The sequence below is a fragment of the Dipodomys merriami genome, unplaced genomic scaffold (genome assembly GCF_024711535.1).
Source record: "Dipodomys merriami isolate MVZ:Mamm:240054 unplaced genomic scaffold, mDipMer1.0.p SCAF_328, whole genome shotgun sequence".
NCBI lineage: Eukaryota > Metazoa > Chordata > Mammalia > Rodentia > Heteromyidae > Dipodomys > Dipodomys merriami.
Genome location: NW_027204804.1, coordinates 1,185,477 through 1,250,880, shown reverse-complemented (window position 1 = coordinate 1,250,880; position 65,404 = coordinate 1,185,477). Strand labels below are relative to the sequence as shown.

Sequence of the window (65,404 nt, the reverse complement as noted above, 5' to 3'; positions counted from 1 at the left end):
CCCTGTGCTGTTCTTTGCATTAAGCATCAACACTCACTACTAAGAGAAGCACTTAGTGCCTTCCCTAAGGGTTCTGGGAGTTCACTGAGGGTGACAGGGATTGACTGGTTCTTTGTAAGCTGGGAAAACACAGAGGCAAATGGCGGGAAGCACTCTTACAAGCAAGGGTATGCTCATATACTGGAGAGACAAGACTGAGATCCAAGTTCTCACCGATTTTCTCATGATGCCAGCCCATCCTCTAACAGGCTCATCAGCCTCTTAGGCCCACATGAATCTCTACATTCTGATTCCAAAAGTCTTTTTGAAGAAGCTCCCCCAGGAAACCAACACAGGGCTGGGCCAGCCTGACCTGCTTGCTACAAGCTCCCTGCCTCCAGGGCACCACCCACAGCCAGTTCTTCCTTCTCAGAGTTCTCAGGCTCACTGATACCACCAGTGCCCTTCAATGTATCCATCTCTGGGCCTTTCTCCCAACCCCACCTGGCCTTGACACCGTGTTCCATCCAAGCTGTTCCTGGTTGCCTTCTCTGCCCACGGCCATGAACGTTCCCCCTTCCTTGTCTTCCTTGTATCTCAACACCTCCTCCATACTCTTCTGCCCGCCCTCTCCCCTCTCTTGGCTTTGCAGTTCCAGGAGAGATGGAAGAAAGCCACCAGACAGGAAAGCCTGCAACTTCCTGTTCTCCCACCTACAACTTCTCTCCAGCTCCACCCTCTACTCCTTCTTTCCACACTCCATCCTGATTTCTCACTTTCATTCATTTGGTAAATGTTGCTTTAGTATCTACCCAATACCAACTGCCATCCTAGAAACCAGGAACATAGGAACAAAAGGATCAAGTCCCTGCCTCAGGGATGATGTCTGACAGCGTGAGGTCTTCGCTCTTCCCTTTCTGACTGCCTGACCCTCTGATGGTGGCAGCGGTGCTAGGGACGGAATGTAGGGTCCTCTACGTCTTAGGCAGGTGCTGCAACTCCAGCTCACCAAGGCTTTATTGTAGCAAAATTCAACTACCACCTGTTGGTCCTTGATCACTCTCAGCAATGTGCACCACTGAGGGTTCCTCCATCTCTTTTCTCTTGAGGGCACCCCCAACCCTTGATTATCTGGACTTTTTTTTTTGCCAGTCCTGGGGTTTAAACTTAGGGCCTGGGCACTGTTACCAAGCCTGTGCTCAAGCCAAGGCTAGCACTCTATAAAACTTGAGTCACAGTGCCACTTCTGGCTTTTTCTATTTATTTGGTACTGAGGAATCGTACCCAAGGCTTCATGCATGCTAGGCAAGCACTCTACCACTAAACCACATTCCCAGCCCTCTCAACTCCTGAGCTGTGTTTTCTCTAATTTAGAAACAGTCACATCCTGCTTTCATCTCTCTCTATTGAAGCCACTACCCTACAAGTTGGAAACTCTCAAACTTATACCTTTTTCTTGAGCACCGGACATACAGACCCAGTCCCAATTTCATGTGACTGGTTGCCAAGCCTTGCACAGTGTGCAGGTCAAATGGTCAAATCAAAATTCTTCACTTTTCCCTGAAATCTGCTCCACCATGACTCCAGAGCCACAAACCCAGCTGAAATACACCCTGCTGACCCCATAGCCAAAGCCACCAAATCCAAGCCATTTCCCTTCTTAAAAAGTTCTCAACCTGAATGCCGGGCGCTGGTGGCTCACGCCTGTAATCCTAGCTACTCAGGAGGCTGAGATCTGAGGATCGCGGTTCAAAGCCAGCCGGGGCAGGAGCGACCGTGAGACTCCTATCTCCAATAAACGACCAGAAAACCGAAAGTGGCGCTGTAGCTCAAGTGGTAGAGTGCTTGCCTTGAGCTGAAGAGCTGAGGGACAGCGCCCAGGCCCAGAGTTCAAGCCCCACGACCGACAAAAAAAAAAAAAAAAAAAAAAAAAAAAGTTCTCAACCTGAGGCTCTTCCAATGTTGTTGCTTCTGTCCCCAATTGGCAAGGCTTCCTGACTGGTGGATCCCCTTACCTTGATCCACCCTAAGCTTATCCTTTGGACCAAAAGGCATGTGACAAGTACTTCCAGGCAATTGCTAAGTGCTTGCAGGAACACCTCACTTAATGCCATTAGGTAAATATAGTCTACTACCACAGACCAAAAGCACTCCAAACCAACAAAAAACCCCACATACAAACATTTTTATTGCTCCTCTCTAAACTATAGAGTACAATGACTATTAACATAGCATTTACCTCGTACTTGGTATCATAAGTAATCTAGACATAAAAATGTATAGGAGGACACGTGTAGGTCATACGCAATCACATTATCTTACAATAAAGAACTTGAGCAACCCTGATTTCGGTATCCTGGACTGGGGAGACCAGCGTACAGGTGCATTAATATGCACCCCAGATTATAAATGAGAAAAGTGAATAGAGCCACATATGTCACAGTCAATGAAACTCACATGCTGAAACCCGAGAAGAAGGCCTATCCTCTCTGGTCTCCTTTAAGCCACAAGTCTCTCCCTGAGACAAAAATCAGGTCCTTTTCTTTTAGTTCTGGGTCCCACAATGCCAAGCACAGAGCAAACAAGTCCCACTCAATACGTGAGACTGGTTAGCCCAGGACCTTCGGTCACTAATTGTTTCTATGTTGTAGATGGACTGGTGGCTGTGCAAGGCCACAGAGACATGTGCCAAAGACCCAAAGGCTAGGTTTTCGGTAAGTATTAGTGACAGGTCAATAATGATGATCACAGGTAAGACTGAAGAGCTCCTACTTCCTAAGTACTCTGTACAGTTCTCTAAATGCAGCACTCAACAAAAACACTACAACGTGAGAGTTCTGGTTATCCCAGACTTACAGATGAGGAAACTAGAGGCCGGGGGGACTGATGTGGTAGTGCATGCCTGTAAGCTCAGCTAGGATGGAGCAATAGGTGGGAGGATACAATCTGAGGCCATCCCTGAGGGAAAATGCTAAAGCCAAAAAAAAAAAAAAAAAAAGGCTGAGGTCCTGACGCTAGTGGTAGAATACCCGGGCAGTAACCACAGGCCCTTCAGTACAAACAAAAGAAAGGAGAGACAGAAAGCAGGGGGAAGAGGTGGAGAGAGAGAGAAAGAGGACAAGGGGAGGAAAGAGAGAAAGGGAGGGAGGAGGGACTGAGGCCTGGGGAACTTAAGAAACCAGCCCAAGGGCATACCACTCATCAGAGAAAGAACAAAAATCTACAGGAATTTGTCTTCAGAACCTGTGCTCCAGGTCTCCTGGCTCCACAGAAACCAAAGGGCAAGCAGTAGCCCTCCAGGCCTTGTCCCAAAGAAAGAAGATTAAAGTTTTGAGTCTAGCCACTATGGCTGCAGCCACAAGTGTTCTGCATTTGCTCACAGTGCTGCTTTATGGGGAACAAATCAGCTAAACTTCTTTGTTTTTGTATGAGAGGGTGTCTCAATATGCTGCCCAGACTGGCCTTGACCTCTCAATCCTCCTGCCAAATGCTGGTATTATAGACATGTACCACCACACCTGACTTTAACTACACCATTTGTAAAGTGCTCAACAATACAGAGAATGGGGCTGGGAAGGTGGCTCAGTGGTAGAGCGCTTGCCTTGCATGCATGGAGGCCCTGGGTTCAATTCCTCAGCACCACATGAGCAGAAAGAAAAAAGCCGGAAGTGGCGCTGTAGCTCAAGTGGTAGAATGCTATAGCCTTGAGCTGAAGAGCTGAGGGACAGCACCCAGGCCCAGAGTTCAGGCCCCACAACTGGACTCCCCCCGCCCCCCCCCAAAAAAAAAACAATACAGAGGATGCCCAGTCCACAGTTCGTGCTGGAAAAGAACCTAAACTTACTTAATAAAACATTTCTTAAAACATCCCTTTGTTCTGTGGTGGAAACAGAAGAGATAAAGTAGATACAATATGTGTCCCTATCCCAACAGCTAATGGGAACATGAAAATGAGTGAGTGAATGAAGGTTTGTCATGCTGAAGGCCCCTGTGTGTTCCACTATGGAACAGAGTGCTGTGGGAGTTGGATAGAGGGGAGGAGGAAGATAAAGAAAAAGGGAGGAGGAGAAGGAGGGCAGGATCGGAGAGGACAGAGGCTCAGCATGATCAACATTTCTCAGGAGGCCTTGGGGGAAAGGGAGGAAGGAGGGGAACAGAGGACGGGCTGAGTTAGTGTGGCTGTTTTAGAGAGGGCAGGAGTTACCCCAGCAAAGGGCTTTCCCATGTGCAAACAGAACCAACAGTCAGCTGTTCTCAGAAGATGGATCATGAAGTAAGACACTGTGGTGCAGCCTAGAACATATGCTTGGTACCTATTCCATGTAAACAATAGCCACTACTAAGAGAATATGGGAGCCAGAGGATTTAGGTCCAAATTCCCAGTTCTACCACTTCCTTTCCACATGTGCTAGGCCTTCAGCTTTGACTAACACCCCTCTCACAGGTATGGTTAGCAGAGCTCATGAGCAGAAGGCTGGCTGTGCACATTAACCATGAAGTGTCACACTGTGATAGGGACACACTGTGCTGGGCCAAGACCCCAAGAGAACAGAGACCTATTACAGGCCACACAGCAAGCATCAAGCAAGCGTGGTATGGCACTCACCAGCGGCTCCAGGTCCGGCAGACTCGCATGCACACACAGAGCTCTCGGGGCCCCAGGTGCTGGAAGACACGCAGCCAGGCGGCTCGAGGCAGGGGGTGGTCGGATCCAGCAGCCAAAGGCAGTGTGTCAGGCTCAGGGCTTCGAGGGGGAGGTCGCACCACATGCCGCTCCAGCTGTGGAGGCCGGGGTGGTGGGGCAGGGCCTAGGGGCCAGCTGAGCAGGGGCCCCCCACTGCCAGGGCGCACGGCTCGCCGTCCCCCACGGTTCTCCTTCTCGCCAGAGCTGCCCCGGGCTGGCCGGCGCCCATTCCGGGTGTCACCGGGAGCCTCGTCCTCACTCAGGGATGTGCCTGATGAGTCGGAGTCTGAGTCTGAGTCCGAGGAGGAAGAAGAGGTGTCAGGCACCCGCTCTAGCAGCTGGCACATCCGCTTGAAACGCTCCAGCTTCTCCCTCTGTGGCGATGGGGATGGCACTGCTGGGCCCTCAGCAGAGGCCAAAGGCGGCTTTGGTTTCTGCAAGAGATAGGACAAAGCTGTTCTAGGCTCTGGAACACTTTCCCATCCCCCACCCACAAGGACTCACCAGGGGTTGAATGAACAGCCCAGGGGCTAGTCCTGAGTTCCAAACTGCTCTCAAATAATGTGCTAGCCCTGGCCCTCTCTGGACTGCAGTTTCCTCATGTGGAATACAGAGAGACACATTGAAAAATTCAAAGTTTCGGCTGGGAAGGTGGCTTAGTGGTAGAGCACTTGCCTAGCATGCATGAAGCCCTGGGTTCCATTCCTCAGTATACACAGAAAAAAGCTGGAAGTGGTGCTGTGACTTAAGTGGTAGAGAACCAGCCCTGAGCAAAAGAAGCTCAGGGACTGGCAAAAAAAAAAAAAAAAAAATTCACAAATTCCAGTGGACCATGTACTTCCCAAAGCAGAAAAGTAGAGACAATAGCTAAAGACCGTGTTGACTGCTGAGCTGACTTGCTTATTAAGTCTGTGCAATCTAGGGAAGCCCCTACTTCATCAGGTGGGGCATGGAATGGCTCAACTAGACTATTTCAAGTATCTACTCCACAACATAACTATGACCATCTGGCCCTGTGTGCAGCATCCTTGGCTTACTGACTGAGTCCTCATTCATTAATCTCTACATAGTGGTAACTTGGGCCACTCTCTTTAGACATAAAGAAAATGAGGCTCAAAAAGAATAAATGACTTGCCCAAGGTTACAAGCTGACAAATGGCTGGGCGCTAGTGGCTCATGTCTGTAATCCTAGCTATTCAGGAGGCTAAGATGTGAGGATCATGGTTCAATGCCAGCCTGGACAGGAAAATCTGTGAGATGCTTATCTCCAATTAAGTATCAAGAAGGCCAGAAATGGAGTTGTGTTTCAAGTGGTAGAATGTTAGCCTTGAGCAAAACAACTCAGGGACAGTGTCCAGGCCCTAAGTTCAAGTCCCAGGACCAGTGCGGGCGCGCGCACACGTAGAACAATACAGCCAGGCAGACCTTGTATTTAGAGTATGAGTACAAAGTAACAATATCTGAATTCTAGCTTTGATGTGTATAATCTTGGGCAAGTTTGGTTTCTTGAGACAATGTCTCACTTTGTAGCCCGAGGCTGCCCTTGAACTAGTGGTCCTTCTGCCTTTGCCTCCTGGGTACTGGGATTACAAGTATGTATAATCATGCCTAACAAGTCTTTTAAACTCTCTGGACTTCATTTCCCTTGAATCTAGGTAAACTTCATAGTTTCTAAAGATCATGTACTTCATTAGGCTTAAATTGTGCTGTGAAATGGAGTGGTGGAGGGGGTTGGGATGCAACTTAATCTCCATTTTGCAGATGAAGAAACTGAGGCTCAGAGCAACTGACAAGTAAGTGGCTAAGACCACAGAGTCAGCAGTTGGGCAGAAATATGAACTCAGTTCTTGTCCCTTTAAGGCTTGGAAAGATGGGGCAAATGGATCAGATAATATACTGAAGGTTCTTCTAAGTCAGGGATCCTGTGGCCTGGACACAGCCCACTTTCCCAACCCAACTCTTCCCAGGAATCCAGATGCACACTGGAGGATGGGTACAGGACAAAGTCAGCAGGAATGGACAGATCTGTCTCCTTGGTGGAGGGTGGGACAAGGAAGGACGGGAGGGGGAAGGAGGAGGTCCCCGGCACACCTCCCAGTTCTCGGGAGGGAGCCCAGGGTGGCAAGATGAGAATGCCTGGCTTGGATTCAGAACCCTGGGGGGCAGAAGGCCCGGGCCGCCTGGTTCCGATCCTCGGAGGAGGCAGGAGTCTCCACCCACCTTCTTCAGGTGCCTCTCTCGGCCTCCTTTCACCTACCAGGTCAAGAAGGAGATATGGGGGAAGGAAGAGACCCCATTAGGCCCTCACTGCTCATAAAAATAAGGTCCACGCCTGCCTCTTAAGACTACAAATCCCAGAAGCTCCCATCCCAGGAAGAACTTGGAGCATGCTCACCTAGCAACCAGTTTCTTGGCTCACTGAGCATGCTCTCAACTCCTTTCTTTTCCCTCAGGCTCTTTCCAGCCCCTCCCTCCTCCTCTGTAGCAGATAGTCTGAGCATGCTCTCTCTTCCTCCCTAAAACACCAAGGGCTCCCAAAGCTTCCAGACTGAGCCAGTTCCTCCTCATTTGTAATTTTCTCACAGTAAGCACACTTTTCTACCTGGGACTACTCTTAAACTACATCTCCCCAAGACACCTGGGGAACCTCCAAAGTGTGGCTTCTCATGCCTACCCTCTTACAAAAATAAATAAATAAATAAATCAGCCAGAACTACAGCTCCCAGAATTCCTCAGGCTGGTCCTGTGAGCATGCCCTACAGCTTACCTTTTTCCTTGGGGTAGGGGGCTCATTCCCTGCCTCCCTCTCTTTCCGTTTGGGGGGCCCAGGCACATCCTCAGGGGGAGGCCCAGCAGGTAAAGGGCCCTTGCGCCTGGGTGGGGGTGGAGGAAGCGGTGGTTCCTCAGTCAGCTTCCATCCACTCCCTAGGCTGGCGCCCTCCTCTCCGTTGTCAGCCCTGCGGCGGCCTGGCCCCTCACCTGCATCCTGGGAGGGTAGAGGCTGGGGGTAAGGCCATATCCAGCTCTCTAGCCCCTACCAACTCCAGAGCCAAACACCCAACTCAGCCCAGACACTGCCTACCTTGCTGGTGCGGCCTTCCTGCGTGCAGCGAGGGCACTCCCAGCAGTTGGGGATCTCTGCATTGATGACACCCTCAGCCTTCCCCATCTGCAGGCAAGAGGACAGAGATGGATGGAGGATATCCATCAGCCCAGAAGCCGCAGGGCTTGCCTCCTTATTCCCTCCAACATCTTGCCCTGACCCAGGCTCCAAGATCCTCAGGGCTATTACCTTCAGGCAGCCAGGGTGGACGATCTCATTGCAGATTGTACACTCCATGAGGCTCAAACCAAATTTCTCCTCTTCTCCCTCTACTGTGTCCTCTTTCCCAGCCTCACCACACAAGAGGCACACAGCTGTATGTGGGAGCACGGGCTGTTGGGGGAGAGGGGACATTAGGGATACCAAAAGCAAGAGACAGGGGAAGAGACTTCTTTCTGGGGACCCTGGACAACTGCTGGGTATGGTTATGAATCCATGGACCGAGCTGGGTCAAATTCCAAATTTGTTGTGTTGGGGCAATATGACCTTCAGTGACTGATTTAACTTCAGTCTCCATTTCTGCATCTGTAAAATGGGGCTAGGAATCTCCCTACAGGACTATCCTAAGAATGGAATAATATATAAGGAGCATTAGATACATAGTTATCACTGTGGTGACTGTTACAACTGAAGCCAAACCCAGTTGACCCTGAAATTATAGCTGGCTTGGGAAGGAGAGAGAAAACAGGCAGCAAAGAGAATAAAAATATTCAGAGAAGATAGACAGGAGTTTGTGGTAATTCAAAGGCTGTTCAATGGACAACCTAAGGATAGCTTCTAGATCCTTCAGTGAGCCCCATTTTGCCAAGACCCCTGGGAACATTGAAGCCAGCTGCCTAGTCCTAGAGAAAATGGGAACAGTCTTCAGATAATGTGACTTTGGGGAGGACAACGGTAACACTGAGTCACATCAGGGATACTGAAAGTTGTGAGCTAAGATCAAGGAAGATGCAGGTAGGTAAAGGAGGAACAGGAAAATAAGGCAAGGGTTGAGAGAAAAAGAAAGAGAGGAGAGGTGTTGTGGGGTGAAGAGCTGAACCAGGAAAAGAGTGCTGGAGGAAGAGGGAGGTAGTGATGTGGGGAGGGCGTGCAGGATGCAGCTGGCTCTTCATGGCTGCTGGGGAAGGGCTATTCTCTGGGGCCCAGGGACACTGAAAGGATGAGGAAGGCAGGGAGGAAACCCATGTTTCCCTGACACCTACTGTGTGCTAGGCCTTGTGCTAGCCATATTCATACACGTGACATTGTTTAAGCTTTTACAAGTCAGCAAGAGAAACATTTTATAGAGCAGGTACACGATGTTCAAAGTGACTTGCTCAAGGTCAAACGAAGAGGGAACCTGATTTCAAATCCAAAGCTATCCGGATAGGTTATGAAGTGAGAGAGATGCTAGGAGGCAGTGGCTCACATCTGTAACTCTAGCTACGAAGGAGGCTAAGATCTGAAAATCACAGTCCAAAGCCAGCTTAGGCAGAAAAGTCCATGAGACTCGTAATCGCCAATTAACCAGCAAAAAACTGGGAGTGGAGCTATGGCCCAAGTGGTACAGCATGGGCTTTGGGAAAGTGAAAAGGCCCTGAGTTTAATCTCCAGTACAAGTGCACACATGCACACATGCACTAGTGTGCATGAATCACACACACACACACACACACACACACACACACAAAAGTGCACAGACAAACCTGGAGTGCTATCCATTAGGGCTAAGCTTTCACAGTATCTGAGTCCCTGAGCTGGGGAGAGTGAAGGCAGGGACTGAGGCCCACTCTTCTGTGAACCCTAACATTGTCTCCACTGGAGATACAGTTGTCCCTCGCTACATTTTGGTTTACTTATTGCAGCTACAATGTGTCGCAGGGTTTGTTTTTTTTGTTGTTTGCTTGTTTTTGTTGGTCATGGGGCTTGAACTCTGGGCCTGGGCACTGTCCCTCAGCTCTTCAGCTCAGGCGAGCACTCTACCACTTGAACCACAGCGCCACTTCCGGTTTTCTGGTGGCCAATTGGAGAAAGGAGTCTCATGGGTTTTCCTGCCCAGACTGGCTTTGAACCCCAATCCTCAGATCTCAGCTTTCTGAGTAGCTAGGATTACAGGTATGAGCCACTAATTTCTGGCTTTGTATCTCAGGTTTTAAAAAGCCTTCACCTGGGCTGGGAAGGTGGCTCAGTAGTAGAGCGCTTGCCTTGCATGCCTGAGGCCCTGGGTTCGATTCCTCAGCACCACATAAACAAAAAGAAAAACCGGAAGTGGCGCTGTGGCTCAAGTGGTAGAGTGCTAGCCTTGAGCTGAAGAGCTGAGGGACAGCGCCCAGGCCCAGAGTTCAGGCCCCACAACTGGACCCAAAGAATAAAATAAAATAAAATAAAAATAAAAAATAAAAAGCCTTTACCTATCGCGAGAGTTACATTCTAGACCTCCTGATAGGTGAAAACCGTGAAGCAGTAACAAGTGAACCACGCAGCAAGGGAGGAATACATAACTGCTGCTCCTTCACAGATTTTCACCTATCGCAGAGATCTCTGGAATGTAACTCCTGTGATAGGTGAAGGATCACTGTAAGGTCAAAAATGAACATTTAAGTAAATCAGTGAATAAAACTGGACAAGCAGCCACTCTTACAAATACACTCAGGGAACTATGGCCTGGGCTCCCAAAGGCCCAGCATGGTGGGACAGAACTCACCGCAGTGCACTGCCGAAGCAGGCACGACTGCTTCATGCGCCCGGGCCCCCCAAACTTCTTCATGTCTCGGCAGAAGTGGCAATCCCCGCACTCAGTTCGCACACAGGCCCGGCAGCGGCGGCAGCGGGTTCGGCGTCGGCGCGCTCCGGCCCCCGGTCCCCGGCTGCTCGACGACATTGGGGGCGTCAGCAACGCCGAGGGCTGTAGGTAGAAAACGGAAGAGTAAGCTAGGCTTACTGGCTTGGGAGATTTCGGGCTACTACCCTCAACCCTGGGCAATTTCGAGCTCTTCTTTCTAAACAGCGGGTCAAGGGGTCACCCTCTGGTGTGTGTCACTGAGGGTAGGGGACCGCTTCTCCTCAAGGCCGATTTCCCCTCTGCTGCTGGTCTTCTCTGGAAGTCCAGGTCAGAAACTGGCTTCCTGACCTCTCCTCCCAAACACTTCTTCAGTGTCCCTTCCCAAGTGCAGTGAGGAGGGGAGGGACAAAGACTGGGCTGCACCTCTGAGATTCCCAAGCCACGCCTCTGAAGTCCTCAAGCCAAAGCTCCTTGGAAAGACCAAGGGCTCCTTGTCTGTGGAATCACCTCAGGAAGGTCCCAACTCTTACCCAAATGTGGAACACCCAGGCTCTCTCCAATCTAAACTTGCTCAGCTTTATCTCCTGGTTCCAGGGTGGAAGGTAGCACCTGACTTTCTTATCTCCTTTTCTTTTCTCTTTTTCATAGGGAACAGCCATACAATCTCTCCTCCCCTCAAACTAGACACTCTCATGAGATCCAATGGGACCCTTGACCCCTCGTTCCTAAATGACTGCCTCCAGCTTCTCAGATGCCTGTTCAGTCCCTTCTCAGCCCAAGATTTCAACTCCTCATTTCAGGGCAGAATTCCTCTGCTCCAAGACATCCTCTAGGATCCCTCAGGTCAATCTGGACAAACTCCCAGACTCACTGGGATTCTAAAACCCAGCCTGACATCTCCATAGAACTCAAGGTGGGCCCAATCTTAGGTTCCCCCCCTCGCATCTCCAGTTCACCAGGCTGCTTTTCATCCCTAAACGTCTGGAATCCCTGGGGCGGCCCTGCCCATGGAAACCAGATCCTCCAAGATCCCACACTCAGACTCAGCAGGCCTGAAGGGGTCCCTTCCTAGCCAGTCTTACCCCAGCTGCCCCCTTTCCAGGGACTTCCAGACCCATCCATGGGGATAAGGGGCCCTCCAGAGCTCCAGGGGAGTGGCCTAGAGGACGGCGACTGCAGGCAGGGGTGGGGGGGGGTCTGCAAGGGAAGCAGGGTCTGGGAGGGAAGGCCAGTTCCCCAGGGCTGAGGCTGAAGGAGGGAGGGCTGGAGATGAGGAGTTTGGAGCAAAGGGAGGGTGAGGCTGGGGGCGGGGAAGGGAGACAGAGGCTGGGCTGAGGATGAATGGGAGTGGGAGCTGCCCGGGTCTGGGGGTGAGGAGGAGCCGCACGAACCCACCTCACACGTGTCCCGGGAGCCATCTCTCCCTTCTCGGCAGCTCCCGGCGGGTCGGCGGCCATCGGCGGCGGGGGGGCCGGGCGGCGCGGGGCGCGGAACGCTCTGAACGCCGGGGTCCACGGCCCCCCGAGGGCGCTCGGCCCCTCCCTCCGGCGGAGGCCGGGACGGCGGCGAATGGAGACTGGGGGCGCCGGGAGCGAGGCCCTCCCACGGGCTGCGGCGCAGCCCTTCCAGGGGGAGGTCCTGCTCTGGGGGGCTCAGTCCCTCAGCCCCCCCAGACCAACGGGGGCTTTTCGGGCGCAGGATGCTCAGCTTCTGCCCGGGCCCCACTCAGCCCCGGGTCCGAGTCCCGGCTCCCCTCCCCCCACCCCGCCCCGCCTCTCCCCAGCGCCCCCCGGCCCTTTAACTGGCCCCTTCCCGACTCCCACTGCCCAGGGGTCCAGTGACTATCCTGGGGCCCCCCACCGTTTCCGGGGTTCAAGCCCCGCCCACCGCCGGTTCCCGGGGAGGGGGGGGTCGCTGTAACCTGCCCCCCTCCCCTGGGCCCGCCCCTGGACTGCGGCCCCCTGCCCTACGGCTACAGGGCGAAAGGAGGGGGGGGTGTGAAGGAAGCCTCTCCGGCCCCGCCCCCCCAGCTCGCGCGCGCCCCCGCCCTCCCCCCTCCCCCCAGCGCGCGACCCTCGGGAGATAGGGATTTAAATAAAATTTGAATAAACCCCCCTTCTCAAGCTGGAAGGTAGAAGGGAAGGTTGGAGGGGAGCAGGGAAAGGGGGAGGGGGCAACTGGGGTATCTCAGCCCCCCTGGTCCCCCGGCCCCGCGTTGCTCCGGCCCGGGGCCCTGGTCGCCTCTCTCATCCCTCCTCAGCTCCTTCCTCCTTCCTCCTCTCTTCCCCCTTCCCTCCCCTCCCCTTCCCTCCCTCTTCCTTCCCTCCTCCTCCTCCTTTTTACTCCCTCCTTCTCCCAGAGGAACCCCGCCCCCACCTCCTCCTTATCCCAACCCTCCACTTTCTAGGACGAGAGTGTGCAGGGCACGACGGGAATTGTAGTCCTACGAACGCTGGTGCTATCGTGGGAACAATAGGACACAGGGACCAGCGGGCACTACAAACAAGATGGCGGAAGGTAGGCCACGCCGGGAGCCGAGCATCCCGGGAGTTGTAGTCCAGCAGCACCGACGCTCCTCGTTGAAGAACATAGAAGAGGAGCGGGAGGGATGACTACAAACAAGATGGCCTGCTACCCCAACCCGACCTCCTTCCCAGGCACTCACACGCCCTCCTGTCCACAACCCTCCGCGTGTGTGGTACCTGACGGGAGTCGCAGTCCATCTGCTGCCTTCCCGCTGCCATTTCTACGCGTCAGGAACAATGGAAAGGTGAAAAGGAACGAGGACTACAAGCAAGATGGCGGAAGGGGGAGGCGTACACCTGACCAGCAGGCGATCTTAGAGGTGCGATGGGAACAGTAGTTTTTCTAGCTCCTATCGTTTCTTTAGGATGGCGGAACCAGGAGGACAAAGAGACTACCATAAAGATGGCAGGCTACCTAACCTCTTCTGGTCGCTCCATTCAGCCACCTTGAGCACCTCGCCCGCCGGTAATACCAAAATCCCGCACCCCCTGCGCAAAGCCTGCCGGGAGTTGCAGTCTTCCCGGCTCCCCTTGGTTCTCTTCGGTCGAGACAATGGAAGTGAGCGGGGCGGGAGGGCTACAGCGAGGATGGCGGCCGGAGGAAGGGCACAGCAACCTGGGATTTGTAGTTCAGATGCTAAGGTTATTCCCTGCAGAAATGGGGGAGAGGACTACGGTCAAGATGGCAGCCGAGCTCACGCCGTCTGCATCAGTGCCTACTGGGAGACGTAGTCCCATCCTGAGCGCTACCGAAAGGACGTTGGCTGTATAAATGTGTGCATCACTGCGGACACGCCAAGCTGCTGGCGGACGGAAACGGAAAGTCTCTTTTCCTTTTCCTTGACCACCCCTTTCGGAGTACTCTGCAGGGAAATGTAGTCCCAAGCCTTCCCTCGCCAGTGGAGGAGAATTGATGTCACCAGTGGGGGGAGGAATCAGTGCGGGTGAGGGAGAACCGTATGGGCGATCTAGGAATGTGGAACGCCCGCCGCCCTAGGGGAATGAGGATTTCATATTTCAAGAGAAGGTTCTTAGAGGAAAGCCACCGTCATCAGTATTGTAGAGACGAGGGAGGCGTGGTACTCGCCAGAAAGTACGCTCGCGCTGTGGTCCCTTGGCAAGCCTCACATCCCCCCCCCACCCCCCACCCCACGCTTGTTCTCCTAAACCTCTGGAAAGCAATCTCTTACTAGACGTGAGGGCCCAGGGAAATGGCTCTGGAATCATACACAGTCCCTCCCCGCGCCCTAGGAGATCACCAGACCTCGGTTTTTCTCACCTGAAAAGTGGGGATGATGATATACCCACCTCGAAGCCAAGCCGAGGTGGGAGTTGGGAGACTGTTCACCAAAGTGTCCTGCTGTGGCACGGGGAACGTGAGAGTAGTAGTTCCTTTTTCGGGTTTTTTTCTAGCCCAGCTGTCCTAAAAGCCCAGGAATCCTTCATGCCGGACAGAGTTCGCTTCTGTAAGAAGAAAACTGCCGGGTAGGCTACCCCCATCTTGAGCCGCCTCCCGCCCATCTTCATCTGGATCCTTCAACGTCTACTACCGATCATTACTCCCAGGGGGCGCCCATTCTCCATCTAACCGAGCTCCTACACACCGCGAATATTCCTCCCGCTGAAGTTGTAGGCGCCGCATGCTGCCCAGCCTCCTTGCCCTGCCTACTTGCCAGTCAGCCTTGGAAGCCTCCCTCAGCTCCTCCCGCCAACACAGATGAACTGCTTCCCACTCGGTGCCATCTTACCTGCCTTCTTAATTTTCCTCCTGCTCCTGGAAAAAAAAAAATCACTCATTGCAGACCCCAAGTCTGCCCCACAGCTTCTCTCTCTACTGGGTTTGGGAGATTTGGTGGGTGTGGCTTTTCTGGCAGGGAAGTTAACGCTGGCCACTGCAAAGGAAGTCCCAAGTGTGCAGGAACTGGCCTTGGGCTGCACTGAGTCTGCTAGAACTGAGTCCTGCTGTCAATTTAGGCTCCTCTTGGTCCACATAGCTTTAACTTTAGCCTGCAGGATTGCTTCAGGGCTTCTTCAAGAACTGTTCTCCAAAACCACCCACCTTTCTTAACCTTTAATCCCATTTTTCCACCCACGGCTTATCTTTCAAGTCTATTTAAATGCCACTGTAGCAACTGAGCCTTCCACAAACCCAAGTGAGATTATTATTTTTTCTTTTCTTTTCTGCTGAATTGGGAGGTTTCTGAGGAGTGGCCTCAAAGTTCTGTTTAGGTTGGAGGTTGATGGGGATAACCGAAGGCCTTCAACTTGCATGCTGGACAATTAATCTACTACTCAACTGCATTTCCAGCCCACTCCACATGTTTCCAAGTGCTTTCAGACATCTCATTTAATCCTTATAAGAATCCTACAGGCCAGTTGCTGGTGGCTCACGTCTGTAATCCTAGCTACTCAGGAGGCTGAGATCTGAGGAGCACAGTTCAAAGCCAGCCCAGGCAGGAAAGTCCATGAGACTTATATCCAATAAACCACTAGAAAACCAGAAGTGGCCCTGTGGCTCAAGTGGTAGAGCGCTCACCTTGAGCTGAAGAGCACAGGGACAGTACCCAAGCCCAGAGTTCAAGCACCACAACCAAAAAAAAAAAAAAAAAAAAGAATCCTACAAACCGAAATATGGTGGTATACCCCTGTAATCCATGTTCTTGGAAAGCGGAACCTAGAGGATTTGGGGTCCTGGAGTTTGAGACCAGCTTGGGCAATGTAGGACACATTTCCAAAAACAAAACAAGCCAGGCTCTGGTGGCTAACACCCATAATTCTAACTACTCAGGAGGCTGAGATCTGAGGCGCGAGGTTCAAAGCCAGCCTGAACAAGAAAAGTCTGAGGGACTTATCTCCAATTAATCACCAAAAAGCTGGAAGAGAAGCTATGGCTCAACTAGTAGAGCACTACCCTTGAGCAAAAAAGCCCTGAATTCAAGCCCCAGGACTGTCTCTGTCCCTTTCTCTGTCTTTGTCTCTCTCTCTATTTCTCTCTCACACACACACACAGAAAATTTATATCAATCAACTTAGAAGTGGATTCCTAGAGCTAGAGCTGTGGGCATTATAAAAATTTCCTCTTTAAAGCAGGAAGCAGAGGCTTTCACATAGAATCCAGGCTACTTTGGAGGCAGAGAAGGGGAGGATCAAGGTTTGAGGTCATGCCAGGCAGAGTTATTCATACTCCATCTCATCCAATAAGCTGGGCATGATAGTACATTTTTGTCATTTCAGCTATGAGAGAGGCTTTAGGTAAGAAGATTGTGTTCAGAAGTTGCCCCAAGCAAAAGCAAAATCCCAACTGGAAAATAACCTAAAAGCAAAAAGATGATTGAGTGATTGGCTAATAAGCACAAGGCTCTGAGTTCCAATCCCTGTGGGGTGAAGGAAACATTCCCTTTTTGTGCTAGTACCAGTACTTGAACTCAGGGTCTCCACTCATCTTACATTCTTGTCCCACTTTCTTGCTCAAGGTTGGTGCTTTATGATTTTAGCCACACCTTTAATCTGGCATTTTGCTGGCCAATTAAAAATGAAGTCTCATGGACTTTTTTTGTTCAGATTCTACTTCAAACTATACTCCTCTGGTTTCAGCCTGGGAGGCCCAGGCTGGAAGATCATGAATTAAAGGCCAGCCTGGGCCATCTAGCAAGACCCTGTCTCAAAAAACCACCATGGAAGGGAATAACAAGTGTTAAAGAGAATGTGGGGAAATTGGACCCCTTGTACATTGCTGATGGGAATATAAGATGGATGGTGCAACAATTGTGGAAGATAATAAAGCAGGTCATCACAAAGTTAAACATAGAATTATTGTAAATAGTAATTATCACTGTTAGATGTAGACCCAAAAGAATTTTTTTTGTTGTTGTTTTTGCTATTTTTTTTTGGGGGGGGGGGGTCTGTCGTGGAGCCTGAACTCTGGGCCTGGGCGCTGTCCCTCAGCTCTTCAGCTCAAGGCTAGTATTCTACCACTTGAGCCCCCAGGGCCACTTCCAGCTTTTTCTGCTTATGTGGTGCTGAGGAATCGAACCCAGGGCCTTACGCATGCAAGGCAAGCACTCTACCACTGAGCCACCTTCCCAGCCCCATAGACCCAAAAGAATTGAAAACAGACCCAAACAATTGTTCACCAAAGTGTACAGCTTCATTATTCTCAATAGTCAAAAGGAAGAAGAAGGAGAAGAAGAAAAAGAAGAGGAGGAGGAGGAGGAGATGATTCTGACCCATGCTACAACAAAGATGAACCCTGAATATGTATGCTAAGTGAAAAAAGCCAAATGCAAAAGGACAAATAGTGTCTGATACCTCTATATGAAATACCTAAAGGAGTCAAAATTCATAGAAAATAAACTAACTGTAGTTATGAGCCTCTAACTCCAGCCACTCCCTAGGTAGGATCCAAGTCCCTCTGAGGCCTTGGATTTGCTGTTGCCTAAAGTTCTTTCCTCTACTAGAATGACCTAAGTCATACTTGCCTTGGATCAGAGGTCAGGGGTTAGTTGCTTCTCAGGGCTAGTTGCCTCTCAAGCCTGATTCACTTATTCCCTCCCCCCCTTTTTTTTCTCCTTCCTCTTTCCCTCCCTTCCTTGTTTCCTTGTTTTGTTTTGTTTTGTCAGTCCTGGGGCTTGAACTCTGAGCTTGGGTGCTGTCCCTGAGTTCTTCAGCTCAAGGCTAGCACTCTACCACTTGAGCCACAGCACCACTTCCAGCGTTTTTCTGCTTATGTAGTGCTAAGGAATCAAACCCAGTGCCTACCACTTAAGCCACAGTGCCACTTCAGTTTTCTGGTGGTTAATTGGAGATAAGAGTCTCATGGACTTTCCTGCCTGCACTGGCTTTGAACCGTGATCCTCAGATCTCAGCCTCCTGAGTAGCTAGGAATATAGGTGTGAGCCACTGGCACCTGGCTTCCTTTCCTTTTTGGTTTTTCATAATTATACTTATCTTTTCCCAACTGAAATGTATGTTTTTCTATATTTTTAAACATTTTTTTCATGCTAGGGATCAATCACAGGGTCTTAAGCATCTACTACTGAGCTATACAATTTCTGTAGTCCATATTCAAACATGCACAATCAATATGCAACAGCTTTAGAATTTATTTTTATTATTATTATTTTTTTTTTTGGTGGGGGATCAATCATGTGGCCTGAACTCTGGGCCTGGGCGCTGTTCCTCAGCTCTTCAGCTCAAAGCTAGAGCTCTACCACTTGAGCCACAGCACCACTTCAGGCGGTTTTCTGCTTATGTGGTGCTGAGGAATCGAACCCAGGGAGGGCCTCATGCATACAAGGCAAGCGCTCTACCACTGAGCCACCTTCCAGCCCCAGCTTTAGAATTTTTATATTTCAGCTGGTAGTCCCAGTTTTCATTAACATACTGTATTGCTACAATTCAGAGACAGCAATAGATTTTCATATGCAATCCAACCTACATTTATTTCATCTTGTGTAGCACACACAGGTACTACATAAGAGTTTTGTCTTGGTAGTCACAGGATTAATTCCAGAAACCCCATCAAGAGCAATCTGTGTGGGGCTGGGAATGTGGCTTAGTGGTAGAGTACTTGCCTTAGCATGCATGAGCCCTGGGTTCGATTCCTCAGTACCACATAAGCAGAAAAAGCCAGAAGTGGTGCTGTGGCTCAAGTGGTAGAGCGCTAGCCTTGAGCACAGAGAGGCTCAGAGACAATGCTCAGGCCCTGAGTTAAAGCCCCAAGACTGGCAAAAAAAAAAAAAAAGCAACCTGTGTGAAGTTGCTCATATCCTTTATATAAAGTGTTAGCTTTTGGGGGGGGCTGGGAAGGTGGCTCTGTGGTAGAGTGCTCATCTTGCATGCATGAGGCCCTGGGTTCGATTCCTCAGCACCACATAAGTAAAAATAGCTGGAAATGAGGCTGTGGCTCAAGTGGTAGAGTGCTATCCTTGAGCTGAAGAGCTGAGGGACAGTGCCCAGAGTTCAGGCCCCATGACCAACAAAAAAACCAAACCAAAACAAAAAACAAAAAAACCAACAAAAACAGTGGTAGCTTTTTGTGTGTGTGTATGTGTTTGTTGTTGTTGTTTGTGCCAGTCCTGGAGCTTGAACTGGGCCTGGGCGCTGTCCCTGAGCTCCTTTTGCTTAAAGCTAACACTTTACCTCTTTTTTTTTTTTTTTTTTTTTGTCGGTCATGGGGCTTGAACTCTGGGCCTGGGCACTGTCCCTCAGCTCTTCAGCTCAAGGCGAGTGCTCTACCACTTGAGCTACAGCGCCACTTCCGGTTTTCTGGTGGTTTATTGGAGATAGGAGTCTCGCGGTCTTTCCTGCCCGGGCTGGCTTTGAACCGCGATCCTCAGATCTCAGCCTCCTGAGTAGCTAGGATTACAGGCGTGAGCCACCAGCGCCCGGCACACTTTACCTCTTGAGCCACAACATAAGGTAGTATTTGCCTTTAGCCTAAGTATGTGTTCCATATACTTTAAATCATCTCTGGATTATTGTAATACCTAATCCAATAAAAATGCTATGTAAATAGTCATAATATTGTTTAGGGAATCACACGAAGAAAAGTTTGCTCAAGAGTCTATACAAATACAGTTGTTTTGAATTTTGCTTTGCATTTTTTTCTCTCAAAGTACTAAGGATTGAATCCAAGGCCTCTCCCTTCTAGGCAAGCATTTTACCACTTAAGTCCTGACTCCACTTCTGTTTTGTATTTTGGTCCCCTTTTCCTCCCACTGAAAAATGCTGCTTTTTTTTTTTTTTTTTTTTTTTTTTTTTTTGTCAGTCAAAGTTAGCACTCTATCACTTGAGCCACAGCACCACTTCCAGATTTTTCTGTGTATGTGGTACTGAGGAATTGAACCCAAGGCTTCATGCATGCTAGGCAAGCACTCTACCACTAAGCCACATTCCCAGACAGCTTTAGTCTCATTCACCTAGGCTCTAGAAAGGTGCTATAGAGGCCCATGGAACTGATGGAGCGGGCTGAGGGGCTGAGTCCTCATCCTGATAATTGCTGTGTTAGGACTCTGTTCCATGCTCCACATTAGCTACCTCTTTGGTCTGCCACTCCATTTGGATGAAGCTCTGGCATGGGCGTTCCTCAAGGCCAGGTACTCTTAATTGGATATATCCCTAAGTGTGTCTTGTTTGAGCCACCATTTGGGATTGTTATGTTCTTCCCCTCCTTCCATCCACAGAGCTGTAATCGTTCAGCTTAATTGAATTAAGAGACAGTGAGGAGATTAGTAAAGTCTACTTCTGGGTGCATTTGTGAGGCATTTCCAGTGATGATTAGATCATGAGGACTCTGAGATAATGGATTAATCCATTGATGGGTTCAAATTTTGAACAGACTATTCGAAGGTGGTATAACTGTGTAGGGTGGGGCTTTACTTAGAGTAAGGGGGTCTCAGAGGGCATGACATTGAAGGTGTTATCTGTTACTCCTCTCTGCTTCCTAGCCATCATGAGCTGAGTAGATTTCCTCCACCATCATCTTCTGCCTTATCATCAGCCTAAAAGCAGTGGAGCCACAAAACCAAGAACTAAAACCTCTGAAGCTGTTAGTTTTGTTTTTTGTTTTTTGATTGGTCATGGGGCTTGAACTCTGGGCCTGGGCGCTGTCCCTCAGCTCTTCAGCTCAAGGCTAGTGCTCTACCACTTAAACAACAGTGCCACTTCTGGCTTTTTCTGCTTATGTAGTGCTGAGGAATAGAACCCAGGGCCTCATGCATGCAAGGCAAGCGCTCTACTATTGAGCCACCTTCCCAGCCCTTAATATTGTTTTTCTCTCAAGTATTTATCACAGCCACAAAAAGTCTAACATACTCACTGAACCTGGTGCTGGCCATGTAGAGATGACAAAATGCTGGCCTTCCATATATAATGCAGGGTGGTCAGTAAATAGAAGCAGGTGTAGAGGTCTAGGAACTCCCCATATTAACTAGCAGCACAGAAGACAGAGAGAGCTCAGAAGAAGGACCCATCCATGTGGATGTAGGGTATCAGGTGGAGGAGGAGGAGGAGAGCAAAGGGCAGGAAATGAGTAGCCTGTATGGCAGAAGGAGAGGATGAGAAAAACAAAAGCAAGACTAAAGGCTTTTTTTTTTTTTTTTTTTTGGTCCAGTTGTGGGGCCTGAACTCTGGGCCTGGGCGCTGTCCCTCAGCTCTTCAGCTCAAGGCTAGCACTCTACCACTTGAGCCACAGCACCACTTCTGGCTTTTCTCTCTTTGCCTATATGGTGCTGAGGAATCGAACTCAGGGCCTCATGCATGCAAGGCAAGCGCTCTACCACTGAGCCACCTTCCCAGCCCAAGACTAAAGGCTTTTCCAAGGACTGCTAAAGGCTTTGAAATTAAGATTTTATCATGAAAGCACCAGGAAGTGAAGGAAAGGTGTAGGGTGAGAAGGGCAACCTTGCTCTTCCCTATCTCGTCATCTCTACTAACCACCAGTTTCTCTCTCAGTGGTCTTGCTTGTTTCTGAACTCTGCCAAGCCTGATCTAGCCTTAGGAAAGGTATATAACCAGGGGTAGAGATCTATTTGGGGTTAATGTTGAGGGTAGGGTAAGGATCTAGCTCAGCATATGTGTTTGCTTTGTAGCACTGGGGATTAAACCCAAAGCATTGTGGATGCGAGGCAAGCACCTGAACTATTTCTGTCCCCCAGCCCTGTAGTTTATTTTTATCTTTTCTGAATGAGCCTGATTATGTGGTTTCTGGATAATGTTAGGGTTATGTATGAGGGTTCTAGGAGTAGATGGGCATCAGCTCTCTTGGGAGCACATGTGTGGCAAAGACAAGTCTGAGCTCAGTAGCACTGGTGAGGACATCAGTATTGTAGCCCAAATCCCAAAGGAGGGCCTCACAGCAAGAGCCCAGGCTTTTGGTGGGTGGCATCAACAAGGGCCTACAGTAAGAGTCACTATCCTTGTTTGCAGATAATCCAACAGAGAAGTTAAGTAACCTGCCCAAGCGAGGGATGAACAAAGGTAGGACTTAAGCCCAAACCTGCTGACTCTTAAATTGTTGGGCTCCTCAGTGTATTAGCTTCTAGTGAGACAAGAAGAAAGAGAGGCAGGTGGACTGGAAGGGCAGGACAGGAAGGGATGGCAGAGCTTCTCTTCTCAGCCAAGACAAGTCACCTTGGGCAGACAGATCAGACAGACAGGCTTTGGGTGGAGGCTGATTCCCTTAACCATGAAGAGGCTCCTGAAAGTCCAGTGGGATAAACTGAAGACCCCCGAGGCAGGCAGTGGGTGGGGGTTGAGGCCCAGTGCGACCCCCCCCCCCGCCTCCACCTATGAATAGATCAGATTGAGTATCTGTCCCCTCCTTCCCTGCTCTCCTCCTCCTCCTCTACTGCCATGGCAGGGCCCACGCCTCAGTGCTCCTACTCAATGGGCCTTCTCTAATCCTCTGACGTCACCACCTGCCCCACACAGGCCTTACCTGTCAGCTTGGCAGCCCCTAGTTAAGAAGATGGTGTTTAGTAGCCCCCTCAAATTCAGAATCATCAGTATTGGCAATCTCTTCCCTCCTTTAGCTCACAGTTCAGATATGACCCCCAACTCTAGCCCTGAGTAGAGGACAGGGCCTAGGACCTAGGATCTGTCCTGATTTTGCTGTGTGGCTCCAGGTTAGTAGCTATCTTCTTCTAGGCCTTGAATTCCTTAGCTAGCTATACCCCTCCCATCCACACAGACCACATCTAGGATAACACATTGATTGACTCCTTTTGGCTTTTTCTTAGATCCTTGTCATTTTGCAAAAGGGTTATTTTATTTTTTACTTTTTGAGACAGGGTCTTGCTATGTATCCTGGCTGGCCTGGAACTCACAATCTTCCTGCCTCAGCCTCTCAAGGTCTGGGATTACAGGTTTATGCCACCATGCCATGTTTTTTGGGGGTCATGGGGCTTAAACTCTGGGCCTGCCGCTGTCCCTCAGCTCTTCAGCTCAAGCCACAGTGCCACTTCCAGTTTTCTGGTAGTTAATTGGCGATAAGAGTCTCACGGACTTTCCTGCCTGCACTGGCTTTGAACTGTGATCCTCAGATCTCAGCCTCCTGAGTAACTAGGATTACAGGCATGAGCCATCAGCGCCTGGCTGAAACCGTGCATTTTATAAGTTCATATGGTCACTGTTGGCCTTCAACACTGGACTGTGGGTCTCTTAGGAGGAGCTTTGTGCCTTTCCATTCACCCTAGTGCCACACACATTGTATCTGTTGGGTGAATGTGAGGCATGTCTCCTTCCTTGTCACCCTCAGCCAAGCAAGGTAAGATGCATGTATTCTTATGCCCCTAGAGGGCGACAGTAGGGTTCTGAGCATGATCAGACTCTCAGGTTGAAAAGACTGTCAGCCCATTGTGGAGAGGTTGATGAAGATCTGGGAAGTACCAGAACCTGCCTGTTGTTCTGCCACTGGCTTTGCTGCTGCTGCTGCTGCTGCTGGTGGTGTGTGTGTGTGTGTGTGTGTGTGTGTGTGTGTGTGTGTGTGTGTGTGTGTGTGTGTGTGTGTGTGTGTGTGTGTGTGTGTGTGTGTGTGTGTGTGTGTGTGTGTGTGTGTGTGTGTGTGTGTGTGTGTGTGTGTGTGTGTGTGTGTTCCTTATTTGTGCTCAGGCAGAGGATCTGTGAGACATGGCCAAGTCCAGGTTTCCTATGTCCTAGCTGCATGTATATTGTGGCACACACACATGTGGATGAGGTGTGTCTATCTGTTTCATGCAGTTCAGTTACCCCTGGCTGGGCCTCCAAGTGTACAGCGTGTGTTCTCATATCTATGTGCATCTGGTACACATGCATACTTGGGGCATGCGTAGGTCTGGCCTGATATGACACACGTGGAAACATGCTTACTAGTACCAGCTTGGCAAGAGCAGGGATTTTGTCTTGTCCCATGCTGTCTCAGCTCCTAGAAACAGTATGAATACACAGTAGGATTCATGCTTACTTGAATGAATGAACTTCATGGAAGCATATGTATCGGCCTGCCGTGCCAACATGTGTGTGGACGTGTACATATCCCTGCATCCAAGGGTGCACCTGGTTATGGGTGGTGGTGTTCCCACATCACGCTTCCCTGACCCTTTTCCAAACTCCTTGGGAGCCAGAGCCCGGTGCTTGGGTCCCCATGGGCGGAGCAGGGGGCCGCCTCCTGGGGAGAAACTGGATCCCAGGACCAGGACGTGCGGAGCAGCAGGGAGCAGGGCGGCCCCTTTGTCCCCCATAATCTCCTCCCCGCCCTTGCACCCTCCCTCCCAGCCACCAGAGTTTAAGGTCAAGTTTGGGGACTGTAGGGGTCTAGAGGGTCACATTGGTGTTCCTTTCCTTATTTTCTGCCTTGGGGGCTTCCATTTGGTCTGGATTGCTCCCACCTCTCCCTAGGGGCCTTGTCACCTGGCTGGCTCTGCCTCATTCTTTGCCAGGACCCTGTCCACTGCCTGCCCGCCCTCCTTCCCCAAGGCGTAACTCCTACCTTCCCTCCTGGGCGGCTCCCGGGCTTAGCCCCAGGTATAAAGCCACTTGAGACACCTGAGGGAAAGGACAGGTACCTGGAAGGATACAGAGATTGCAGAGGAAGGAGCCAAGGAGAGAGCATGAGCTTTCCACTGGGTGAGTGAGGGGATGGGACTCCAGGGCTCAGAGGCCAGCAGAGGAGAAAGCCCTGCTGCCGGCTGCCTCCCTCGTTGCTGGTACTCATGACTCCTAAGCCTTAGCAAACTTTGAACCTGATGGTGTCTGCAGCTCTTCACATATCGAAGGCTTCCTCCATCGGTCATTGAGCAAATATCTATTGACTGCCTATTATTTAGAAATATATCCGCTGGGTGCTGGTGGCTCACGCCTGTAATCCTAGCTACTCAGGAGGCTGAGATCTGAGGATTGCGGTTCAAAGCCAGCCCAGGCAGGAAAGACCATGAGACTCCTATCTCCAATAAACCACCAGAAAACCGGAAGTGGCGCTGTAGCTCAAGTGGTAGAGCGCTCGCCTTGAGCTGAAGAGCTGAGGGACAGCGCCCAGGCCCAGAGTTCAAGCCCCACGACCGACAAAAAAAAAAAAAAAAAAAAAATAGAAATATATCCTTGGTTTCTACAGGGGACTGGTTCTAAGACCTCCCACTAGGATCCCAAAATCTAAGGATGCTCAAGCTCCTTATAGAGAATGTTACATCCTTCTATTTACTTTATCATCTCTAGATGACTTGTAATACCTAATGCAAGGTAAGATCTAGTGGGCAATGTATTGTTTAGAGAATAATGACAGGAAGGGTTATGCATAATCAGTACAGATGCAACTTTCTATCTGCAACTGGTTGAATATGTGGATGTTGAGCCTACCAATACAAAACCCTCAGAAAGATTATAATGATGGCTCATGCCTACAATCCTAGCCATTAAGGGGATGAAGAGCTGGACACTGGTGACTCATGCCTATAATCCTAGCTACCCAGGAGACTGAGAACAGAGAATCGAGGTTTGAAGTAAGCTGGGGCAGAAAAATCCCCATGAAACGCTTATCTCCAATTAACCACTGGAAAACCAGAAGTGGTGGTGTGGTTCAAAGTGGTAGAGTGCTAATCTTGAGAGCAAAAAGCTCAGGAACAGTACCAGGCTCTGAATTCAAGCTCCATGACTGACAAAACAAAACAAACAAAACAAGGGGAAGGGGCTGGGAAGGTGGCTCAGTGGTAGAGCGCTTGCCTTGCATGCCTCAGGCCCTGGGTTCGATTCCTCAGCACCTCATAAGCAAAAAGAAAAAAGCCAGAAGTGGCGCTATGGCTCAAGTGGTAGAGCTCTAGCCTTGAGCTAAAGAGCTGAGGGACAGCGCCCAGGCCCAGAATTCAGGCTCCACGACCGGACCCCCCCCAAAAAAAAATAAGGGGAGGAGGTGAAGATCAAGAGACCAGCTGGGGCAAAAAGTTCATGAGACCCCAGTTCAACCAATAAAAAGCCAGGTGCTGCTGACTCACCTGTAATTCTAGCTATTCAGAGGCTGAGTTCTGAGGATCAAGGTTTGAAGCTAGCTTAGTAGACAAATCCAACAGACATTTATCTCCAATTAACCAGCAAACAGCTGGATCTGGAGGTATGGCTTAAGTGGTAGAGTAGCATCTGTGAGCAAAAAAAAACGAGCAATAAAATGAGCTTAGCTAGATACTAGTGGCTCACCTCTTGTAATCCTAGCTGCTCAGGAGACCAAGATCTGGGGATCATGATTCAAAGCCAGCCCGAGCAGGAAAGTCTGTGAGAGTCTTAACTCCAATAAACTACTAAAAAAGCCAGAAGTAGGGCTGGGATGTAGCTCAGTGATAAAAGCACTTGCCTAGCAAGTGCAACGGTCCTGGGTTCAATCCTCAGTAACCCCAGACTCCCCCTCCCAAAAAAAAGAAAAGCTTCACAGCCAGAAGTGTTGCTGTGGCTCAAGTGGTATAGCAAAAAGTCCAGGGACATCGCATGCCCCAAATTCAAGTCCCCTGTCATCCCCCAGACTGGCATTAAAAAAGGAAGGAGCTGGGTGCCAGTGGTTCACGCCTGTAATCCTAGCTACACAGGAGGCTGAGATCTGAGGATCATGGTTCAAAGCCAGCCTGGGCAGGAAAGTCTGTGAAACTCTTTATCTCCAATAAACCACCAGAAAACCGGAAGTGGTGCTGTGGCTCAAGCGGTAGAGTGCTTGACTTGAGCTGAAGAGGGCAGGGACAGCGCCCAAGCCCAGAGTTCAAGCCCCATGACTGACCAAAAAAAAAAAAAAAAAGGAAGGAAGGAAGGATGGGAGGAAGGAAGGAAGGAGAAAGAAAGAAAGAAAGAAAGAAAGAAAGAAAGAAGGGGAGAGAAAGAAGGGGAGAGAAAGAAAGGGAGAGAAATACGGAACCCTTTATAAAAGTGTATGTCATCTAGTACAAAGACATGTTAATCCTCTTGGTATTACTTCAATTTTAATGTAAAAAGCAAGTGCAGTGCAAATGTTTCTTGATCTGAATGCTGGTTGGGAGGATATATTCACTTTGTGAAACTAATTAAGCTTATGACATGCATTTTTCTATATATGTTATTTTAAATTTTTTGTTATTTAAAAGTGATATGCAGAGGGGATAGTTACATATGATAGGTAATGAGTACACTTCTTTTTTGACAATGTTACCTCTTCCCTTGCTCTCTTCCAGTTCATTATTTTCAATGAAAACATTTTTTTTTTTTAGTAGTACTGGAGTTTGAACTCAAGAGTCAGGGTACTGTCCCTGAGTTTTTTGTGCTCAAGGCTACCACTGTACCACTTTGAGCCACAGCACCACTTCTACTTTTTTGGGGTTTTTTTGGGTCCGGTCGTGGGGCCTGAACTCTGGGCCTGGGCGCTGTCCCTCAGCTCTTCAGCTTAGGCGAGCACTCTGCCACTTGAGCTATAGCGCCACTTCCCACTTCTTCCTCTTTTCTGGTGGTTAACTGGAGTTAAGCATCTCATGGACTTTCCTGCCTGGGCTGGCTTTGAACCGAGATCCTCAGATCTCAGCCACAGTAGCTAGGATTACAGGTGCAAGCCACAGGCACCCTGCTCACTTCCAGTTTTGTTTTGTTTTGGTTGGTTGTGGGACTTGAACTCTGGGCTTGGACGCTGTCCCTGCACTCTTCAGCTCAAGGCTTGAGCCACAGCACTACTTCCGGTTTTCTAATGGTTTATTGGAGATAAGAGTCTCACGGACCTTCCTGCCCGGGCTGGCTTTGAACCGTGATCCTCAGATCTCAGCCTCCTGAGTAGCTAGGATTACAGGCATGAGCCACCGGCGCCCAGCTTTCTTCCTCCTCTTCTTCCGCTTCGTCCTTCTCCTCCTCTTCCTCCTTCTTCTTTTTGCTAGTCCTGGAGCTTGAACTCAGGGCCTGAACTTTTGCTAAAGGCTAGCACTCTACCACTTCAGCCACAGTGCCACTTCTGGCTTTTTCTGTGTATGTGGTACTGAGGAATTGAACCCAGAGCTTCATGCATGCTAGACAAGCACTATATAACACTAAGGCACATTCCCAACCCTTCTTGTTTTTGTTTTTGTTTTTTAATATAACTAGAGTTTCAATTCAAGACATGTGCTTGCTAAGAAACCTTTCTACAACTTGAACCATTCCTCCTACCCTTTTTAATTATTTTTCAGATAGGGTTTCAAGGTTTTTTTTTTTGTTTTTTTGTTTTGCCAGTCCTGGGACTTGAACTCAGGGCCTGGGAACTATCCTTGAGCTTCTTTTTTTCAAGGCTCACATTCTACCACTTGAGCCATAGTGCCACTTCTGGCTTTTTCTGTTTATGTGGTTTTGAGGAATTTAACCTAGGTCTTCATGCATGCTAGGCAAGCACTCTACCACTAAGCCACCTTCCCAGCAAGGGTTTTGCTCTCTAGCATTGGACTGTGATCATCCTACTTCTGCCTTCGAAGTGGCTAGGGTAACAAGCATGCACCACTATGTCCACATTGTTCTATTGAGATGGGGGGGGGGGGGTCCTCACTTTTTGTCCAGGCTGCCTCAAACTGTAATCCCCAAGGTCTCCATCTCCTAAGTAGCTGGGAGTAAGTGTTCCATATTCTATTTTTATTTTATTTGTTTTCTTTTTTTTTTGGGGGGGGGTCCGGTCATGGGCTTGAACTCTGGGCCTGGGCGCTGTCCCTCAGCTCTTCAGCTCAAGGCTAGCGCTCTATCACTTGAGCCACAGCACCACTTCCGGTTTTTTTTCCTGCTTTTGTGGTGCTGAGGAATCGAACCCAGGGCCTCATGCATGCAAGGCAAGCACTCTACCACTGAGCCACCTTCCCAGCCCTTCCATATTTTAAAAAAAGAAAATAGAGGGCTGGGAAGGTGGCTCAGTGGTATAGTTGCTTGCCTAGCATGCATGAAGCCCTGGGTTCGAGTCCTCAGTACTACATAAACAGAAAAAGCCAGAAGTGGCACTGTGGCTCAAGTGGTAGAGTGCTAGCTTTGAGTAAAAGAAGCTCATGGACAGTGCCCAGGCCCTGAGTTCAAGCTCCATGACTGACAAAAAAAAAAGGAAGAAAGAAAGAAAGAGAGAGAGAGAGAGAGGAGAGAGGGAAGGAAGGAAAAAAGAAAGAAAAAGAGAGAGAGAGAGAAAGAAAGAAAGAAAGAAAGAAAGAAAGAAAGAAAGAAAGAAAGAAAGAAAGAAAGAAAGAAAGAAAGAAAAAGCGAATAAGCAACTACAAGAATTCTGGAGGAGGGGAAATTCAGGAGTAGAATATTAGGTATTTTGAATTTAAGATGCTTACTAATATCTGAGTGAAACTGTCAAGAGTCTGGAGTTCAAGGGAAGGTCAAAAGGAGTTCTCAATTGGAAATTATCTACCAAATGATTGTACCTTGATTTGGATATAAAGTCTGTCATTTTTCCCTTCTAGTACTAGAGACTGAACCCAGGGCCTTGTCATGCTAGTCAAATATTTTACCATTTGTGCTATACCCCTAGTCTTTTTGTTTGTGTTTAGTCTTTGAGATAGAATTTTGCTATATAGCCCAGACTGAACTTGAATCCAAGATCCTCCTGCTTCTGCTTCCTCAGTAGCCAGGATTATAGGCATGATCTGTGAGACCAGGTAGGCTGTACCTATTGAAGGTGTTGTTAGATGAATGAATGAGTTGGCAGGCAGGAACAGGGTACTGATCTCTGATTTCTTCTGCCAGCCCCCATCTGTTTCCTGGGCCTGCTGTTGCCACCACTCAATCCAGCAGCCCCCATCTCCCCAGCGGAGCCCATCAGTCAAGCCTATAGCCTGGCCCTCTACATGCAGAAGAACACATCAACACTGCTTCAGACCTATGTGAGTGACACTGAGTAGAAACAGGGACCAGGGGAGGAGGACCCTGGGAAGGGGAAGTAGAGCAAGCCAAGAGATTCTTGTAGTCCCATGGGAACTGAGGCACTATAAACTAGACACACTAACTCAGATGTTATTGTTGGCTGGGTGATCTTGGACAAGTCATCCCTTCTCCCACGGTCCCAGCTTCCACATATGTAAAATGGGATGGTGATTATGTCTTTGCTGATCTGTTAATTCTAAAGAAGGGCTTTGACATACAGTCATGGTGATTTCCACAGCCGTTTCATGTCATGTGCCCATATAAGCCGTAAGTCATAGTGGGCACTCTATTCTTATGGACTTACAGATTTTTTTTTTGCCAGTCCTGGGGCTTGAACTCGAGGCCAGGGCACTGTCCATGAGCTTCTTTTGCTCAAGGCTAGCACTCTACCACTTGAGCCACAGCACCACTTCTGGCTTTTTCTGTGTATGTGGTACTGAGGAATCGAATCCAAGGCTTTATGCATGCTAGGCAAGCACTCTTCTACTAAGCCACATTCCCAGCCTTACAGACTTTTTGTTGTTGTTCCAGGCCTGGAGCTTTAACTTGGGCTCTGGGTGCTGTCCTTGAGCTTCTTTGCTCAAGGCTAGTGCTCAACTACAGCCACAACTCTACTTCTAGCTTTCTGGTGGTTTATTGGAGATAAGAGTCTCACAGGGGGGCTAGAAAGGTGGCTCAGTGGTAGAGTGCTAGCCTTGAGCAAAAGAAGCTCATAGACAGAGCCCTGGTCCTATGTTCAAGCCCCAGGATTGGCAAAAAGAAAGTCTCACAGACTTCTCTCTCAGAGCTGGATTTGAGCCTCAGTCCTCTGATCTCAGCCTCTTGAGTCTCTAGGATTATAGGTATGAGTCACTGCCTCCTGACAATGGACTTTTTTTTTTTTTTTTTTTGGCAGTCACGGGGCCTGAACTCTGGGCCTGGGCGCTGTCCCACAGCTCTTCAGCTCAAGGCTAGCGCTCTACCACTTGAGCCACAGCACCACTTCCAGCTTTTTTCTTTTTGCTTATGTGGTGCTGAGGAATCGAACCCAGGGCTTCATGCATGCAAGGCAAGCACTCTACTACTGAGCCACCTTCTTTGCCCCCTAGGACTCTTAGAAGTTCTGAGAAGTGGAATTAGAATCAGAATTACAGATGAGGACACAAACTCAGTTTGTCTGAGGGAACAAAGTTGATAATGCCAGCATCTCACACTAAGTCTGTGAAACTCCGGACCACAGCTTCTGGTTGTCACCCCCACCCCACTGTTCAGGAGTGAAGCTGGCAGTCCTTGTCTTTGGGCTGAATCTGGTTTGTGTGATGCTTATTTCCATTTTAAATATGAATGTCTGAAACAAACACTGGAATACTACTGGCTACAACTCTATCTTCTACCTTAACCCTGTATCTCTTGCAAATTACACATTTGCTTGGCCCTGGGACCCTAAAGTTCACAACTTTTTCCTTTTCTATTCTCTAGGCTAACAAGTAGTTATACAATCTGATTCTAGTCCTATATCTACCTCTGTTCCCCGAATAACCTTGGACATCTTGAGTCTCAGTTTACTGTAAGACTCCTGTCATTTTAAATTTTGTTGTTGGTGGTGGTGGTTATAGGGTTATAGGGCTTGAATTCAGGGCCTGGGCACTGTCCCTTCTTTTGCTAAAGACTAGTGCTGTATTACATTGAGCCACAGCTCTACTTCTGGCTTTCTGGTGGTTTGTTAGAAGTAAGAGTCTCATGGATTTCCTGCCCAGGCTGGCTTTTTTTTTTTTTTTTGTCGGTTACAGGGCTTGAACTCTAGGCCTGGGCACTGGCCCTGGGCTCTTCAGCTCAAGGCTAGTGCTCTACCACTTAAGCTACAGTGCCACTTCTGGCCTTTTCTGTTTATATGGTGCTGAGGAATCCAACCTAAGGCCTCATGCATAGGAGGCAAGCACTCTACTGCTGAGCTACCTTCCCTTTCCCCCAGGCTGGCTTTAAATCTTGATCTTCAGATCTCAAACTCCTGAATAGCTAGGATTATAGTGTGAGCCACCAGCACCCAGCTAAAACAGTAATATTAAAAACAAGCAAACAAGATATGGGACTAACTGATCTACCAATTATGAGATCTATTAGTGTATATTTAAGAGTGAGTCTTCATTTGTGGAGGAAAAATTTTGTTATAGAAAGCTCTTGATGGGGCTGGGAAGGTGGCTCAGTGGTAGAGCGCTTGCCTTGCATACATGAGGCCCTGGATTTGATTCCTCAGCACCACGTAAGCAGAAAAAGCTGGAAGTGGCACTGTGGCTCAAGTGTCAGAGCACTTTCCTTGAGCTGAAGAGCTGAGGAACAGCACCCAGGCCCATAGTTCAGGCCTCAGGACTGACCAAAAAAAATAAATAAGTGGGAAACTCCAAACCCCAGTACTGAAAAAATAAAAAAAAGAAAGAAAGAAAGAAAAGAAAAAAGAAGGCTCTTGACTAAATTTAAATAATTAACAATTATTTGTTCATGAATAAAATTAGCAATACAAACAAAAGAATACTAGAAATCAAAAAGATCAATCTAGCTGGGCGCTGGTGGCTCACACCTGTAATCCTAGCTACTCAGGAGGCTGAGATCAGAGGATCATGGTTCAAAGCCAGCCCGGGAAGGAAAGTCTGTGAGATTCTTTTTTTTTTTTTTTTTTTTGCATCCAGTCGCGGGGCCTGAACTCTGGGCCTGAGAGCTGTCCCTCAGTTCTTCAGCTCAAGGCTAGCGCTCTACCTCTTGAGCCACAGCGCCACTTCCGGCTTTTTTCTTTTTTCTTATGTGGTGCTGAGGAATCGAACCCAGGGCCTCATGCATGTAAGGCAAGCACTCTACCACTGAGCCACCTTCCCAGCCCAGTCTGTGAGATTCTTATCACCAATAAAAAACACTAGAAAACTGGAAGTAGCACCGTAGCTCAAGTGATAGAGTGCTAGCCTTGAGATGAAGAGCTGAGGGACAGTGCCCAGGCCCAGAGTTCAAGCCCCACAACTGGAAAAAAAAAGAAAGAAAATAAAAGATCAATCTGTTAATAATATACTTGAGTTGTAAACATAAAAATAAAATCACAGGGTTCATATATATATATATATATATATATATATATATATATATACTCATTAATTAATGAGCAGGGGATTTTCACACTCTTGTTGTGGGTCAAAAACATGATTACCTATCAGCTTTATAATGATACTACCATGTATGAGTTAGGAAATTTTGTGATTCCATGTTGTACGATTGATATAAACTATATCCCAACAGGGCCCTTTCTCTGGGTTAGGACACCCCAACTCCTAAAGGGTGCTGAATGGGGGCTCCTCCTCTGAAATGTCTATCTCAGAGCCCCAGGCACCCCTGACTTCTGTCTCTGTCCTTCACCTAGCTGCAGTACCAGGGCAGCCCCTTCAGTGACCCTGGTTTCTCGGCCCCTGAGCTCCAGTTGAGCAGCCTACCACCTGCTACAGTCTCCTTCAAGACTTGGCATGCTCTGGAGGATGGGGAGCGCCTGAACCGAGCCCAGGGAGCCTTCTTGGCCTTGACTCAGCACCTCCAGCTTGTGGGAGATGACCAGAATGACCTGAATCCTGGCAGCCCTATCCTGTTGGCCCAGCTTGGAGCTGCAAGACTCAGGGCTCAAGGCCTGTTAGGTAACATGGCTGCCATCATGGCTGCCCTGGGACTGCCTATCCCCCCAGAAGAAGACACTCTGGGGGTTGTTCCCTTTGGGGCCTCTGCGTTTGAGAGGAAATGTCGAGGCTATGTAGTGACTCGGGAATATGGTCACTGGACAGACAGAGCTGTGAGAGACTTGGCTCTGCTCAAAGCCAAATACCCAGCATAAAGGGTTAGGAGTTGCTGTGGAAAGCTACAACACTTTTTTCACAATGGACTTATCTGCCTTGCTTCTGGGACAAAAAGTAAGGGGGTGGGGCGGAGGGGACGGAGCTGCATCTTATTTATAAACAGGGCTTGTTTATAAACAGGGTTTATTTATAAACAGGCCTTGTCTTTGGGAATATTTCCTGGAAGCTCATTCTATATTCCTTATTGCTTGGCCCCTCCTGCTCAGGCCCTCCCTTCCAGGTTTAGACCGGCCCTACTTATCCCTTTTGTGGGTTATCCATTCAGTGGTTATCCATTTTCCTACTTTCTGTTTAGGAGCAGCCCCCTGGTCTTGGGCTCTCCGAGACCTTCCCTTTCCTATAATTTGGGGGAACTCCAGGGATTGACTTCTTATCTACCTCAATTCCTATGTGAAGATACTGTCTTTCTGAGCAGATAGACCTCCCTGCTTCTTGCTGGAGTTCCGTTCCTTCCATAGTCTACCTCTGTTCTGTGTCTGCTCTCCCTTTTTCTGTCTGGAGGAGCTTCACTTCTTGATCAGTGGAAGCCTAATTCTCAGCTGAAGCCACTGGGACTCGTCTGTATCTGTTTCCTTCTTTTATAAATTTAATTTTTGTCAGTCATGGGGCTTGACCTCTGGGCCTGGGCACTGTCCCTCGGCTCTTCAGCTGAAGGCTAGTGTTTTACCACAGGAACCATAGCACCACTTCCAGTTTTCTGAGTGTTTTATTGGAGATAAGAGTCTCACAGACCTTCCCGCTTAAGCTGGCTTTGAACGGCTATCCTCAGATTCTCAGCCTCCTGAGTAGTTAGCATTACAGGCACGAACCACTGGCACCCAGCTATTTCCTTCTCAAGACACATCTCCTTCTTGTTCTGGGCAAACAGATGGTTCCTCTGGCCTAGATCTTTCATGAATCTCATTTTTTGTACTAGTACAGGGACTTGAACTCAGAGCCTCACACTCTTAACTTTTTTGCTAGAGGCTGACACTACCACCTGAACCACACCTCCACTTCGTTTTTTCTGTTTAATTGGAGATGAGTTTCTCAAATTTGTCTGTCCTTTGAACAGGGAGCCTCAAATATCAGTCACCTGAGTAGCTAAGATTACAGGCCTAAATCACCAGTTCCTGGCCGTATCTTTTTTGGGGGGTGTGGGGTGTGGGGGTCTTACTGTGGCTTGAATTTAGGGCCTCACATTTTCACTTGGCTTTTTTACCTGTGGCTGCAGATTTACCTGCCTGGGCTGGCTTCCAGTAGTGAACCTCAGATCTCATTTTGGGTAGGTAGACTTATAGGCATGAACCTCCAATACCTGTCAGTATATCTATTTATATTGGGCCTTTGGATGTGTGTGGAGGACCTGCCTGTATCCCAAAGATCCTATTTTCCTCAAAATTGTATCTAACCAGGCACTGGCGGCTTTTGTCTGTAAACCACACAGAAGACAGATCTGAGGATCACAGTTTGAAGCCAGTTCCAACAGGAGATTAGTTCCAATTAACCACCTGAAAACCAGATGTGGAACTGGCTTAAAGTGATAAAGAGTACTAGCTTTGAGCAAAAAAGCTCAGGAACAGTACTCAGGCCTCCAATCAAGTCCTATGACTGATACCACCCTCCTTCCCCCTCTCAAAAAAAGTTGTATCTTCATGTTTAGCAACAGCTAATTTTCAGTTTATTTTTAAATGTTTTATTTACAAAGAAAATATTTATTCTCAAATAAAACTTGTTCAAGGTGTCACCTTTTCTTACACAGACCTGGATAGGAGTGTAGGGGCTGGGCACAGGGGACAGAAAGCAGGACATCCAGGGAGGAGGACAGGTGCCTAAGGGATGTGTATATGGTGGTGGTGGTGGGGGTGTGTGGATCAGCACAGCAGGAGGATGACCCTGAAGAAGGTGGGGCTGAAGTTTGGGATGGAGAAGCTGTCTCACTACAGGACTAGCAGACACTTTCTCATCCAGAGAAGGACAAAGATGATCAGAGATAGAGACCAAGCACCAACCACCTCCAGGAGAGGAGATTGAGATGGACACCTTATCCACATGGTAGATGAGGAAAAGGAGAGACAGAGATTCCCCCCAAGAGACCCGGTAATAAAGGACCCAACAAAAAAACAAACAAAAAAAAGGAGAGAAAGCTGAAAAAGATGGGACAGGCGCGTTCTCCAAGAAGACAAGAATCTAGAGATGAGGAAGGCACAAAGCCAACTGCTCTGGTGTCTGCCGTCAGGCAGGAGCCCCGGACACCAGCTGGCCCAGGTCACCCTCTGTGCGGCTCACCCACTCGCCGTACAGGCCGCACACGTGGAGCCCCAGCACTTTGGCTGAGAACCCCCCGGGGGCGGGGGCGGGGGCGGCTGCGGTGGCCGCCTCGGTCGGGGAACCCTGGGAACCCTGGGCCGAAGCGCCCAGCGCGGCCAGCACGGTCTCCACGGCGGCTCCCAGGGCCCGGGCCTGGCGCGCCGCTTCTTCCAAGCGCCGCAACAGGCGCGGCGCGCGCGGGTTCAGTTCGGCCTGGCGGCGGCGCACGCCATCCAGCAGCACGGGCAGCGCGGCCAGCGCCGCGGCGTCCAGCCGCAGCCGCTCGGGCACCGGCAGCCCCGCGTGGCCTGGTGCCGGGGCGCTCAGGCCTGCCACCGGCAGCCGGGGCGGGGAGAAGCCTGGCAGCCCGAAGGGCTCTCCCTGGTGCTGCACCTGCAGAGACAGGGCAGCGGGTCAGCAGGGGGGTTTCCAGAGACAGGGGTTCTGTGGAGGCTGGTACCCTCCTTTCCTAAGGCCTGAAATGCTTCATCTTACAAATGGTGTCTCTGAACAGGGCTACTGTGTTTGAGATGAAACCCACTGAGAATTGGGAAGGTGGCTTACGGGTGGAGTGCTTGCCTAGCATGCATGAAGGCCCTGGGTTCAATTCCTCAGCACCACATAAACAGGAAAGGCCAGAAATGGTGCTGTGGCTCAAGGGGTAAAGTGCTAGCCTTGAGCAAAAGAAGCTCAGGGATAGTGCCCAGGCCCTGAGTTCAAGCCCCAGGACTGACAAAAGAACAACAACAGCAAACAACAACAACAAAAATCACATGAACATAGACTTTCTTTCAAGAAACATTGCCTGTGCTTCCTCATCCTTAATATGGAGCTAATAACAGTATCAACTCATAAACTAGCGATGAACACACAAAGAGTTTAACGCAGGTGGTGACCACTAAGAAGGACAAACCTAAGTTTAAATCCTGTTTAAAACAGTTCCTGCTGACTGCCGGTGGCTCACACCTGTAATCCTAGTTACTCAAGAGGCTGAGATCTGAGGATTGCAGTTCAAAGCCAGGTTGGGCAGGAAAGACCCCATGAGACTCAACCCCAATTAACCACTCAAAAGTCAGAGGTAGAGCTGTGGCCCAAGTGGTAGAGCACTAGCCTTGAGCACAAAGAGGCTCAGGGACAGTGCCCAGGCCCCAAGTTCAAGCCCTACAACGGACAAAAAAAAAAAAAAAAAAGTTTCTGGCTGTGCCCTTTCCTCCATTTCCTAAAATCATTTCTCTGAGTTTCACACTTTGTGTGTGTGTGTGTGTGCGCACACGTGTGTGCATGTGCACGCGCACATGAGTGAAGGCATGGAGCTCTTACTGGGCTTCCTCCACCCCCTGTGCCCGTAAGGCTGGCATTCTATCACTTAAACGATCCTTTTTGCTGGTTAAACCGGTAACCAGCAAAAGGTAAGAGTTTCAAAGTATTTGTCTGCCAAGGCTGGTTTCAAACCCAGGATCCTTAGATCAGCTTGCTAAGTAGTTAACATTATAGGCAGGAGTCAATGGAGCCAGAGCCCAACTTGAACTTCACTCTTTGACACCTGTACAAGAATGTCCTGCCAGAGGGCTGGGAAGGTGGCTCAGTGGTAGAGCGCTTGCCTTGCATGCAAGAGGCCCTGGGTTCAATTCCTCAGCACCACATAAGCAAAAAAGAAAAAAGCCGGGAGTGGCGTTGTGGCTCAAGTGGTAGAGCACTAGCCTTGAGCTGAAAAGCTGAGGGACAGCGCCCAGACCCAGAGTTCAGGCCCCACAACCAGACCCCCCAAAAAAAATTAAAAAAAAAAAAAAAAGAATGTTCTGCCAGAGAGTCTTGGAAATCATAGAAGTCAATGTGGGGACTCAGTCCTATTTCACTCCCTCCTCATCCTCCCCAACCTGTACCTGCACTGGGCAAGGATTCAATGAATGAATACCTGTCATGGCCTTGAGTTCCAACCCCAGTACTGCCCAAAAACATCAAAAACAAAAACCAAACATAAACAGTCTCCCAATAATATTGTGATAATGATGGTGGTTTTGCAAATGAGAAAATTGGTCTAAAGTCAGTGACTTGCCTAGATAATCCATCTAGGATATGGCAGATCTGGTATTTGACCAAAGCTGGTCGTATTACTCTATTACCTATTATAATTGTTATGTTATTATATATTATACAGCATAATCACATGACATATGTATTATGTCATATATGTGATATAATATATAAATAAATATTTTATTTGGTTCTTTATTTTGGTGCCAGTCCTGGGCTTGAACTCAGGGCTTAAGCTTTTTTGCTTAAGGATAGCACTCTACCACTTGAGCCACAACTCCACTTAGGGCTTTGTGGTGGTTAATTGGAAAAAAGAGTTACATGGACTTTCCTACCCATGCTGGCTTCAAACTGAGATCCCCAACTCCGAGTCTCCTGAGTAGCAAGGGTTACAGGCATGAGCCATTTGCACCCAGCAGTTATTTTTAAATGTTACTGTTTCTACCCCAACTCATAAGTTTGAAGGCTTAAACTGTCTGATTCAAGACTACCTCCCTCCACTACTCCATAGTAATTTGGACACCAAAGTATCCTCAGCTTAATCATAGATATTGGCAGATCCCTTGCCTCCATAAAATCCCTTTGTGGAATAGAGTTTTTTCCCCAGTTTGAAACTCCTTCTTAGCCTCTCTGAATGTCCCAGGTAGAAGAGTTCACAGTTCACCTTGTTCAACTACCTCCTTTTCTTTTTTTGTCAGTTGTGGGGCTTGAACTCTGGGGCTGGGCACTGTCCTTGAGCTCTTCAGCTCAAGGCAAGAGCTCTACCACTTGAGCCACAGTACTTCTGTTTTTTTTTCTTTTCTGTTAGTTATTGGAGATAAAGACTCTTATGGACTTTTCCTGCCCAGGATGGCTTTGAACCCTGATTTTCAGATCTCAGCCTCCTGAGTAGGTAGGATTACAGGCGTGAGCCATTGGTGCCTGGCTCAACTGCCTCCTTTTATAGTCTATGAGGTGACAAGATCACAGTGAGCCTAGAATCTAGGACTCCTGACTCACACACCAGGATTCTCTTTGCTTTCTCTGGCTGCCTCTGATTTCCAGCACCTAGAAAGGAACCTCCAAGCACAGGCAGAATACCATTTGGATCACTGACAGGGGTCCTCCTCCAATTTTCTGTGTGGCCAGGAACAAGTCACTGTCCCTCTCAGGAGCCTTAATTTCTAAGCTGGGAAAGAGGTTGAGAAAGCAGCTGATAGAGACCTCTGATCTGTACTTGCACATTCCCAGGCCTTTGGCACCTCCCACCCACATTTCCACTCACATATTCCTGGAGCAGCTGCTCAGCGTATTTGGTGAGGAGGCGGGCAAGGCTGTGTGTCTGCCGGATCTTGGCCTCCAAGTGGGGAAGCAGTGAGATTGAGGACTCAGCCTTGGGTTCTTCTGGTGGAAAAGGATGGAGGAATGAGGGCAGGGAGCCCACACTCTGCTCCTTGACCACCTCCCCCAGGCTGGCTCTTCCCCTTCTTAATCCAGAGACTGTGTTCTGGATTCTCTGGCATTCAAGCCAGGCAGAATCTGTCCCAATCTAACTGGGGGAAAATGAGGCACTAGACCTACCTGAAATGTGTTTCCTGTTACCAAATCACTTGTGAAATTCTATTAAAGCCAAATTCAAATACTGCCTCCTCAATGCAGTTTTTACCTCTGTGTATCTGCTTTTACCAGGGATACTTTCAAGATAAGGCACATATGTCTGTACTTCTGTGACTGCTGGTGAGATTCAGCATCGCTGAAGCACACAACTTCAGATTGGAATGTTCCTTTAAAGCTCATTTTACAGACAGGAAGACTGATACCCCATTCCCTCTCTATGAGAGAAACTAGGCAGAAGCCAAAAGGTGGCTCCCCAGGCCGAAGACTACATTTCCCGAGATGCATAGCGCGGGCGCCCAGTACAAACTGGGGAATGTAGTCTTTGCCTCGCAACACCCGCTCCGCCCTCGCTTCCTTCCCCCCCCCCCCCCCCCCCCCGCCCCAGGCCGGTGCCGCGTCTCCCACCGCCGATTCCGACCAGGACTCTTCTCCTCTAGTTGTCACTAACTAGGTCCTGTGGTTGAGACAACCTTCTCTAACTGGACACCTCCAGCCCCCCTAGTTCTGATTCTTTCCCAGTGCTCTGACACCAACGTCCTGTCGGCCCTCCCTCCGGGAGTACCACCGGGGATCTAACCCTGCGTGCGAGCCCCTGGACCTGCAGCCCCGGGCTTGCTCTAGACCCTCAAGCCTGCCCTTTTACCCTACTCACTCGCTCCCCAGGAAACTGCAGCCCCAGGCTTCCCTTAAGCCTTCAAGCCTGCCCTGCTGCCCAACTCACCCGCTCGTTACCTGACACCGGAGCCTGCTCCCCCCGCCACCCCTTCCCCGCCCGCCCAGGCCGCTCCTCTCCCGGGCCGGAGGGGAATGGTGGTGGAGACCTGAACCCCCCACCTTCCAACCCTTCTTACTCATTCTGCCCTGGGGGACCCAGGGTCGATCCCTTTGCCCCTTACCCAGACTTCCCTCCCTCTGGCTCATGCTGGCCCCTGGCTGATCCCGGCTCCCTCCACACCCCCTTTCGGAGGGAGGGGGGGGAGGGAGAAGGGGGGAAAAGGGTAAGGGCGGGGCCCACACACAGCCAATCATAGCCTAGACCCCAAATATTCCCCCGCCACACAGACTTCCAGACAAGATTCCTTGGCCCTGAGCTCAGCCATCCGCCTGCCTGGCCTAGATTGGTAAGGGGCCAGAGATGGTAGGCAGGTGTCAGCTCAGTGAATAGGTTCTGAGGCCTGTTAGGCAGCCAGCCCTATGCCCTACCCAGAGCGGGAGGCAGACACTTATGCGAGCCTTCACCTTACCAGGCCTAGCAACAGACTCCTCCCTCCCCACCAGGATGTATACTTTCATGTACTGAGTTTCAGACATCCTGATCCAAATTCTTGTATTTGTAAGAGCAAGCTTCAGACACCTATACATGAGGGCTGGGAATATGGCTTAGCAGTAGAGTGCTTGCCTAACATGCTTGAAGACCTAGGTTAGATTCCTCAGTACCCCATAAATGGAAAAAGCAGGAAGTGGTGCTATGGTTCAAGTGGTAGAGCTACAGCCTTGAGCACAGAGAGGCTCAAGGACACACCCAGGCCCTGAGTTCAAGCTCCAGGACCAGCAAAAAAAAAAAAAAAAAAAAAAAGGTCACACCCAATTACTACCCCCATTAACATGGTATAGAACGGTACACACTTAACCCCACGATTGTTTCCCAAGGACCCACTCTGACCTGAGCTCTGGGGTCGATCCATATTTAGTCTCCCTTGTTCCCCACACACCAGGAGCTCACAGTCTGATGAAGGAGACCTTAAACAACAGCAGTACTGAGTCTGAGAAGGAGACTAAGGAACTGTGAAGGAGGCCTGGGTATCTGAAGCTGTTGCCATACACAGACAGCCAAAGGACAGTAAAGCACATCACTGGCCGAGAGTGTTAGGTGGATCTGAAGCCAGACTATTGATAGGGGCCACAACCACCCAATTTACCAACAGTGAATATATATGGAATATTTACTGTGTGTCAGGCACTAGTGTGTATGTGGACTTCCATGTTACAGATGAAGAAATAGACACATATGAGTCATCCTAGGCCACACAGATGTGTGAAGGTCTGGCATTTTACTTCGGTCAAGTTCACCTGAAAAACTCACAAACACGTACGTCTGTTTTTGAATTAAACACATGCACAGCAGCACAGATTCAGACATGATCCTATCTATTGACTGGCTAGTCTCAAACCAAGACACATTCATTTTCTTAAAACAACAACAACAAAAACAAAAACACTTTGCCCCCAACAGACAAAAAAACAAACAAACCAAAAACCAAAAAGCAACAACTTTGAACTGAACTACAATACACATGTGAAAAGGTACACACACCAGAAACAGCTTGAATTTTCAGTTAAATATGAGTAAGCCAGATTCAGAAACAGAACATGCTCTCAGAAATCCCCCCTTCTTTTCCCCTTCCAGTATTGAGGGTGACTGCTATCCTTTCTCTCTCAGTCCCCCACCCCCAATCTATTGTGGGGCTTGAACGCAGAGCGTGGGCACTGTCCCTGAGCCTCTTTGTGCTCTGGGCCAACACTCTACCACCTGAGCCCCTGTGCCACCTCCAGGTTTTCTGTGGTTAATCAAAGGTGAGAGTTTCATAGGGACTTTTCTGCCTGGGCTGGCTTTGAAAGGTGATCCTCAGATCTCAGCCTCCTGAACAGCTAGGATTACAGGTGTGAGACACCAGCACCTAGTTTATCCTGATGTCTTACACCATAGCTCTGATTCATATAACTAGAACCAATCAGAGTGTACTGTCAAGTCAGGCTTCCTTTACTCAGGTTTTGTTGATGAGACATTTGTTGTTCTGGTAGCTATGTCTATATCCATGGTTCATATGGTTCCTGTCTATGAACATTTTGTAATTTATTTTCCATTTGTCCTGTTGATGGATTTTTTTTGCAGTTTGGATCTATTGAGAATAATGCTATGAAAATTCCAGTATACCTATCTTAGTGCTCATATGTACACATTTCTGTTATGTGTTGACAACCCCGGAGTGGTATTGCCGAATCCTCAGGTTGTGTGTTGTACCTAACTAGAAAACTGGCAGCTTTCTACCAGTGTCTCTACCAACTTTCACTACTCCAGAAATAGGACAGCTCAGTTGTTTTACTTCCTTGTCTACACGTGGTACGGTATGCTTTTTCCACGTTTCCACTGGCTGGGAAGACCCACTTGTATTGGGAGCGCCTGGCAGGTACTTGGCACTCGGTTGACTGTTGAAGAAAGTTGCGCAGCGTGGCCTGGGCCGGTCGGCCCAGGGCGGAAGCGCGCGCGCAGGCACCGAGGCGCGCGCGCGCACGCCTGCGTACGCACACACACTCACATCCAGCATTTCAGGAACGCCCACCAGCCGCGGACGCACACCAGGACCCAAACCCTCCGGCACCTCGGCGCCCACGTGGTCTGAACGCACGGCCTCGGCCTCGCCACGCGCGCCCAGCCGCGGTACCCGCCCCCAACTCTTCCCTCCGCCGCGGGCAGGGGGCGCTGCGGACAGGGCAGCCCGAGGGGGCGGGCCCGGGGCGGGGCGGGGCCCGGCGGGGCTTCCAGGCCTGGACTCCGGCCGCCTGCGTTGCCGAGAGGCTCCGGGGACGGGCCGGGGCGGGGCGCCGCGGCAGGAAGCGGGGCGGAGACTCGCGGAGGCATTGGGAGCGAGGGAGGGCGCGGCCAACTCCCGAAGGGACGGCCGGCGGCGAGCGCGGCTTCCCGGCCTGGCGCCGCGCCTGAGCCCGCTGGACCGACGCGGCCCCGCCGCGGGCTCGGTCCCGCTCCAGCCCCGCCAGCATGGCCGGCCGGACTGTACGGGCCGAGACCCGGAGCCGGGCCAAGGATGACATCAAGAAGGTGATGGCGACCATCGAGAAGGTCCGGAGATGGTGAGCGCTGACCACCCCCCCCCCCTCCCGGGCCATGGCGGGAGCCATCCCTCCAAACGCGCCTGCCGGTCCCCAGCGGTGGGGGCGCAAGTGGAAGGTGTATCCACGCCCACCGGCTGTGCCCGGGATCCACAGGCTTCCACTCCCGCTCCCCTGGCTGCTCCCGAGGTCTATAAAGCGCGGTCCCCAGCGGTGCCCATGCCCTCCTCACCTATGCCCCGCCCCCTGAGCGTTGACACTCCTCCCGCCAGCGTGCTTCCCTGCTGGGGTCCACAGCCAGGCCCACAGTGCTGCCGTGGCCCCCAGTCTACCCTTTCTCTAGTCGCGCCCCATCTCTGTCCTGGGATTCAGAGGGCTGTCTTTCTCCTTCTTTGCCCCATTAGCAAAACAAACCCTACAGAGATAACCCTGCTTATGCCCAGGTCTGCAGGTGGGAGGGCGTGGGGGGGGAGTGTCTCTCCCCTCAGGCCTCTCTGACCCTTCCTACCCTCCCACAGGGAGAAGCGCTGGGTAACTGTGGGCGACACTTCACTTCGTATCTTCAAGTGGGTACCAGTGGTGGATCCCCAAGAAGAGGTGAGCAAGACCCACTCCCACCAAATCCTGCACCTGCACAACCTCAGGCAAACCTTCCCTTGACTCCCACCTTCAATACCTACTCTGAGACCCAAGTGTCACAGCCCAGATAGGGGCAGCAATTCTTAGCAACTCATCTCCATCTTCCTTTTTCCTGTCCCAGAACCCGAAGGTCATGATCTCTGCAGCATACACAATCTTTGTCACTTAAGGCAGCACCATTGGCCTCTTTGTGCCTCAGTTTCCTTATTTGAACAAAGGAGGCCTTGCAAAAGCTACTTAGAAAACTGGTTCTGATAGTATTCTTCTAACCCCTAGGAACGGCGGAGGGCAGGTGGCGGGACAGACAGATCTCGTGGCCGGGAGAGGCGGGGCAGGGGCGCCAGTCCAAGAGGGGGTGGCCCTCTTATTCTGCTGGACCTCAACGGTATGTAGGGATCCTGGAACTGGGGGTTGTGGTATGTGAAGGATGACATTGGGTGTCTTAGGCTAACCATCCCAGCTTTTGCTCCCACAGATGAGAACAGCAACCAGAGTTTCCATTCAGAAGGTTCCCTGCAAAAAGGCACAGAGCCAAGCCCTGGGGGCACTCCCCAGCCCAGCCGCCCTGTGTCACCTGCTGGACCCCCAGAAAGGGTCACCACAGAGGAGGTCCAGCCCCCACAGCTGGGTCAAGAGAGAGGTAGGACCATGTGCCTCTCAGAAGCCCTCTCCTCTGAGTCCTGCCCTCTCTAGAATCAAACCTATCAGCTTATCTTGTACCTGCTCTACCTGCTGCACTAGAGCTGCAGAACTACCTCTAGCGGTGGTCTGTCTCATTTTTCTAGCTTCTTAGGATCTGTAGATAACACATCATCATGGAGGGTTTTTTTTTTTGGGGGGGGGAGTCCGGTTGTGGGGCCTGAACTCTGGTCCTGGGTGCTGTCCCTCAGCTCTTCAGCTCAAGGCTAGTGCTCTACCACTTGAGCCACAGCACCACTTCCGGCTTTTTTCTTTTTGCTTATGTGGTGCTGAGGAATTGAACCCAGGGCCTCATGCATGCAAGGCAAGCGCTCTACCACTGAGCCACCTTCCCAGCCCAATCATGGAGATTTTTATATAAATTTATTTCTTTGCTACAGTACAGTCTTCCAAGAACTTCCATCTCATCTTACCTTCTTCAGTGTCAGCCCTATACTAATCTTGTAGGCCAGTTTGTACCTTAGAATATGATCGGATACATATGTTCCCAATAAATAATTTGTTGTGTAAATAAGTAACAGATAATCATAGGAGTGATTAGTAACAATAAGGATAATTGCTGGTATTTGTTAAGTCCCAGATACCCTTCTAAACAATTCTCATTTAAATCTTATTTACAACCTTGGGGGGGAGGGCCGTGATTCTACTAGCACCTTATTTATTTATTTATTCATTCATTCATTTTTGCCAGCTCTTGGGGTTGAACTCAGGGCCTAGGCACTGTCCCTGAGCTTCTTTTGCTCAAAGCTAGCACTCTACCACTTGAGCCACAGTGCCACTTCCAGCTTTTGCTGGAGGGCCTTCATCCATGCTAGGCAAACAATCTATCATTAAGCCACATTCCCAGCCCCTAGCATTTATACAAAAAGGAGACTGAGAATCCAGAGGAGTTAGCTCACAAGAGACAGTAAGCCAACATCCTGCACCTGAATCTTCCTCAGTTCCTGTCTTCCAAGCAGTTAGTCCCCTATCTGGTCAGTATACTTCAGGCCTCCTCAGCTCTGCCCTTCTCAGCCATCACCTGTGCCTGCTCCAGCCTCCTCTTTGGACTCCATGCACAACCACATGGATACCAAGAGCAACTTTTTCTAAAGCTTCTCATCATTCAGTGATTTCCTGTGACTTTTGACTCCTTAGCTTGACATTTCGAGCCTTCATAAATTGTGGTTCCTTACCAAATACACCATAAAATGGGCCTAAAGGCCAGGTTCTACATACTATCTAGCACATACATACATCTGATATAAAACTGGGCTAGGGTAGAGCTTAGTGGTGGAGTCCTTGCCTGGGATGCATGAGGCCTTTGATTCCACCCCTGGCTTCGCTAAATAAGTAAATACAATTGTTAACATTTACTGAGCACCTATTATATGCCAGACACTGTATATGCTTTTGCCTATATTACTTCACTTAATCCTACCTAAAGTTGCATGGTAATTATTATCTCTGTCCCCATTTTTCAGATGGGTAAACCAAGAGAGAGATTAAGTATCTTGCCCAAGGTCAGAGTTTGAACTCAGTCCAAATATAAAGTCTACTCCCAGGGGGCTGGGAAGGTGGCTCAGTGGTAGAGCGCTTGCCTTGCACGCATGAGGCCCTGGGTTCAATTCCTCAGCACCACATAAGCAAAAAGAAAAAAGCCGGAAGTGGCGCTGTGGCTCCAGTGGTAGAGCGCTAGCCTTGAGCTGAAGAGCTGAGGGACAGCGCCCCAGGCCCAGAGTTCAGGCCCCACAACCGGACCCAAAATAAATAAATAAATAAATAAACAAGTCTACTCCCAAAGTGTATGTTCCATTTGCCTAAATTCTGTTCTTCTTCCCTGTTTGTCTACCCAATCAAATCCTACTTATGTTCAAATCCCATGTGACTGTTTTCTGCATCCTGGATGACAGCCAGGGTCCTGGCTCCCTCCTCTGGCTCTCAGAGTCTCTGCTTACATGATTGCTACCTGCCTGTGTTTGTTTTCCCTTCTGTTTGTACTACTGACTCAGAATGGCTTACTCAGAGCATGTCCTTTCACTTGCCATTTCAGACCCTGGGGGCACACCTACAGGCAGCACTGATGACCCCCCCATGCTCACCAAGGAGGAGCCTGTTCCAGAATTGCTGGAAGCAGAGGTGAGAGAGGCCAAAAGGCTGGACTCCTGGGTCTTGGAGGGAATGAGGTTCTGGGGCACTGGGAGACTGAGGTCCAAAAGGGAGATACGGACCCAGGACCCAGCTAAAGGCTTAGGGGCCAGATTCTTGGGACTGAAAGGGTGTTTTAGAGACAATGTTGTGAGGGCTGGAATAGGGTGAATTGAAGACCAGTAAAAGAGTGAAAGAGCATGGTGATCCTCCATGTAATTAAATCAAAAAAATCCCAGATTGGAAGTATAGCTCAGTGGTAGAGTGCATGTTTAGCATGTACAGCCCTGGGTTCAAACCCCAGCATCATACCAAAAACAAATCAAAAACCAAAAAAAAAAAAAACACAACAAAACGAAACAAAAAACTAAACAAGAAACTAAAAACTAAACTAAAATTAGCTTGAAAAGCCCCTCATAAACCTGACATCTCTCACAAGAATTGCCTTGATGTATTTTCAGAAAGATCCAATTACCTCCCCAAAACAGCATTATTAATTGTTGTTGCTTTTGGTGCCCTTCTTGATCTGCATCGTGGCCACCTGGCCCTGGCTAGACTCCTGGGTCCGAGGGGAGTGGCATGGAGGCTGGAGAAGGAGAGGCTAGGAGGCTGCACTCCTGGGTTTGGGTGGAGCTCACGCCTGTCCGCCCTTCCTCTCCAGGCCCCCGAAGCTTACCCAGTCTTTGAGCCAGTGCCACCTGTCCCCGAGGCAGCCCAGGGTGACACAGAGGACTCGGAGGGCGCCCCCCCACTCAAGCGCATCTGCCCAAATGCCCCTGACCCCTGAGAAGCCAGCCTGCTTGTCCTGAAGCCCAAAGTGCCCCTTTGGCTTTTTACAAATAAAGACCCTTTTGTAATTTCGTGTCATGTCATTTCCCGTCAGGGCTGGGAGGGTCTTTGGAGACAGCTTTGTCTCAGGCTCCATTCCTCAGATGGGGGTCACCTAGCTCTGAGAGGGCCTTGCTATAGTCACACCATGGTCACATGTGCATGCAGTGGGGGCTTGAGCCAGGACCCTTCCTCTCCAGCACTCCCCACCCTGCTCTTACTCCCCACCTTTGACTTTCCTCATCTACCCTCCTCTGAATCCCAGGACCCCTCTACCTGCTCAGCCTTCCCCTAAGCCCAACAACTGCACCGTTTGGGAGAACAAAACCAGTGATTCCCATTTAACTCATAGGAACACAGACCCAGAGGGCACAGGAGACTGGGATGACCAGTTCACTTTCCTACCCTCAGGAAGCTGTGGCTTCCAGCCTTCCTGCCTTTGCCAAATCAATCTCTGCCTGCCACTCCTGACCCTCACATCTGCTGGAGTCCTTGCCCCCACTCAATCTCCACTTCCTTTTAGAAGTCTTCGGTGACTCCCCCAGGCTCAGTCAGCATCCCCATTTTTGAACTACCAAAACCACTTGGATTTCCTGCTCTTTGGGGACCATTAATCTGCCTCTGTCTTCTCCAGCAGACTGTGGGTACTGAGGACAGAAGTAGATCTGGGCTTTACCTAGTTCAATGGCTGGGAGTAGGGCAGTTACAGCAACTGTTTTGCGAATGAATGAATAAATTAATGGTCTGGGGCTGTCCAGAAAGGCTTCTTTAAGGAAGTAGTATGTGAGCTAGCCTCTTAAGATAAAACCCTCAACATGGTAGATCTAAAGTCCAAAGTCCTGGTTCAAATCCTGGTTCTGTTATTCACTATCCATGTGGCTCTAGGCAAGTTATTTCTACCCTCTGAGTCTTGGTTTCTTCATCTGAGCAATTGGACAATAAATAGGCTTCACCTGCCCCATTGGTTTGTGGGAAATTTCAAACCATAAAGCTCTCCTCACTCTGTGCCTACAAGAAGCAGGGTCAAGCATATTAGCCCATTTTTAACGAAAGAGAATGAGGATCAGAGAGGACCAAAGTGAGACTTTGAAGAACGATCTAAAAAGTAAGGGTGCCAGATACAGGTGGCTCATGCCTGTAATCCTCCCTTCTCAGGAGGCTGAAATCCTAGGATCACAATTCAAAGCCAGCCCTGGCAGGAAACTCTGTGAGATTCTTATCTCCAATTAAACACCAGAAAACCAGAAGGGGTGCAGTGGCTCAAGTGGTAGAGCGCTAGCCTTGAGCTGAAGAATGCAGCGACAGTGCCCAGGCTCAGAGGTCAAGCCCCATGACCACCACCACCAACAACAAAAACAAACAAACAAAAGTAAGGGTGAACCTGGTGCTGGTGGCTCACACCTATAATCCTAACTACTCAGGAGGCTATGATCTGAGGATCATGGCTCAAAGGCAGCCCAGGTAGGAAAGTTCATGAAACTCATCTCCAATTAAACCCCCAAAAAGCCAGAAGTAGAGCTGTGGTTCAAGTGGGAGAATGCTAGCCTTGAGCAAAAAAGCTCAGGGCCGTAATCAGGCCCTGAATTCTAGCTCCAGGACTTGCACCCCCCCCCCAAAAAAAAAAAAAAAAAAAGTAAGGATGTTTTTGGTAGAGGCAGAGCTGGCCCAGGAGCATGTAGGGATGGGATGTGTTAGTTTTCTGTGTGTGTGTGTGTGTGTGTTTCCTTTTTGCTGTTAAGTTCCTACAAACTTAAATGGCTTAAATCTACAGTCATTACGGTTCCACAGCTCAGAAGTCCAATTTAGTCTCACTGAGCTAAAAAGTCATGCTCCTCCAGGCTGTACAGAAAGCCTGTTTTCTGCCCTTTTCAATGTCTATAGATGCTGCTTGCAGATCTTGATTTGCGGCTTCTCACTCCCTCTTCCAATCCAGCAATGGAACATCTTCTAATCTCTCCTGCTTCTATTATCAAAATCCTGTGCCTCTTGCTTCCTCTTATGATGACATTGGCTCACCTAGATAAGTCCAAGATCTTTTCTTCTCAAGATCCTTAACTTAAATCCATCTGCAAAATTTCATTGCCGTGTAAGATAATATATTCAGTTTCTAGAGAGGGCCACTATTCAGGCTCCCATGTGTAGAAGTCTCAGCCCTGTTCTGGGTGTATAAGTCATCTTATACACCAGAGATAATATGCATGTTCTGTAAAGTGTAAAGTACACTACATAGGTCAGTGGTACAGAGTTAAGGCCCAGGTTCTGGGTTTAAATCTCAGCATTGCATTCATTTGCTATCTGATCTTGAGAAAATGACTTAACCTCTCTGTTCTCATCAGTGAAGTGCAGATAATAGTAACAATAGCCTGGTAAGATTATTGTAAAGCTTAAATAAGGCAACTTGTAGAAAGGGAGAGAGCCCTTGGCTTAGCACAAAGTAAGTCAATAAGCAGCCGTGTTTCCTATTACCCCATTTTATAGATGAGTATATTAAAATGTGGGGACAGATGCTGGAGAACTACCTGAGAGTGAGGCTGGGAAGAATTCTGGCCCTGGATGAGCATCCTTGAGAATCTAAAGTTTGAATATCCTCTCATCTCCCTCTTCTGGACATAGGCTCCGTCCCCAAGCAAGGTCTGTCCCTGTATTGTCTGTGGCCTACTTCTGACCTGCTCTACAACTCACATAGTCACAATTCTTTTCATCACTTGCCAGACACTCTCCAGCTCTCCCTTCATTCACATGCTCTTCTGGAAATTCTTCCACCTGCAGCTCCAGAACCCTAGCCTCCAATGTCTGTCCTCTCTTCTTTCCCACTTTGTTTCTTGCCCATTCGTAGTGTCTCTTCCTTATCCTTAAGATCTGTTGTCTAGGCCTAGTTCTTCATGAATATCTGCCCTCTAGCCTCCCAGCAACCCTCTGAGTTAATGTTCCTAATTCCTTGCCTTCAAATGATCTCTCCAACCTCTAGATTCAGAGAGGCATTTGACTGAAACATCCATTGGCCTGTCCACATCTTCCCTCCCAGCTAATTCCCACCATTTCCTCTGCCCAGAATTGCCCCCCTTTCCTAAACCACTGTGTTCTAAGTCTCTCTCCTAAATGAGCTCTACATGGCCCTCTTCTGCATGGTGGCATGCTCTACTTTCTTCAGGAACCAAAAGAATTGTAACATCTTCCTGGAAGTTTGTGTCTTCATTCCTGCCCATCTTCAGTTTGATTCTCAGGCAGCCCTTTACAAACCTACATCGATCCCTCTGCTGCCCTGCCAATCCTTCTAATGCCTCCCCTTACAGGCATGACAGTGCCCATCTGCTGCCTTCACCCACCACCAGCTGCTCTAGCTGCTTAGATTGACCTTACATGTGCTCTGCAGAGTCACACCTCTCAGACCTAGCTCATGCTGTCCACTCTGTTAGGAGTTCCTTTGTGGTCCCCTTCACCTAGCAAGCATCTTCTTTCCTGTCCCTCCACCTACTTTTGTATGTTATGCAGCTCTGGTTGTGGCTTCATAGTGGGCTGTGTTGGCTTTGGTTGTAGCACCAGCCTGCAAGTTCTACAAGTGAGGAAATCTTTGAACCAGGGTCATATAGTTGTAGTGCATTTACTATTTTCTAGACTCAGAAGATACATATTAAACAAAATAAAATAGACTGCTAGCTTAGTGAGCATGGTGCTCATGTCTGCAATCCCAGCTACTCCATAGACATAGATCAGGAGGATCATAGATTGAAGCCAGCCTGAGAAAAAAAAAGTTAGGGGTCCCTTTACCCCATCTTAATCAATACAGCTGGGTGTGATAGTTTAACACCTGTAATCTTGGCTTAACAGATGGCATAGGTAGAAGGATCTTGGTCCAAGGTCAGCAGAGCAAAAAGTGGAGGACCAAATCTAAAAAATTAACTAAAGCAAAGAATGTGGCTCAAGTAGTAGCACACCTGCCTAGCAAATATGAGGTACTGAACTCAAACCATAGAGATGCCAAGAAAAACATGGAGCCTGTTCCCAGCAAGTTTAAGTACACTCAATGTTTAAGAATGGCATGCATTTCTTGGGTTTTTTTTTGTCGGTTGTGGGCCTGAACTCTGGGCCTGGGCACTGTCCCTCAGCTCTTCAGCTCAAGGCTAGCCTTCTACCACTTGAGCCACAGTGCCACTTCCAGCTTTTTCTGCTTATGTGGTGCTGAAGAATCGAACCCAGGGCCGCATGCATGCAAGGCAAGCACTCTACCACTGAGCCACCTTCCCAGCCCAATGGCATGCATTTCTGAGAAATGCATCTTGGGCAGTCTTATTACTGCATAACATCATAGACTGCCTATCAGCAACTAAGATGGCTACAATGTCCCTATGATAAAATCTTATGAGATCAACATCTCATATGTGGTCTTTTCTTCGTGAAACATCAGTCTGTGGCCCATGTCTGTACACTGGGGAAAAATAAGCAGAAAGAGGTGAGAAAAGAGCAAGTTGCAGTTTTAGAGAGAAGGCCTCCTTGGCGAGTTTACCTGAAGGAAAGTTTGAAGGGGTTAAGGGCAGAGCCAAATGAATGTCTAGGGGAAAAGCATCCCAGGCAAGGACCAGTGAGTGCAAAGGGAATATGTCTGAGCCAGAACAGGCCAGATCTGTGTGGCTGTAATAAAGGCAGGGAGGAGGAGGTAGGAAGTAAGTTCAGGTCAGGCAGAGTCTCACAGGCAGGACACGCATCTATGCAATCTGTCATCCAAACTAGGAGGCTGAGAAAAAGAGAATAGTATTCACAATTATCTCTAAGTGCCACAGGTAATAGCGAAACAAGTAGAATGTCTGGTCATCCCATTTGGGAGGTCTGTTTGGACTTTGGCTTCCACTATAGTTATGACAAAGAGCTACTGAAAGGCTACGAGCAGGGGGCTGACATGGTCAGACTTAGGATTTTTTTGCCCTAACATTTTATTAGAAAACATTTTAAAGGGCTGGGAAGGTGGCTCAGTTGTAAAGTACTTGCCTTGCATGCATGAGGCCCTGGGTTCGGTTCCTTAGCACTACATAAGCAGAAAAAAGCTGGAAGTGGCACTGTGGCTCAAGTGGTAGAGTGCTAGCCTTGAGCTGAAGAGCTGAGGGACAGTGCCCAGGTCCAGAGTTCAGGCCCATGACTGACCCCCCCCCAAAAAAAAAAAAAAAAAAAGAAAGAAAACATTTCATTTTAATACACATAAAAATAAAAACATGAGTTTAAAGGATTTAATAGCTGGGTGCCGGTGGCTCATGCCTGTAATGTAATCCTGACTACTCAGGAGGCTGAGATCTGAGGATTGAGGTTAAAAGCCAGCTGGGGCAGGAAACTCTGTAAGACTCTTATCTTCAATAAACCACCTGAAAACCGGAAGTAGCACTGTGGCTCAAGTGGTAGAGCACTGGCCTTGAGCTGAAGAGTGCAGGGATAGAGCACAGGCCCAGAGTTCAAGCCCCACAACTGACCCAAAAAAAAAAAAAAAAAAAGAATTCGATAGTTAGAAGAATTATATAATAACCCACATATTGGGGCTGGGAAGTTGGCTCAGTGGTAGAGTGCTTGCCTTGCATGCATGAGGCCCTGGGTTCAATTCCTCAGCACCATATAAGCAGAAAAAAGCTGGAAATGATGCTGTGGCTCAGGTGGTAGGGTACTAGCCTTGAGCTGAAGGGCTGAAGAGTTCAGCCCCCATGACTGACAACAAAAAAAACCCACATATACCCTCCACCTAAACCCTATGTCATTGTACTGTACTTGCCTTATCACATATCCACATTCATCCACCTTATTTGCTTGATACATTCAGAGTAAGTTGTAGACACAAACTTCTCTCCATAGTCATTAGTGTACATATCATTAACTAAAGTCCAGTACTTTTTTTCCTTCAAGGTAAAATATCCATTTAGCAAATGCACTGATATTAACTGCATGATTCACTGAGTTTTAACAAACTTATACATCTAGCCAGGTGCCAGTGACTCACATCTGTAATTCTAGCTACTCAGGAGGCTGAGCTCCTACAGGTCATAGTTCAAAACCAGCCTGGGCAGGAAAATCTATGAGACTCTTATCTCCAATGAACCACCAAAAACTAGAAGCAGAGCTGTGGCTCAAGTGATAGCACTAGCCTTGAGCAAAAATAAATAAATAAAATGCTTAGGAACTGTGCCCAGGCCCTGAATTCAAGCCCCAAGATTAGCACCAAAACCAAACAAATGCGTATAATTGCATAAAGCAAACCCTTATCAAACACAAAGCATCACCATCACCCCAGAAAGCTCTATTTTGCCCTTTCCTCTCCAACTTCTCAGGAGGCAATCACTACTCTAATTTTGTTTTTATTTTTCAAATTTTGTCGGTTATGGGGCTTGAACCCTGGGTCTGAGTGCTGTCCCTCAGCTCTTCAGCTCAAGGCTAGTGTTCTACCACTTGAGCCACAGCGCCACTTCCAGCTTTTTCTGAGTAGTTCATTGGAGATGAGAGTCTCATGGACTTTTTTGCCTGGACTGGCTTCAAACCAGAACCCTCAGATCTTAGCCTCTTGAGTAGATAGGATTACAGATGTGAGCCACTGGCATCTGCCTCTTAATTTTGTTTTTAAATCACAAATTAGGATAATCAGTTTTAAAGGTTTCCATAAAGAGTTGTTTAGTCTATACTGCTTTGTGCTGTTTTCTTTTACTCAGTAGGGTACTTCATATTGTTTGATATCACCCACATTGTCTTATGGTCAGTAGTTTGTTCTTTATTAATTTTTCCATGGAACCTGAATTCAGGGACTTGGCTTGCTAGACAGATGTTTAACCATACACTTGAACCATGTCCCCCACCCTTTTTGCTTTAGAGTATTGTTCAGAAAGGGTATTGCACTTTTGCCTAAGTAATCTTCAGACTGAGATTCCCTACCTCCACCTCCCAAATAATTGAGATTGAAGGTGAGTACCACCATACTGGGCAGTTTTTCCCTTTTATTGTTTAATTTGTTCCATGGTCCTGAGTTTAACTGTGGGTAGAGAACATGGGCTTCAGTCCCCTCCCTATCTCTAGCTCCCAGTACAAGTCTCTTAAGTGAGAAGCTCATCTCCTGGGTTAGTGTACCCAGGAAGATGGATGCCTTTCCTTGGGAACTTTCTAGAAGGAGCAGTCTCAGAAATCTGAGAAGACAGCTTAGATCAGAGATAGGATCCTAGTATGATCAAGCCTTGGGTTTGTCCAAGACAGTCCTGATTTTACCACTACAAGTTCATGTCCCAGTACCACCCTCAGTCCTGAGCAGATACGGATGGCTGGTCATTCTAGTGGGATCTGGACTCTGTCTCTGGGACTCTAGCACTCAAAAATTTTGTCCCACACTATACTGTCTCCTACCAATCGATTTTCCTTAAACTACAATCTGGCTTACTCCCCCACTCTAAAACCTTCCTGATTCCCTATGGCTTTGCCTGCAACCCAAAGAACATACTTCAGCCCATGGCAGTAGTTCTCCAACTACTGCACAATGGAACCACTTGGAAAACCTTCTAAAAATCTGATGCCTAGCTTTAACTCCTTTTTTTTTTTTTTTTAGTCGGTGGTGGGTGGGGCTTGAACTCTGGGCCTGGGCATTTTCCCTCAGCTCTTCAAGCTCAAGCCTAGCACTCTACCACTTGAGCCACAGCACCACTTCCAGTTGTCTGGTGGTTTTTGGAGATAAGAGTCTCACAGACTTTCCTGCCTGGGCTGGCTTTGAACTGCGATCCCCATATCTCAGCCTCCTGAGTAGCTAGGATTATAGGTGTGAACCACCGGTACCCAGCTTTCAACTCCATTTTAAATTGATGTAGTGAACTACTTGAGTGTTGGGATTTTTTATTTTTTTATTTATTTGGTTCCGGTCTTGGGGCCTGAACTCTGGGTCTGGGCGCCGTCTCTCAGCTCTTCAGCTCAAGGCTAGCACTCTACCACTTGAGCCACAGCACCACTTCCGGCTTTTTTCTTTTTGTTTATGTGGTGCTGGGAATCAAACCCAGGGCCTCAGGCATGCAAGGCAAGTGCTCTTACCACTGAGCCACCTTCCCAGCCCGTGTTGGGATTTTTTTTTTTTTTTGTCGGTCGTGGGGCTTGAACTCTGGGCCTGGGCGTTGTCCCTCAGCTCTTCAGCTCAAGGCGAGCGCTCTACCACTTGAGCTACAACACCACTTCCGGTTTTCTGGTGGTTTATTGGAGATAGGAGTCTCACGGTCTTTCTTGCCCGGGCTGGCTTTGAACCGCGATCCTCAGATCTCAGCCTCCTGAGTAGCTAGGATTACAGGCGTGAGCCACCAGCGCCCGGCCGTGTTGGGATTTTTTTAAAGCAGTGTTATGTACTATGATAGTTGGGAGCTATTGGCCTCTGCATGTGGTTTGCTTGGCTGACATAGTGCTGAATATGCTGCCAACATTTAAAAATCAAATTATCTCATATAAAAATCTGGACTACCGGCTGTTCTTGTAACAAGTTGGAAACATTGGAGTCTGCCTCCTGGGATGGTCATTTCCAGGAGTTACAGAATACCAACCACCCTGGGGGCAGTGCGTATCATGCTTCTCCACAGCCAGACCTTTCAAGCACTGGTATCGAGTGCCAGCATGTCTTCTCACTTCCTCTTCTAGTCTCTCCACTTCCTATCCTATTAATACCTTACTTCCTGACCTCTAGCCAGGTGGGCTTTTGGTTTCCTTTCATGCCTGCTTTCACACAGAGTTCTGAGTTCCGTACCACCACAGACAAGCACTGTCCAGTAGCCTCATCCACCACTCTTTCCTAGCATTGAACTCTCTAATAAACCTCAGCACACTGGAGCTGGCTCTCTGGTTGAGAAACTCTTTGGTCATCTCTCATACTGGCCGACACGTATCTTTCAGGCCTTGAGTTCATTTTACCTCCTGGGGGAAGGCTCTGTGACTTCCCACTATGTCATATCCCTGGTAAGTCATCCTACTTCTTTTGCTATGCCTCTCACCTTCTTTGCTAATAAGGACATGTCTGCCCCCTTTATCTCTGTATACCTAAGCCAACTCTACTTTCTTAGAGACCCCAAACATCCTGATGTTGGGTATCATCCATCTCACTTTGGGCCCAATTCATCCTGTGACTCTTCTCCAGTTCCAGGTGATTATTTGGAACAGGCACATCACACAACTGGCAGAAGCCACATGTTAATTCACTGGTCACTGTAAAGCTGTGAAGGCTGGGGTGTTTCTGACTGGGGACCCCAAGACCCTGCACAGCACAGGCACAGGGTGCTGCACAGTAACTGACAACATTTTCAGTGACCGTTTCAGGTTGTGTTATCCTTCTTGCCGCTCCCCTTCTTTATTCCTTGCTTATGTTGTAGTAAAGGGTCAGAATGCAGTACAGGAAGGAAAGCATGCCTTGTTTAAGCTGATTTATACTGTCATTTTAGGCAAGACCCTTCCCTCTGTCTAGATCTTAGTTGCCTTAACTGAAAAATGGAGCCAATCTTCCTTTTCCTCCAATTTGCTATCACCTGTGTGACAGCACAAACTATGAACCAAGTGAACGGCGTGGCCTGAGCTGTAGTAAGCCATTCGTTGTAGGTTTTAGAGTTTGGGCTACAGATTGGAGTTCACTATCCTTCTGCCCCATTCTCCCCAGTGCTGGGATCACAGATGTGCTTGCTCTACAACACCCGGCTTAACTTTTTGTGAAGTGTGTATTTTCAACCTTTACATTTTAGAAATTCCTAGTAGCATGACTTGTACTCAGGCCTTTAGGAATGTCAACAAGGCTTAAAAAAAAAAAAAAAACAAAGAAAAATGCTCTAATCTGCAGTGACCCTCGCTGAGGTCTTTAATGTACGTATATTAAGAATCTGGAAGGGAGCCAAAGAGCTGCTTTTGGACTAAATGAAAACAGACCTCCCTGAGCTTGGATTGGGTCAGCGGTTGTGTGCTGTCAGTCGCCACCTCTGTACAATGTACAGTGGGCGTCGTAGGTTCTGCTTCCAGCACCACCTTTTGTGACGCCTCGAGGAAACAAAGGACGGAGCCTGACCGGCCAGGCGTGGGAGCGCCGAGGCGGCGGGAAGAGTTAAGGTCACCGACGCAGCCCTCCTGCTAGAGCGGCCAAGGGCGGACTTCCGCCGGAGGCGGGGCCTGGGTGGAGAAGTGGCTCCGGGGGTGGGGCCCGGCTGTGGGCTTACGTGCGGGTGGGTACTGGCCCCCGGCTGCCCCTCGAGGTGAACAGAGCCTCAGTTTCTCCCCTAACCCCGCACGTGCTGAAGAGGGCGCGGCCGCTCTGCTCCCTCAGAAGGACAGATCCCTCTTCCGTGCAGGGCTCGGGACTAGACTGAGACCCTGGGCGTTATCTTCTGTAGGCCTCCTCCAGGCCCTGGTTTCCCGCACTGACAGGGGCTGGAGGATCCCTGAGCAAGCTGCGTTGGTGTCTTCAACTTACACGCCGGGATTCACTCTTTTTTTTTTTTCTTTTCTTTTTTGTGCTCGTTCTGGGGCCTGAACTCAGGGCCTAAGAGCTGTCCCTGAGGTTTTTGCTCAAGACTAGCACTTTATCATAGGAACCTGGACTCCACTAGGGCTTTTTAGTGATTAATTGGAAATGAGTCCCACGGGTTTTCCTGCCTGGGCTGGCTTTGAACTGCCATCTATCTTCCGAGCTCAGCCTCCTGAGTAGCTAGGATTACAGGCGTGAGCCACTGGCAACGGGCTTGCCCCCCCCCCCCCATTTTCTTTCCTTTTGGGGCTGGTAGTGGGGTTGATATTGAAGATCTCAAACCTCACTTAGCATTTTTGCTTGCGACAGGCCTTCTACCACTTACACCATACTTAACAGTTCCTATTGTACCCCTTTTATACAGAAGCCCAGACCTAGGAGAAAGTTATTTTGGAATAGCCCAGGCATGCTTCCATCATCTGAAGCAAAGGTCAAATTCCTATCTCCTGGATTTCTAGCTTCAGGAGACCCAAGGTCAAACTTTTTCTTTTCCCATTGCTGAGGATGAACAGCACTCTGCACTGAGTAGCAGCCCTAGGCTGTTTTAGGTTTTATAGTGTCAGGTGTATTATGCCCAGGTGTCAGTATTACTCTTATCTATTTTACAGATTAGAAAACTGAGCCTGGGGATGGTTTCTCCAGTGCCCTATGCATCTCAATGGTTCAATGGGGAAGGGTGTCTGACCTGATTGGCACTTAAAGAAATATGTTAGCTAATACCAAGTGAACAATCCAGTAATAACATTGTTACCCACTAGTTCACAGATGTGGCTAAGTCAATTCAAAAGTGGTCCTGGCCCAGATGCCTTTGATCCCCTTAATACCTTTTAACAAGTGCTTTATTGCCAGGCACCAGTGGTTCACACGTGTAATCCTAGCTACTGCAGAGGCTGAGATCTGAGGACCATAGTTCAAAGCCAGCCCAGGCAGGAAAGTGTGAGACTCTGATCTCCAATAAACTATGCAAAAAAAAGCTGAAAGTGGTGCTGTGGCTCAAAGTGGTAAAACGTTAGCCTTAGGCAAAAAGCCCAAAGAGAGCACCCAGGCCTAGAGTTCAACCAGCAAGAATGGCACAAAAGAAAAAAGAAAGGTGCTTTATTAATACATCTATGGAGCACTAGGCTATTTAACATATGTGTTGTAAAAAAGGTGGAATTTTTTTGTGTATGTGAGAAAAATGGTGGCACATGTCTGAAACTGGGAGGGAGAGACAGGAAGATCATGAGTTTGAGGCCTGAGCTACATAGCAAAACTGTTTCAAAGATCAGAAAACAGCCTGGTGCCGGTGGCTTATACCTGTAATCCTACCTACTCAGGGGTTGACATCTGAGTATTGCAGTTCAAAACCATGAGACTCCTATCTCCAATTAAGCACCAAAAAAGCCAAAAGTGGTACTGTGGTTCAAGTGGTAGAGTACTAGCTTTGAGCAAAAGGAGCCCCGGGACTGTGCCCAGGCTCGGAGTTGAAGCCCCAGGACTGGCAAAAACCAAACCAAACCAACCAAACAAACAAACAAACAAAAAACAGTAGGTGATGGTGGCTCTCACATGTGATCCTGGCAAGGGGACTTTTCTTTGTATGTATCCATGTTACTGAGACCTTCTGTCTCCATCTTCAGACCCTTCTCCATGTCTTATTTCATCACTGTACATCTAACAGCCCACTAAACTCACACCCATTTCCAATAGAACTAGTTTACTTTTCAGAGGGGACTTAAGTGTTAAATCTTTTTAAAACTGTAGCATACAGAAGACAAACATCTAAAATCCTGCTATGCTGTTGTTCAATACTTAATATAACTCAGTCTTCTCTCATAGTTGTACAATTCAACTTGGACCCAAACTATGTTTGGGGTCCTTACAAAGCAATTAAGACACTGGGAATATGTGGCTTAGGGATAGAGTGCTTACCTAGCATGCATGAAGCCCTGTGTTTGATTCCTCGGTACCACATAAACAGAAAAAGCCAGAAGTGGCATTGTGGCACTTGCTTTGAGCACGGAGAGGTTCAAGCACAGTGTCTAGGCTCTAAGTTCAAGCCCCAGGACGGGCAGAAGAAAAGAAAAGAAAAAAAAAAGCCATTGAGTCCAAATTTGCTACCCAACTTGGGTGAGAATCTAAAAGCTAACTTCAAGCAATTAATCTGAATAATAGACCATATAAAATAAAATAACCGGGCGCTGGTGGCTCATGCCTATAGTTCTAGCTACTCAAGGAGGCTGCTATCTGAGGATCGCAGTTCAAAGCCAGACCAGGCAGGAGACTCTTATCTCCAATAAACCACTAGAAAATGGAAGTGGCATTGTGGCTCAAGCAGTAAGGGCTTGCCTTGAGCTGAAGAGCACATAGACCCTGTCCAAGCCCAGAGTTCAAGCCTCACGACCGGAAAAAAAAAAAAATCTGGTTGTGGTAGAGCATGCTGTAATCCCAGTACTAAGGAGGCTGAGACAGACCAAAAGATCTCAAGTACAAGGTCACTCTAGGCTACATAAGAAGCTTGTCTCAGACTGGGAATGTGGCTTAGTGGTAGAGTGCTTACCTAGCATACATGATGCCCTGGGTGGTAGAGTGCTAGCTCTGAGCAAAAGAAGCCTAGGGACAATGCCAATGGTCCTGAGTTCAAGCCCCAGGACTGAGGAAGGAAGAAAGAAAGAAAATAAGAAAGAAAGAAAGGAAGAAAGAAAGAGAGAGAAAAAGAAAAGAGAGAGAGAGAGAGAGAGAGAAAGTGAGCTATTGACTGAGCTAGGTAATAATCTGTGAGTGCTACAGTCATCCTCTCAAAATCAACTTTGTGAGGTCGGTGCTAGCATTATTTCTATTTAAGATGAGAAAACTGAAGCACTTGTCTACTAGTTAAATAGGGAGATTTGAGTCCACATGCTTAGCAAGCTTTCCGAGTACAGATGAAGACAAATTCTTTACCATTTGGAACAGTATTTTTAGTGTTCTCTATCTATTTGGCACCCTCTTGAGGTAGTCTATAGATGCTTGGAAAGTGGAATTACAAGACCCCCTTTCTGAAGAGAATTTCCCACCCACAGCTTTCTCTGTTTTCCTTACCTGGAGCTGCCATGCTAAGTTACTGCTGTGTCAGCCCTACACTAGGGACACTTACATTTTTCTGTTCCTTGCAACTTCCCAGCAAGAAACTATTGCCTCCATTTAAAAATCAAGTAACTTTGTTTTAGTACAGTGAAACGACTTGCCTAAGAACACAGCTAGGGTTGCTGTTAAGAACTAGTGCCTGGAAGCCCATCCCTGTGCTCACAGCTCTGTGATTCCTGAGTCCTCCCAGAGCTGGGAACCACATATGTGGATGGATAATGATTGGCGGTGTCTTACCTTCTCTGACTCCATATCCTTATCTACAAAAAAAAAAAAAAAAAAACTCCTTCACCTCAACTTTCTTTTTTTGTTTTTTTTTGGGTCGTCATGGGGCCTGAACTCTGGGCCAAGGCACTGTCCCTCAGCTCTTCAGCTCAAGGCTAGCACTCTACCACTTGAGCCACAGCGCCACTTCCAGCTTTTTTGTTTCTGCTCATGTGATGCTGAGGAATTGAACCCAGGGCCTCAAGCATGCAAGGCAAGTGCTCTACCACTGAGCCACCTTCCCAGCCCCACAATGGTTCCTATTTAGCAGGTATTCCATCTGTGCCAAGTGCTGGGCTAGGTAAACAATGTACTCAGGTAAATGCACATGCATGCATGTGTATGTACAGACATACACACATAAACACACACATTCAAACACACCAGTAATTGGGGGTCATGCTTTTATCGCATGCCCTATATCCCTAGATTTTTAGAGGGGGAAATTACTATTATTTAGAATATCCCTTGGCGCCCTCTACTGACAAAGTTTCTCATCACAGGAGCCCATGAAAGTCAACTAAATTTTTGTTTAAAAATCCAATAAAGGCTGAGCATAGTAGCTCATACTTTACTCTTAACTAATTCGGAGGAAGAGAAAAGTGGATCAAGTTAAAACCAGGAAAAAGTTCAAAAGACTCTATCTCTACCATGTTGATCATGTTACCATGTACTTGTCATCCAAGTAATGCTAGAACTATAAATAGGAGATTTTTGGTTCAGGCATGAATTTGAGACCATATCTCAAAAGTAACGAAAAGCCAGGCGCTGGTGGCTCACGCCTGTAATCCTAGCTACTCAGGAGGCTGATACTTTCCTGTCTGGCTTCAAATCTCAATCATCAGATCTGAAGCCTTCTGAATAGTGAGGATTGTAGGCAGGAGCCACTGACATCTGGCAATTTTCTCCATCTAATAGCTGAGTAAGACTGGACCTATTATGCAGCTTGCCAAGGACTGCATTGCAAGGAAGGATTGGAAGCAGGGCTCCTGCTAGTTTTCTACATGCTTGGCCAAGGCCTCTATCAGAGATCACCAAACCTTATGTGGTGGCTCTTGCTGTGCTGGCAAATGTTACTGAGATTTCCATCCCAACAAAACTCACCAGGGAAGATGGTCTGCCATCTCCGTTACAGGGAGGCATAATTAGGAGTAGCTCCTCCCAGACTGGTCACAGTAATAATATAACACTCTCAAATGAAAAATAACTAGCCAGGCCAGGCACCAGTGGCTCATACCTGTAATCCTAGCTACTCAGGAGGATGAGATCTGAGGATCATGGTTCAAAACCAGCCTGGGCAAACATGAGACTCCAATAAACCACCAGAAAACTGGAAGTGGTGCTGTGGTTGAAATAGTAGAGCGCTAGCCTTGAGCTAAAGAGCTGAGGGACAGCGCCCAGGCCCAGAGTTCAATTCTGGCGACCGACAAAAACAAACAAAAAACTAGCCAGGTGCTAGTGGCTCATACCTGTAATCCTAGGTAATCAGGAAGCTGAGACTGGAGGACTGCAGTTCCAAGCCAGCTGAAGAAAAAAGTTCTCTAAACACAATTTCCAATTAGCCAACAAAAAGCAAGGCTAAGAGGTCTGGTTCAGGTGGTAGAGCACCAGCCAGCTCTACAGGGCTCTCATTGGATTTAGGCTGATGATCAGTTTCTCTATTTGAAGGTGTTATTCCCACTGCCGCTAGTTATTTCTATTGAGATAAGAATGAAACAGTGGGTTTGAATTTCACTTAAAGTCTTCTTGCTGAAGGCTTGTGGCTCACACTTGCAATCCTAGCTACTTAGGAGGCTGAGATCTGAGGATCACAGTTAGAAGCCATCCCAGATAGGAAAGGTCTGTAAGATTCTTATTTCCAGCTAACCACCAAAAAGCTGGTAGTGTCTGGGCATCGGTGGTTCACACCGGTAATCCTAGTTACTCAAGAGGCTGAGATCTGAGGATCACGGGTTCCAAGCCAGCCTGGGCAGCAAAGTCCCCGACTGACTCATATCTACAATTAACCACTCAAAAACTGGAAGTGGAGCTATAGTTGAAGTGGGAGAGCACCAGCCTTAAGCACAAAGAAGCTCAAAGACAGCGCCCAGGCCCTGAGTTCAAGCCCTACAACAGATCAAAAACAACAACAACAACAAAAACTGGTAGTGTGACTGTGGCTCAAGTGGTATAGCGTGCCAGCCTGGAAAGAAAAAGCTCATGGATGAGCGCCTAGGCCCTGAGTTCAAGCCCCAGGACCAGCATTTAAAAAAAAAAAAAAAAAAGCCAAAGCCTCATCTTCCTAGTCTGGGGGTGTGTGGGGCGGGGAGTGAGAGGTGCAGAGGAAATGCTACCCAGATTTTTCTCCTTGCAGGATTCAGGAATGAGGATGACCAGAAGAGCTCTCCAAGAGAGAGGCCTGAAAACAGAACCCCTCAGGCGGCTCCTTCCCCGGAGGGGCCTCCGGACAAACGCCCGGCCCAGTTCCATGCTACCGGACGCCCGAGTGTCCGGGGGAGGAAGCAAGGCGGCCAGGGCGCCCAGGACGGTCCCCCAAGGGAAAGGGAGGTGAAGCGGCTTTCTGGAAACCACGAGGCCTGTAGGCCTCCCTCAGCCCGAGTCCGCTCGTGCCCACGGCAGACGGAGCTTCCGTGCTCCACGCGCCGTGCAGGACACGAGGGCCCAACCTAAGGATCACCAGCGCCCCACCGGTGGGGAACTGCGGGGAACTCACACCCCACGAGCCCCGAGAGGCTTCCAGCGAGGCTCAGCAGAGCAGAGACGGCCGTCACCTCGGCGGGCTCTCCTCCCGTCCTCCCAGCTTCACCTTGCTCTCGCGAGAACGAGCATAGCCAAGAGCAAGCGGCGCACCGGCGGCCTCGTGCGTTGCCACGTGATGCCCTGCTCTCGCGCATGCGTGGAAACGCCCATGCGCCCCCCCCCCCCCACCTGGTGAGTGCGGGGCTTGTGAGTAGACTGAGGTTCAGCCCCGGAGCTTCCTCCCGGTGCCCCTGCCGCCGTGAACCCCCGTGGAAGGACAGGATGGAGATGGGCAAATGAACCGTGTGAGGCGTTCCAAGGGCTGGCCCCAAAGCCTTGCTTCCTGACTTTCCTGGCATACTAGGAAAGAATGTCTTCTGTTTATTGAGGGCTTACACTGGGCCAGGCACTGCCGTCACTGGGAATTAGCCCGCTTCATCCTCACAACCTCCCTGGGTCGGAGATATGATCATTTCACGTGTTGCAGATGGAAAAGCGGTGTCTGGGAGAGGTGAGAGGTGAGAGGACTTGCCGAGGTCTCAGAGCCAGCGCTGCAGCGCACGGCTGCCGGCCTGACTCCACAGCCCGCGCTACCGCCACGTGTCTTGCACGACACGCTAGATTGAGCTGTTTTAGGTAGCATCCATTTTTCTCCGTGGTAAAGTACAAAACCGTTTTTTAAAAATTCTAGAGTGTGGCAGGCACCGGTGTCTCACACCTGTAATCCGAGCTACTCAGGAGGCTGAGATCTGAGGATCACGGTTTGAAGCCAGCCCAGGCAGGAAAATCTGCGAGACTTTTCTCCAGTTAACCACCAAAAAGCTAGAAGTGGAGGGGTAGCTCAAGTGGCAGGGCACTAGCCTGTTTCGTGTGGATATTTCCTGGAGACCCAGGAAGATGGCCTCTGTACTATTTCCTATTTGGCTACTGAGGAAGTTCAGGTAACAAAGATTTATTAATTAGTGCTTCCAAATTCCCAGATTTTCATCTTTAGGATTTAG

General features: G+C 48.8%; 4 protein-coding genes and 1 long non-coding RNA gene across 10 annotated transcripts; 2 read left to right on the top strand and 3 right to left on the bottom strand.

The window, feature by feature from the left end:
- Positions 1–4,581: 4,581 nt before the first annotated feature.
- On the bottom strand, positions 4,582–12,811 carry LOC138841768 (F-box/LRR-repeat protein 19-like). 3 transcript variants are annotated; one of them, XM_070042653.1, is made up of 7 exons: positions 11,923–12,811; positions 10,450–10,650; positions 7,956–8,099; positions 7,746–7,832; positions 7,431–7,649; positions 6,755–6,916; positions 4,582–5,097 (listed from the first exon to the last, which is right to left on the bottom strand). In XM_070042653.1, the coding sequence occupies exons 2-7, from the start codon at positions 10,624–10,626 to the stop codon at positions 4,582–4,584; spliced, it is 1,305 nt and encodes a 434-aa protein (XP_069898754.1). In that variant the 5' UTR covers positions 10,627–10,650; positions 11,923–12,811. The 3 variants fall into 3 exon arrangements, with proteins under 3 accessions (XP_069898754.1, XP_069898755.1, XP_069898756.1); XM_070042654.1 differs by having other exon boundaries at positions 6,884–6,916; XM_070042655.1 differs by lacking the exon at positions 6,755–6,916 and having other exon boundaries at positions 11,923–12,002.
- A 702-nt stretch (positions 12,812–13,513) lies between these two features.
- Positions 13,514–14,891, bottom strand: LOC138841771 (uncharacterized). The gene is made up of 3 exons (XR_011376496.1): positions 14,801–14,891; positions 14,332–14,516; positions 13,514–13,702 (listed from the first exon to the last, which is right to left on the bottom strand). It is a non-coding gene; the product is annotated as an uncharacterized lncRNA (long non-coding RNA).
- Positions 14,892–29,701: 14,810 nt separating this feature from the next.
- Positions 29,702–33,729, top strand: LOC138841697 (cardiotrophin-2-like; the record flags this gene model as incomplete). The annotated part of the gene is made up of 2 exons (XM_070042474.1): positions 29,702–29,851; positions 33,271–33,729. Coding segments are annotated over 2 exons (609 nt in total), but the record flags the coding sequence as incomplete, so codon positions are not given.
- Positions 33,730–35,398: 1,669 nt separating this feature from the next.
- On the bottom strand, positions 35,399–40,631 carry LOC138841770 (cardiotrophin-1-like). 4 transcript variants are annotated; one of them, XM_070042658.1, is made up of 3 exons: positions 40,567–40,631; positions 39,339–39,457; positions 35,399–36,433 (listed from the first exon to the last, which is right to left on the bottom strand). In XM_070042658.1, the coding sequence occupies exons 1-3, from the start codon at positions 40,589–40,591 to the stop codon at positions 35,966–35,968; spliced, it is 612 nt and encodes a 203-aa protein (XP_069898759.1). In that variant the 5' UTR covers positions 40,592–40,631; the 3' UTR covers positions 35,399–35,965. The 4 variants fall into 4 exon arrangements, with proteins under 4 accessions (XP_069898759.1, XP_069898760.1, XP_069898761.1 ...); XM_070042659.1 differs by having other exon boundaries at positions 39,339–39,454; positions 40,567–40,617; XM_070042660.1 differs by lacking the exon at positions 40,567–40,631 and adding an exon at positions 40,522–40,566.
- Positions 40,632–43,230: 2,599 nt separating this feature from the next.
- On the top strand, positions 43,231–47,841 carry LOC138841769 (B-cell CLL/lymphoma 7 protein family member C). The gene is made up of 6 exons (XM_070042657.1): positions 43,231–43,540; positions 44,038–44,116; positions 44,435–44,543; positions 44,634–44,798; positions 46,890–46,975; positions 47,646–47,841. The coding sequence occupies exons 1-6, from the start codon at positions 43,449–43,451 to the stop codon at positions 47,769–47,771; spliced, it is 657 nt and encodes a 218-aa protein (XP_069898758.1). The 5' UTR covers positions 43,231–43,448; the 3' UTR covers positions 47,772–47,841.
- Positions 47,842–65,404: the final 17,563 nt, after the last annotated feature.

Coding starts and splice junctions, on each gene's coding strand:
- LOC138841768 (XM_070042653.1), bottom strand. CDS start 10,626: ATGTCGTCGAGCAGCCGGGGACCGGGGGCCGGAGCGCGCCGACGCCGA. Junction 6,917..7,430: donor CCCCTACCCCAAGGAAAAAG/GTAAGCTGTAGG, acceptor TTGACCTGGTAG/GTGAAAGGAGGCCGAGAGAG. Junction 5,098..6,754: donor TCCCTCCCGAGAACTGGGAG/GTGTGCCGGGGA, acceptor TATCTCTTGCAG/AAACCAAAGCCGCCTTTGGC.
- LOC138841770 (XM_070042658.1), bottom strand. CDS start 40,591: ATGAGCCAGAGGGAGGGAAGTCTGG. Junction 39,458..40,566: donor CCAGAGGGAGGGAAGTCTGG/GTAAGGGGCAAA, acceptor CTTTTCCACCAG/AAGAACCCAAGGCTGAGTCC. Junction 36,434..39,338: donor AGCAGCTGCTCCAGGAATAT/GTGAGTGGAAAT, acceptor CTGTCTCTGCAG/GTGCAGCACCAGGGAGAGCC.
- LOC138841769 (XM_070042657.1), top strand. CDS start 43,449: ATGGCCGGCCGGACTGTACGGGCCGAGACCCGGAGCCGGGCCAAGGAT. Junction 43,541..44,037: donor ATCGAGAAGGTCCGGAGATG/GTGAGCGCTGAC, acceptor ACCCTCCCACAG/GGAGAAGCGCTGGGTAACTG. Junction 46,976..47,645: donor CAGAATTGCTGGAAGCAGAG/GTGAGAGAGGCC, acceptor CTTCCTCTCCAG/GCCCCCGAAGCTTACCCAGT.